Genomic DNA, 72,089 nt, shown 5'->3' with positions numbered 1-72,089 from the left:
AAATGTAGATAACTATACTTCTTAAAACATATCAAAAACTTAGAAGAATCCAATGGTTAGATTAAAAGTTATGGCTTGTGTACCGATACCCAATACTGCTGTTCCCAAACAAAGCATGTGCATGCCCAGTCCGCCTAGGGCATCAAATATCTTTCACAAAAAATAACAAAATGACACCAAACCAATTTCATATGAAATATTTATGAATATATATTAAGAATATGTAATCCATTAAATTTTCCAATTCTTAAATCATGAGATAATGTCAAACCATTGCCTGCAACTCCATTGAAGATAGTTTAAAACCAGTTTTCACCACAATCTTCATAACTTCCATAAATCTAAATAAAAATGACTCAAACCAAATGAAAATGAAAAATAATTCACATATCTATCCAATGAATCTATTTAGAGGTCATAATAATTCTATATGAATCCGTACCATATGCTGCAACATGACTGTTCTCAGAAAACCTCAAATCTGCAATCAACAACTTTCACCAAAAATTTCATAACTTCTTCATTTCTAAACATAATCACTCCAAATAAAAAGGAAAAGAAAGGTACTTCACATATATAACCATCCATTATACATTTTACAAAGGTTCCTAGGCCATACATGGTCGTACAAGGCCTGGAACCAACATAAAAACTGGAAAGCCAATCAAAATAACAATAGTAAAATGCACCAAAATGTATCAAAATGTTCTCCTTTCTTTCCTTTCTTTTCTTGATGATTTGGAACGACCATAAAATTAATATTTATAGACTCTTGGTCAGTTTTGACCTTACAACTACCTCTCATAACCAACTTTTAACCCCTTTTCAACTTTTGTTGCATTTTTGCAACTTTGCTTGACAACATTTTATTGTCAAGTTGACAACTTTTACACTTTTGAATAAATGACTTCATGGCTTTACAAAACACATCACATGACTCTTAAAATGACAACTAAATGACAAATTTACAATTATTTTTGCCCTTAGGCATTACATTTGATTTTATTACATTGAATATCATATCCAAACATATGGATTAAAATATCTCTCAGGATCTCCTCCAATGTCTTGATGTCTAGGTGCTTCTGCACCATATTACCGAACTTGAAAACTTTCCAAGTCCCTTGGAAACATAGGGATAATAACCTGCAAGAAAATAAAATTTATTCTTTGGATTAAAATCATCACCTTCATCTTTATCTTTGCCTCTTCATCTTATCACCATTCTCATGCCTTTACTGCAATCACCATCTCCAAAAGGACACAGGACTGTCCTTGTATCTACCTCCTCAATAACTCCTATTAGTGGAGTATGTAATGGCTGCCATCCAAGTGCTTTTACCAACCATAAGTCCACCTCTCCATGCTGCGTCACCTCACCAACAAACTCTATGCCTCACCTAAGAGTCCTCTCCTTGCCTCTCTCCCTAGTCTCTTGGCAACCAATGGACCATCCCATGGCCCTGGACCATCTCTTTGGCCCTTGACAGACCTTCCTTGTCTGCCCACACACAACACCAAATTCCTCTTATAGATAGATGGACAAGCACCTGCAACCAAACACATTAACAACACAAAATTTCAATTCTTCTTGGGCTAGGTCCTGGTGTGGATTGCCTCCTTCGGTGCTCTACCCACACACTCAGGCTCTTCTAGCTCTGATACCAATCTGATGCAGAGGAAAGAAAATATTCTTCCCTATCTACATATTCAAATATCAATATCCATTTAAACTCATTCTTTAGAGTCAAAATAACAACTTCTTTCAATCATCTCTTCATTAATATCAACTTAATGCAATAACCCATATTCATGGTTCACACTTCAATCTTTAAAGTTCCCAGTCATAGACCTGTATTCTGTCATTCATAACTTTTGACCCAGATATTATTTCAAAGATCCCTTTGGTGAAAATGTAGATAACTATACTTCTTAAAACATATCAAAAACTTAGGAGAATCCAATGGTTAGATTAAAAGTTATGGCTTCTGTACCGAGACCCAATGCTGTTGTTCCCAAACAAAGCATGTGCATGCCCAGTCCGCCTAGGGCATCAAATATCTTTCACAAAAAATAACAAAATGACACAAAACCAATTTCATATGAAATAATTATGAATATAGATTCAGAATATGTAATCCATTAAATTTTCCAATTCTTAAATCATGAGATAATGTCAAACCATTGCCTGCAACTCCATTGAAGATAGTTTAAAACTAGTTTTCACCACAATCTTCATAACTTCCATAAATCTAAATAAAAATGACTCAAACCAAATGGAAATGAAAGATAATTCACATATCTATCCAATGAATCTATTTAGAGGTCATAATAATTCTATATGAATCCGTACCATATGCTGCAACATGACTGTTCTCAGAAAACCTCAAATCTGCAATCAACAACTTTCACCAAAAATTTCATAACTTCTTCATTTCTAAACATAATAACTCCAAATAAAAAGGAAAAGAAAGGTAATTCACATATCTAACCATCCATTATACATTTTACAAAGGTTCCCAGGCCATACATGGTCGTACAAGGCCTGGAACCAACATAAAAACTGGAAAGCCAATCAAAATAACAATAGTAGAATGCACCAAAATGTATCAAAATGTTCTCCTTTCTTTCCTTTCTTTTCTTTATGATTTGGAACGACCATAAAATTAATTTTTATAGACTCTTGGTCAGTTTTGACCTTACAACTACCTCTCATAACCAACTTTTAACCCCTTTTCAACTTTTGTTGCATTTTTGCAACTTTGCTTGACAACATTTTATTGTCAAGTTGACAACTTTTACACTTTTGAATAAATGACTTCATGGCTTTAGAAAACACATCACATGACTCTTAAAATGACAACTAAATGACAACTTTACAATTTTGTTTGCCCTTAGGAATTACATTTGATTTTATTACATTGAATATCATATCCAAACATATGGATTAAAATATCTCTCAGGATCTCTTCCAATGTCTTGATGTCTAGGTGCTTCTGCACCATACTACCGACCTTGAAAACTTTCCAAGTCCCTTGGAAACATAGGGATAATAACCTGCAAGAAAATAAAATTTATGCTTTGGATTAAAATCATCACCTTCATCTTTATCTTTGCCTCTTCACCTTATCACCATTCTCATGCCTTTACTGCAATCACCATCTCCAAAAGGACACAGGACTGTCCTTGTATCTAACTCCTCAATAACTCCTATTAGTGGAGTATGTAATGGCTGCCATCCAAGTGCTTTTAACAACCATAAGTCCACCTCTCCATGCTGCATCACCTCACCAACAAACTCTATGCCTCACCTAGGAGTCCTCTCCTTGCCTCTCTCCCTAGTCTCTTGGCAACCAATGGACCATCCCATGGCCCTGGACCATCTCTTTGGCCCTTGACAGACCTTCCTTGTCTGCCCACACACAACACCAAATTCCTCTTGCAGATAGATGGACAAGCACCTGCAACCAAACACATTAACAACACAAAATTTCAATTCTTCTTGGGCTAGGTCCTGGTGTGGATTGCCTCCTTCGGCGCTCTACCCACACACACAAGCTCTTCTAGCTCTGATACCAATCTGATGTAGAGGAAAGAAAGTCTTCTTCCCTATCTGCATATTCAAATATCAATATCCATTTAAACTCATTCTTTAGAGGCAAAATAACAACTTCTTTCAATCATCTCTTCATTAATATCAACTTAATGCAATAACCCATATTCATGGTTCACACTTCAATCTTTAAAGTTCCTAGTCATAGACCTGTATTCTGTCATTCATAACTTTTGACTCCGATATTATTTAAAAGATCCCTTTGGTGAAAATTTAGATAACTATACTTCTTAAAACATATCAAAAACTTAGGAGAATCCAATGGTTAGATTAAAAGTTATGGCTTCTGTACCGAGACCCAATACTGTTGTTCCCAAACAAAGCATGTGCATGCCCAGTCCGCCTAGGGCATTAAATATCTTTCACAAAAAATAACAAAATGACACCAAACCAATTTAATATGAAATATTTATGAATATATATTCAGAATATGTAATCCATTAAATTTTCCAATTCTTAAATCATGAGATAATGTCAAACCATTGCCTGCAACTCCATTGAAGATAGTTTAAAACTAGTTTTCACCACAATCTTCATAACTTCCATAAATCTAAATAAAAATGACTCAAACCAAATGGAAATGAAAGATAATTTACATATCTATCCAATGAATCTATTTAGAGGTCATAATAATTCTATATGAATCCGTACCATATGCTACAACATGACTGTTCTCAGAAAACCTCAAATCTGCAATCAACAACTTTCACCAAAATTTTCATAACTTCTTCATTTCTAAACATAATCACTCCAAATAAAAAGGAAAAGAAAGGTACTTCACATATCTAACCATCCATTATACATTTTACAAAGGTTCCCAGGCCATACATGGTCGTACAAGGCCTGGAACCAACATAAAAACTGGAAAGCCAATCAAAATAACAATAGTAGAATGCACCAAAATGTATCAAAATGTTCTCCTTTCTTTCCTTTCTTTTCTTTATGATTTGGAACGACCATAAAATTAATTTTTATAGACTCTTGGTCAGTTTTGACCTTACAACTACCTCTCATAACCAACTTTTAACCCCTTTTCAACTTTTGTTGCATTTTTGCAACTTTGCTTGACAACATTTTATTGTCAAGTTGACAACTTTTACACTTTTGAATAAATGACTTCATGGCTTTACAAAACACATCACATGACTCTTAAAATGACAACTAAATGACAACTTTACAATTTTGTTTGCCCTTAGGCATTACATTTGATTTTATTACATTGAATATCATATCCAAACATATAGATTAAAATATCTCTCAAGATCTCCTCCAATGTCTTGATGTCTAGGTGCTTCTGCACCAATTAGAGATCCCTTCCAAGTGGTTAAGCCTTAAGGAAGTTAGCCTTTGATACCAATTGATGAACTTATAAGGCACTGAGAGGGGGGGTGAATCAATGTAAGTAAAAAAATAACAAATTTGATTATCAATTTCACCAACTGAAAACTCAATAGGCATATAAGAAATAACACCAAGTATACAATCATAACATAAAGTATAAAACACATGACACAAGAGTTTATATGTGGAAAACCCAAATGGGAAAAACCATAGTGGGAGTTAGTACCCACAAAGATCCACTCTCTGCAGTATAGAGATATAACCAATTAAGTGCTACAACACCCGGTTAGGGGCACACCCTATTAGAAGTGTCTAAGCCCGGTTAAGAGCTTTACAATAAGGCTTATGAGGACCAAACCTATTAGGAGTTATCCAAGTTATTGGGATTTGTAAACACAAGTTAATGTGTCACCTGGTTAAAGGATTTAATGATCAGACTTGTTAGGATCTGACTGCACCCTGTTAGGAATGACCATGTAAGAGGATTTTCTTGCTGCAATTGTTAGGGAGACAATAAGTACAAATGATCTCAACATAATACCTTCAGTGTTTGATAAGATCCACTTCAAAACATTACAACATCACATAAACTTTATCTCTCAACTCCTCTAATCACCACAGTATCAGAAATATGAAATTCTCTAAATGAATCTCTCACACTTTCAAGCTCACACCCATATATCCCTTCATACCTCATCACACATCTTGAAAACATTATTAGGTTGGCTAGAACCTTGAAACAATTCCCTAGGTTCAATGTATCTAGAAAATTTTGCAATATACGCCTTATTTATCTTGGCCACTGACATAACAAAACAAATTATGTGTCATTTTACTGATCTGAGTGATTTTAATCACTATTGGTTAAGTCTCAGTCAAAATACTTACTTTGTCAATCAAATCATGTTTGTGTGTGTGAAAAGTGGACCTATATCTATATCTGGAATACACAACACTTCAATTATGTAATTAGATGCATGGTTAGTAAATCAATAATCAATAAATAATAAACCATTACAAAGAGACCCATTGTCTTCTAGTAGATGCAAGTTTAGATTGCTCTCAGATTGCTAAGCTATCCAGTGACTAGACAACACCTAAACAATGGATTTTTAATCTATATAAGCATGGATTTAAGCTAGATGGATGAAAGATTTGCAAGATTTAATCTAACATGATTTAAGAAATATGAAATAACTAATATTCAATATCTCAATGCAAATTCTCAATGAACCTAGAGAAAAACAACATAATAACAATATATTCTCCAAGATCCTTGAATGAGAGATGACAGCCTGAATTTATAGAAAATTTAGAAAGAAACCAATAGCTGAGATCAAATGATGATAAGCGGTCAATATTCTCCAAGAGGAAGTACAATCTAGGTGAATTGATGTGACTAGATTCTTTTCTCAGTTTTAAAGGAAATTGAACTAAAATTAAGATAAAATCAGGAAAAAACTGATTTATTCTCTATTTCATTCAATTTTAATATTTAAATATTTTAATTGCTTTCTTTGAGATTATTTATCAATTTTTAATTTGTTTTTCAAGATTATCTACAATTGATTTCTTTTCTTAATTTTTAATTCTTTTTTGTTAATTAATTCCTTTTTTGATGATTTATTTAATTAAATATGCTAGGATATTCAATTAAAATAAATAAGATAATTGTTTAAAAATGATTTACTTGGAATGATCAATTAATTAAATAAATATTTAATTAATATTGGTTGATTAATTTGCCATGTGACATTGATGATTTTAGAAATTAATTTTGTGCTCAAGATTTATTTAATTGCCTTTGGTTAGGACCTTGGTGATGTTGTCGAGATTAGGGGTTCATGGTTTAGATGACAATTTTTAGGGTATTGCATTTGCCCCTCTTTGAATTAATGTGTGAGCAACACGTTGGTTCATAGAAAAATTGATGTCTAGGAGAAACCAATTTTGAACTTGATTGATCACGAACTAGATGAAGAGCGAGGTGTTTAGCTTGATTTGAAGCGATGAAGTTGAACAAAGTTGATTAAAGCGATATTGATCCCGAACTTGATTGAACTAGGAACGATAGAGAGAAAAGATACCAGACTTGAACTTGATTGATCAAGAAGCGGATCTTACTGATCTAGAACTTGATTGAACTAGACTCAGTGAGCGAAGAGAAAAGTGATCTTGAACTTGATTGATCAAGATACGATGAGCGAAGATAAATTGTCCAGCTTGATACGATGCGATGAATCTGAACACCTGCTTAGATTGAGCATGATCAAAGATACTCTTTGTCATTCTTGTGAACTATAGACCTACATCTGCAACACAAAACACTCAATAGATCATTACAAGCATGGTTAGCAAATAAAGCAAAGAAAGATAAACCATAGCTAATCGATCTATCGCCTCCTAGTAAATGTGAGTATGAATTTTTCTCTCATATATGATCATGCAAATTCCAATGACTTGACTACACTTAAATGGAGTATTTAAATGATAAAGATACATGAGCTAGCAATGATAATGATTAAGCTACATGATTCCATGATTATGCTAGAAAATAAGATAGATTTAAGCTAAAATTGAACATGATGACAATGCTAAAATGATAAACTAAGATTGCATTATGCCTATAGTAACAATGCCTGAAATGCAAATGAGATGGGATGATTATTGCTCCAAAATGGGGTCTATTTATAGGATTTCCAAGGCCAGGGGTGAGGTGGCAGGTATCAATAGTCAAGATTAAGTCTAAATATATCAATGGTGAAATTGGAGGAGGTTGGAAAAGAGGTTGGATGAAAGGAAACATTTGCCATCTCTATGGTGACAAGTGTCAAGAAGCTTTTCTCATGAGAGGGCAAAGTGTCCAAGGAAAGGGGACATGGTGGTTAGGATGTACAAGCTAGGATGGGGTTAATTAAACCTGGGATTAGATGGAATGAGTTAGGTTTAGAAGGGGTTAGGTTAGGTGGTTACAAGTTAGGAGAATTTGAATTTAAAAATTCAAATAATAGGAAAAGGATAATTAATTCCAACAACTCATTATTGATTTGTTTTAATTAATTAGGAGATTTAGAAGAAATGAATTTGATGGGGGGAAATTAATTAATTTTAATTAATTAATTGAAGGGAATTATGAAAATGAACCTATTAAATAAATCCTTAGATTTATTAATAAGTCGATGAAAGGGGGAATTTAATCAAATTACTTAGTGAATTCAATTAAATTAGGAAGGGGGATTCATTAAATAATTGCTTATTTAATTAATTATCTTCAGACCATTTTTGGGTGTATACATTTTGCCCCTCTTTGAAGCGAGGTGTGATGATGCATTTATTCAAAGAATAATCTCATTTTGATGATGATATTGGTTCAATAGGATGCCCCAGCTCTTAGTTGATAAATTTTGATACGATGATGCCCCCTTGGGAGATCAATTGAGATAATTGACCTATGGAGTTTTTGGATCTTTGCGAAATTGATATCCCGATTAGAAATGATTTGATTTCTGCAACTATGTTTGATAAAAATGCGAGTTCTACAATTATGGTAATGTAGTTTCTTGATTATTGATAAAGCTTGATTGATTAGATTGATAAGATCGAGATTCAGTCTAGTTTCAGGAATGACACCTCCTGTATAAGACAAAGATGATCAAAGCGTATGGTTTCAAGAATGATATATCCTGTATAAGACATGATCAAAACGTCTGGTTTCAGGAAAGATACATCCTGTATAAGACATGAGAAAATCAATTTAGATGTGATTGATTGATAGAATTGATAAGATTGATTAGATAAAGAACTGACAGTTTATTGATATCAAGTTGCAGAAAGATTTGGATATGCTAATGTTGATTCTGATGAGAGGGTAGCATAAGATTTTTGTTGGGTCAACAATATCTTGTGATAGATTGAACCTTGGATAAAAGAAGCATGTGGGATCCCATGCAAGAATGAAATGAAAGCTAAATGCAAATGCCAATGAAATGCAAAGCTACAAGTGGACCAGTCACTGGATTATTGCATTTTTGTCATCATTGAGCTTTTTAAAATGTGGGAAGTGAGTGCAAACATCAATGGTATAATTAACCATGATGACCAGAGCACTGCTTTCCTAGATTTTGATATGGCAAGTTAGCACAAGCATTGAGGTATAATTGAACCAAGATGACCTGAGTGTTGCTTGCGTAAAACAAACAGTATTAATCTTTTCACTATGAAAATTGGAAATGTCTTTGATGATACTCCGTTGATCATTTCCTGAGACAAATTTGCACATATTAATGATCCATTTTTCAGACAGTAGACAAGAAAAATATCATGTTTCTTCCTTGTTCCTCTAGTCAAAGATATCCTAGAGTCACTCAGAAATCATGATAGCAAAATCAATTATAGAAAAGTTGAACAATCATGTTAAAATCATTATCCAAAAGATATCATCCATTGAAAAGTGTGTGATGTGCTTAGACTAACTTTGTGATAGTTTGATGGTTGATAATTTGATCTCGTGTTCAATGTTGGATATGTCACAGTTTTCGCTTGATAAGAGTTGTCTAACTGTTTGTTCTACCTTCTTGATTAAGCTAAAAAATGATCAAGAGTTTTGTCCCCAACTAAGTGCAGGATTTTGCCCCAAGCCTAGAAACAAATTCGTTATGATATACCCAATGATCCAAACCATGGCGAGAAGCGACCCGGGATGCCTGCGTATGTACAAAGCTTTAGGATGCATATGAACAACACTGATGGAAAATGAATGCAAGTAGAAATATGCATGAACTAATAGATGGAAGAGCTAGCAGATAGATAGTGCCTGTTTGCCAGGTTTTCACCATCTGTTTTTATTGCACTTTTTTTCTCATATTTGATTTTTATTTTTTTTCAGACATAAAACTTCTTCAGATGCATGCTATTGATGGGTTCTTCAAGCTGATCTTCATCTTGTGTTGATAGCTAATATGCTGTTGACCCAAATACTATTGTGATCACAAATGGACAAAACCAGTTTGGTTCAAACTTTCCTTTCTTTTCTTGATCTGCCTAGTTGCATGGATTTTCTTTTAGTACTAGTTCCCCTACTTGAAAAATTTGTGGTTTGACCCTGTGATTATAGCTCCGGCATATTCTTTGTTGATATACCTTTAAATTATCAAAGGCATTTTGTCTTTGTTCATGGATCAGTTCTAACTCTTGTAATCTAGATACTCATTGTTCTTCATTTGGGATGAGACCTTTTAATGATCCTCTTAGAGAAGGTATCTCTACTTCTATTGGCAGTATTGCTTCTGATCCATAAACAAGAGAGAAAGGCATGGCACCTATTGGCATTCAGATACTGGTATGACAGGCCAATAAAGAAGGGTTCAATTGAATATGCCAATCTCTTCCAACATCATTCACTGTCTTTTTGAGAATTTTTAGAATAGTTTTGTTTGATGCTTTTGATTTCCCATTTCCCTATGGATAGTAGGGTGTGGATAATCTATGTTGGATCTTGAATTTCTCACATACCTCTTATACATCTTGATTCTTGAATGGTCACCCATTATCAGTGATAATGGTCATTGGTATTTCATAGCAATAGATGATGTAATTCAAGATAAATGCAACAATTTGTTTTCCTGTGATATTTATGAGAGGTACGACCTCAATCCATTTTGTAAAATATTTTATAGCTACAAGGATGAATTTGTGACCATTAGATGAATAAGTATTTATCTTTCCTACGAGATCAAGACCCCATTGGTAGAAAGGCCAAGATGTTTCCAAAGCATGAATCAAATTCCCATGGATCTGACATTGTTTGCATTTTCTAGCTATTTGAAAAGAATCTCGTTCCATAGTTGGCCAATAATATCCCAAGCGTATGATTTTTTCGAAAGGGTAAGACCACTTGAATGAGTGCCACAAATATCGTTATGGACTTCATGTAAGGCCTTCTTAGATTCTTCTTATTCGAGACATCTTAAAAGAGTGTTGTCTAAACCTCGTTTAAACAGGGTATCCATGATGAGAGTAAAATGGGAAGATTGGTGAATAAAGTTTCTCTTTTGATTTTTTGATAAGTCAGGAGGTACGGTGTTATCTTTTAGGTATGTGTAAGTTTGGCCATAGCGTGAGGAATCATGCCCCACAAGGTGACAGATAGTTTGGGAATCAAGACAATTATGAGTAGGGTAAAACAACTCTTCCACCAGGAATTCATAATGTTGTTGATTTTCCTATGTATGAAGGAGAGACGCAAGTGTAGCCATGGTGTTTGCTGCTTTGTTTTCATTTCTTGGAATCTACTGGAAAGTTATTTCTACAAAATATTTCTTGATATCATCAACCATCTTTTTATAAGGCATTCTTTGTTTGATAGTCATCATTAATTTGATTAATGACGAGCTGAGAGTCTCCAAAGACTTGAAGTTGTGTAATGTTCCATTCTATACCCATTTTGATACCTATAACCAAAGATTCATACTCTGTTGTGTTGTTGGTGCATGGAAAGCTTAATTTGTAGGCTTTTGGGATTGTATGACCTTGTGGTGTGATGAATAGAATACTTGCTCCTGATCCATGTTGTGTATATGAACCATCAAAGTATAGTTGACATGTTTTTGTTATGACTATTAGGATATCAACATCAAGAAACTCAATGTGTAAAGGATGATCATCTTGAAGTGGTGCCTCTGCTAGTTGATCTGCAATGACTTGTCATTTTATAGCTTTTTTGTCAACATACTCAATATCAAACTCACGTAGAATCATGATCCATTTTGCTAGTCTTCTTGCTAATGTTGCTTTGCTGAGTAAATATTTCAGAGGATCAATTTTAGCTATCAACTTGATGGAGTGAGATAGTAGATAGTGTCATAATTTTTGAGAAGCAAAAACTACTACCAAGCATACTTTTTCTGTTGGTGAATAGTTGATCTCGTATCCTACTAGTGTTCTGCTAATGTAGTAGATGGCTCATTCTTTTCCTTCATTATCTTGCTATGCAAGCAAAACTCCTAATGATGCTTCAATGGTCGATACATAAACTAACAACAAATTTCCTAGAATTGGTGACATTAGTACAAGTGGTTGTATGAGATATGCCTTGATCTTGTTGAATGTGTCTTCACATTGATGGTCCCACTTGAAATGAACATTTTTGTGCAATAGATGAGTAAATGGTTGACATTTATCTACTAGTTGAGAACCAAATCTTTTGATTGACTGGAGTCTTCCTTGGAGTGATCTAAGTTAACTTATGTTCTTGGGAGATTCCATTTCCATTATTGCTTTTACCTTAGCTGGATCCACTTCGATACCTCTAGCTGAAACAATGTATCCCAATAGCTTTCCTAAAGTAACACCAAAGGAACATTTATGAGGGTTTAGTCATAGCTTGTATTGTTCTAACCTGTCAAAGATCTTTTCCAGTATCTCTATATGTTCTTCTCTATTGTATGATCTAGCCAAGATGTCATCCACATAGTCTTCCATGAATGTATGCATCATATCATGAAATATAGTTGTCGTAGCTCTTTGATATGTAGCACCTACATTCTTTAATCCAAAAGGCATGACGTTCCAACAGAAAGTACCCCATGGACATGTGAAAGTTGTCTTTTCTTGATCTTTGGGTGCTATTTTGATCTGATTGTATCCAGAGAAACCATCCATTAAAGAAAACATGGAGTGTCCAACAGTTAAATCTACAATGATGTCGATGTTAGGCAAAGGAAAATCATCCTTTGGACATGCATTATTATGATCTCTGAAGTCTATGCATATTCTGATGCTTTTATATGGTTTTGAAATAGGAACAATGTTGGATACCCATTGAGGATATGCTACAGGTTTGATGAATCCTACATCCAGTAATTTCTTTAGTTCTGCTTTGACTAGAAGGGCAATATGACGATTCATTTTCCTTAACTTTTGTTTAACTGGTTTAGCTCCTGGACTAACATTCAAGTGATGCATAATAAGCTCTAGATCTAACCCTGGCATGTCTGCATATGACAAGGCAAAATTGATTTGTTGTCGTTTGAAGAATTCTATATATTGTTGCATTTCTTCTTTTGATAGAGAAGTCACTGGATGAAGAATGTTTGGTTGCTTTGTTGTGCCAATGTTAATTGCCTCTGTTGGTTTGATCAAAACGGATGACCTTTCTTGATAGTGCTCAGGAAAAGTGTCAAATCTCCCATCTTTCGATGCCTCAAGGAGGTTTTCACTGTTAGATGCGCCCTTTCTTTTTACTTTTTCCTGATCTAATGTTGCCAATAAATGGTTTTTAGCATTAGACCTGATATTGTTTTCTTTATTTTCACTTTTGCGATTAGGAGATTTGGCACCCACTTGATTGGAAGATGCGTTGTTGACATTCCTGGTGAGAGTTGTTACGGGTTCGATTGTGTTAAGATATACATATATGTCATGGTCATTTAGAAAGGTATCAATGGTGGTATGACCTTCATTTTCCCAATCAATAAGCTCAGGGTGGATTAGAGGTAGTGTATCTTTAGGTTGGGATGTTTCAAGGGTTTCAAGGGTCATGATGGATGTATCAAAATTTTCAATATGTATGTCGATGTCTAGAATGGTACTCTCATCAAAATGACCTCGTGTAAGGAGTTCTTGATTGTCCTCGGATAAGTCCAAGTCAGTTGAATGTGATTCTAATTCAAGTGAACTATTTCCTGACATTTGTGTTGCATACGTGTGAACTACATCAACTTCTACATCTCCTTCAAAGCGATTTTCTTCAGCTGATTCTTCAGAGTGATAGGAATCCCATTCTCATTCATTAGAATCTATATCACTTGTAGCTTGCAATCTATAGATTTGATCATATAGCTTTTCTTCTTTCATACTCAATTTCTTCGAGACTGAGTTTGAGTTCTGTCAATTTTTCTATGAGCTCTCCTTGACTTATATTAGCTTCTTTCTTGTTTTTATTAAGATTTAATTTTGCTTGAGAGTTGCTTTTAGTTTGTTTCTCTTGTTGATTTGAAGCTTGCTTCTTTTCCCATTTCATGTTTTCTTGTGTTTGTTGCTTAGCTGATGTTTCTTCTCTTTCAATTGCCAATTGTTCTTGTCTGTTTTCATATTCCTCTTGTTGTTGAATAAAAGATGTGTCTTCTGGTAGAGTGACTTGTCCATACCCTAAGCTTGTTTTGCCCGTAGTCTACTGAGTTTAAGGTTGGATAGGTTCTGAGATACCTTCTTTTCTTTTTCCTATAGGACCTGTTCTAGTGTATCCCATTCTTCTGAGAATGTTAAATCCTTTTCCATACTTTTCTGTAGGCATTCTAACATTGTTGATCTTTTGTTGAAATTCATCATCCTTGTATAGCCATTGTAGCACATCTTTGTCTTCTGTTTCCTCTGATAAGGTTCCAAAACTAACAAATGCTCCATCAAATATTAGAAGATGTTTCACAATTGGTTGTTGTTTAGAGTTTGATGGTTTTCCAAAGGATTAAGGAGAAAGTGGTAATTGTGATATTGAATATTCTCTATCCCCCCGATCTCTTAGTTGCATTTGTTTTTCCATACTTGATAAAATTGAAGCAAATGATTGGTCCTTGGATTGTGTGTTCAAAGATGATGCCTCCCTATTATGAGGAACAATGACTTCTTGGCCCATTTTTAGATTGTTGTAGTATTGAAATAGATTTGAATCTGGAGAGATTGTGATTTCCTGTCCATTGTAGGGAAATTTTACACACTGATGATATGTTGATGGGATAGCTTGCAAGTCATGTATCCAGGGTCTTCCCAAGAGTATGTTGTATGATAAATCTAAGTCTAGAACTTGGCATGTTGTGTCTTTCTGCAAAGGTCCCACTCTAATGGGTAACATCACAATTCCCTTAGAGGAACATTCTTCTTCATCATAGGCTTTAATGGTGATCTTTTTTGGGGGATCAACTGCATCTTCTGAATAACCCAGAGCACAGACAAGACTCAAAGAGAAGATGTTTAAGCCAACTCCCCCATTTATTAGGACACGTTTAACTTGCATCTTATGAATGCTGACTTTGATATGCAAGGGAGCATTATGGGGATATTGTAGGGACATGTCATCTTCTTTGGTGAATGATAAGCAGTGAGGGGTTGTGAGGTGTCCCACCATAGTTTGGAATTGATCAATATCAAGGTCTTTGGACACTGTTGTATCTACTAATTCTCATTCAATAATTTCTTTATGTTCAGGTGAAAGTTTTAAAAGTTCTAAGATGGATATTTCTGTAGGTGTTTTCTGCAATTGATCCACTAGATTGTATTGTTTGGTAGTGGATGACGTGTTTGTTGTGGGACCTGACAAAACAACTTTGGCTTCGCTTCTTGTGATAGCATGAGCTTTTTCTTGATTTTGTTTTTCTTTAACTACAATCACGTTTACCACATTATCATATGTATGAGCGTAGTTTACCTTTGCTTTACCTTTACCATTGTTTGTTATTGATGATTCACCTTTCTCATAGTTTGGAAGTGGAGTTTCAAAAGTTGTATGAGATTCATTCATTGTATGTCCATCCATAGTTATTACTCCATTATCAATCAAATCTTGGATGGCATGCTTCAACTTTTGACAATTATCTGTGTGATGTCCCTTGTTTTGATGGCAATCTCAATAATGGTTATCATTCCACCAAGGTGGTTTTATTTGAGGTTCATAGTTCCTTTCTTTTGGCAAAGTGATCAATTTGTTTGTGAGAAGTGTCTTTAATGTTGAGCCAAGGGGTTCACCGATGTCTGTAAATTGTCTTCGAAAGAAAGTTTTGATAGTTGCTTTTTGGTGATGGTTGTTTTGTTGAGCCGCTGCTGAGTGAGTGGATAAATTAAAAATTGGTTGTTTTGGTTTCACATTGTTGTTATCCACTATTCCATCATTGAAGACATTTTGATTTCTATTCCAAAACTTTGGCTTATCATTATGGTTGTTGTTATTGGTGTTGTTAGGAGGATGGACTCCTTCTTTGTATGTTTTCAATTCACCTTTCTTTATCATGGGTTCCTCCGTTCTGATTCCATTATCAATCATTTTTCCAAAACTTTGATTTCCTTGCATTTTTAAGTAATAACTCATTTGATCATTTAAGTTGTCAATGAATATGCCTATTTTTTCCTACTCTGGCACTATATGAGGATACCACGAAGCTAATCATCTCCATCGTTGTAAAAATGTCATGAAAGGTTCTCTAGTCTTTTGTTTGGCATTACATAGGTCTAGCATTGTTATTTCATGTTGTATGTTGTAAGAGTATTGTGAAACAAACTTATCCACCAATTTTGCGAATGATCTGATTCTAGGTGAAAGTTTGGAGAACCATTCCATAGCTAGTCCAGTTAAGCTTTTCGGAAATAATCTCATCAAGTAGGTATCCTAATGTGAAAACTCCATACTTATTGTGCAAAACTCTCGTATATGATCTTGAGGGTCAGTGCTTCCATCATATTTTTCGTATCTAGGAGTTTCCAAACCTATAGGAAATGGTATCATGTTTAAATTTATGTTGAGCAGATAAGGACATATTTCTTGAAGTGATTATCTTCTAACATTTTTCTCTGCATACCTTGAATTTGTGTTTGCAGTGTTTGTAGTTGTTGTGTGAGAGTTGTGATAGGATTATCAACATGCTTTGTTATTGCATGACCATGATTTTACATTCTAGGAGGATCTAGATCTCGTCTTGTTTCATCTCTAGTCCTTCTTGTATCTTCATTGGATTGAATGTTATTCAGAATTTCCACTTCATCTCTTTTGGGTGTGTAGGTTTCTTCATTGCTTCTAGTATTATTGGGAATTGATGTCTCATTCACGTGGAGACCGAAAATATCCTCATATTGTTCATTATTAGGAGGAGGACCACTTTTATTTTTTGTCAATTTGTTCACATCAAAATATTGGGGGAGTGTAGCACCGGATTTTGCTAACATTAGGAAATACTTTTCTTTTTCTCCCTCCAATAATTTCTTTATAAATTTATCGAATTGAGGATCTTTCTTGATGTCTTTGATATTTTGTTATGTTATTTCTCCTTCAACTTGTATTTCATCTTCATGTTCTATGGTTATATGCTCTTTAGTTGTTTCCAATGTTTCAATTTTCGTATCTGCGATCCTTCATCTCTGAGCTCTAGTTAGAAAGGGCATACACCTGTGTTATTTTGCTAGGATTCGATTGTCGAAAAAAAAAATTTCATAAGTGATCAACTGTCAAGGTAAATGTGATAGCACAATATGAAATGAAAAGATGGTTCAAGTGTTTAAAGGTTTGCAATTTTTTGATCTTTGATTTTGGAGTGCAATGATGATGATTTGATAAAAATCAAGTCCAGTAGGAACGATATATCCTACGATGTGGGACAAGATTATCCTGACCAAACGTTTCAGTTTCATGATAAAGGATGATAGATCCTAATGAGAAACTATGTTTGAGTGATCAGTTTACTAAAGAAGGTGATAATGCACTTTGAGATGTTTAGATCTTCAAATTGTTGAGGGTGAGCACTTGAAAATATTGACGTGTTTATGTTCTAGAGTCTGATTTCGATGGATGATAACTTGACCAAGTGAATCAAGAAGACAATCCAAGGATAGAATGGAAGAGAATGGATGCTTATGATTATTGCAAATTGATCATACCAGAATGATAGATACAAAAAAGGTGTTGTTCTCAAATTCTGATCCCCTTCTTATCCCCTTTGATGAGAAAGAATAACTTTGTATGTGAATGGAGAAATCAAGGAACAAGAACCTTAGAGAAACATATGACAAGGTTTTGATAACCTTCTACACTTCGAACTTATCCAAAGTTCAGGTGGGTATACCTTATGTGAATACTTTCACACTTTTAAACAAAATCCATAGTAACCATTATCCAAAACCAGTGGATCTTATCGCCTTAAACAAGAAACTGAAAATATAGGAAAACTTAGGCTCATTTTCAGTGTTGATCCTCAAGAGATTTAGAAAAGAAAACATTAACAGATACCAGTGCCTTATCCGGGCTATAGAGTCATCTATTTTAAACAAGAACTCCAGAATTAAACATATCCATGCATCTCAATCACTTTGGACTTTATCAACTCCATACGTGCCTGACATGTATGAGAATCCTCCCATGTTATACTAAACAGTGTTCATCCAATGCAAAGTTCCCAACAAATAACCTACTGATAAAGATATTTCTCGCATATTTAATTCCCCTCCTAAAGAAGAAGGCTAAGAAACATATGTATAAAGATTGCATTACAATCACTATTCAATTGAAATAACCCTAAGTTACCCAAATGAAACCAGTAAAATATTCAAAAGCATACCAGAAGACAACACAAATTCTAGGCTCAAAGTTAATGGTCTGTATATTTATATTCAATCTAGAAAATCTTACAAAACTGAGATAATTTTTTGTGAAACACTTAGAAAAAACACAGATAAATTTCTACAGAGTTTCTTTACAAATTCTTGTGATCCTTTTTTCAATGTCCTGGTATCCATTTATAAAAGCCATGGATGCATACAAGCTTCAAACCCTTTTGAGAAAATTTGTTACAAGTCAAATTACTCTCAAAGAAATGGTTACATGTTCTTTTAAACATCTACAGCTTCTTGCGCCTTTTGTTCCGTCGCAACCTCTTCTAACTACTTCGGAGCATCTTCTTTTCGTCCCACATAATTGTCCTTCCATTCTTGAAAAACATCATCACTTGGCCAAGCAAAACCAACAACCTTCCGTTTCATGTCTTCTAGCCTTTTTCAGGTGACTCTTAAATGTCCAATTTATGTTTCTATGAAACTGTAATGCTATTTCACCTTTTCAATTTCTTCAATTGTTTGGACAAATAGGGAGGTGTCATCAGTTTTGATAATTTGATTGATCCTTAGGGACAAATTGTGGTCCACCTCTTTCAACCAGGTCTTTTCTTCTTTCAACTGAATTGGAGCAATAAAACCTCCTGGAAACAATTCAAATTTATGATCCGAATATTCTTTTCTATAAAGCTGGGATTTTCTTTTCACACCTGCCCTTTCCTCTAAGAGAATATTTATCTCTTTTATAAACTCACTGGTAGACCTTAGAGTGTCATTCTCCTCTGCACCTAGATGAGATGAGCACATGAGCTCCAATTCCGTACCTATGGGCATGCACTTATTAAGGATTGGTTCCAAAGTGGCCTCATCTTCTCTAAATTTGATCATAACATCCAGAATCCTTTTCATATTTATATAGACAGTGGGGGCCTTGACTGAGTCAGCAAAATTAAAGTTTGTGGCTTTCACCTTCTCTTCATATTTGTTTGCAAACAAGGCTTCAGCTTGTTTCAACCTTTCCAACTCATGTTGGACACTTTCAGGTGATTGGGAACCAGAAGGCATAGGAGAAGGGGGGTATTCTACAATGGGACTAGTAGGAGGGGGTCTTGCTAGAGAGGATGCTATCATGAGCATAGAGGATTCACCTGGATGGTGCTGACCAGCCAACTGACTCTGGAGTCTAGTAATGATGCTATCCCTATTGGCTATTCCTTCTTTAGCCTCATTGTAGGCCTTTAAGATAGTCTCCAACTTCAATTGGAGATTATCTCTTTCTTGTGCCTCTCTCTCTACTACTACCACATTGAACTTTGCAGTTTCCAAAACTTTTCTTTCAGCTTCCACTACCCCTATATCTTGGACTCTCTTAACAATCATGCCTCCTAAGAGGCTAGAATCTGGTGCATTTTTCCTCCTTTTGTTCTCATCCTTCTTTAATGACCACATGACAAGAGCAACATTATCCTTGCTGAATGTCACTCCTTCCATAGGCTTTGTTTCCTTCCTTACTACATCAAGCACTAGAGCATCAACTATATCCCGTTCAGGGAGAATTAACACACCAGCCTTTGCTACCATTTCTCTTCCTTTCCCAGGGGTGATAGTTTTAAATTCTTCCATCATTTTTTGCTTTATCTCTTCCTCCACCTGAGTTTTATCTCTGAGAGGCTGTTCACTCTTCCTATGTTCACATCTGACCTTGAATTTCTCCATGTTTTGCTTCCATACAAATTGCATGAAAGCTCCTGTTGTGACAAAGTTACTGTCAGCCAAGAATTCTTCACTAGCTTGTTTAACAGTAAGGTCCAATTCTTGGCCTTTTAGCTCACCATCAGTAAAATCCATTTCAGCACTAGGTGGCTCTTCAGGCATCCCCTCTTAGGTCTCTTCATAGGTATAGGAAATCTCATTGAGACTCCCTAACTGTAGCAATTGTTCAGCCACTTCTTGCTCATCTCCAATGTGTATAGGGGACCGAGATGGAGAATATTGAGGTTCATCAGTTTCAACTTCCTTTCCCACTCTTTACCTTTTAGGGGAATCCTAAATGTCAATGACATCTTCAATTTTCCTATTTCCTTTTGAAGTGGAAGGTTCACCTGTCACTGGCATCATCACAGTGTACTTTGACTTCTTATGCATTACATAGTCACCAGGTGGGATAGCCTTAGCAAAGGCAAGCTTAGCCAAGACCAACTTAACCTTATAAGGATCATTTTTCATTATGGCCTCCCTTTTTTCTTTTAAGGTCTGAATGAGGTCTTCAAAATAGAGAATCAAGAATTTGATTTTCTCCTCAAAAGGGTTGAAGCTAGAAAGAGGATCATAGCTACTATCAAATTGATGGATAAAATCAAGTGCCTTTTTGTATGCAACCCACTTCTCCTTCCTTAGTTCCTGCTCATCTAAGCTGAATTCATTTTTGATTAAATCTTTGGGGAACTGAAATTGGTGAGGCCTACCTCTACACACTGCTCTCTTTTTGGACATGCCATTGAAGAATTTCTTAGGGTCTACACATCTTGAAACTGCAGTTGACAGCCTATATGGCTTAAAGAATTCTTCAAAATATTTCCATCCACCCTTAGTGATTACAAAATGGTGGGCCATGGTAATAGTTGGGAAAATGGTCCCTTTACCCCTATTGGTTAGCTCTGCCTCTTGCACTCATCCAATTTGTCTCAATACTTCTACAATCCCTATCTTTAATGGGACTTGATAGGGTAGTAAATGTTAGGTCTCGGAGACAACTGAGAGGGGGGGATGAATCAGTTGTTTAATAAATTCAAACCAAAAACAACTTAGCCAACTTAATGCTTAATACCGATAAATCAGTTAAGTATGTTGGTAGATAGTTTTAATAGTTAATTGCTATACCGCTAAAGATTAATGCATGAAACATAAACACAAAGTCATCCACAACACATGACACCAATATTTGTACGTGGAAACCCTATAAGGGAAAAAACCATGGTGGGAAACCTTACCCACAATCAGATGATACTACTGCAGATAGTAAGTGTACATAAACTGGGTATGCACATGCAGAAAGGCCAATAGCCTAGAGCTCATTGATCAATCACAAAATGGGAGTCACACTGACTATAGTTGGATGGTTAAATCCAATAAGAATGTACTGCACAAAATAGCATCTTCATATGTTGGATTCAATACCGGTGTAATGCTGATATGCTTTCACAAAAACCTAACTTCACCTTCAAATGATGTCTACATGAATTGCACTGCTTAATCTCTCATATACCTTCACACAATTCTTTTCGCATTACACGCTTGATCTTACAAATAAGATCTTACCTTTATACCATAAACTAAGACCAATTTTAGTGGGTCGGCTCTACAAGATATTACAATAAATTTTTTTTACAAATAATATAATATTCGATGCAATAACCGATTGAACATGTCAGCTTAATGCATTTACAACAATAATTAATCATTTCCATAGTGTGCCATGCTGATCTGGAAAAGATAAACTTGCCGGTGTAACCCTAGGTAGCCCTGGACCTATTTGCCGGTAAAAGCAAATAAGCAAATATGAATATACCAATGATTAACTCATTAAGATAAGATGTCCATACGATGTTTTTGATATTACCAAGTGTCTTCCATATCATTTCAAGTGCCGATGATCATTATATCCTACCGGTGAGCCATATACCAGTACCTGTGCAATAGTTACTTGCTTGCCGATGAATGCTGCTGGATCTCCAAAGTGCTAGTGTTTTAGTAAGTGTTGACATCAATGACAAAACTATACCAAAATATCAATAGTAAATAGGGGGTACCTCTAAATCCATACACTCTAAAAACTGTAGACACAGGGTACAAATACATGTCTCCCCAATTGTGAACAATCTTAATATCCTCTGCAAACTCCTTAGGTCTGAGGAATTCTAAAAGAGCCTTAGGAATTCTAGGATTTTCGCTGCATAAAAGGATTCTAATCTTAGATGCAAAGCATCTATCAAACTTCAGAAAACAAGCATCTTCTCTATCCCAGGATAAAAGAGTGCTCCAAAGTTGAACAGGCATCTCTTCCTTATCCTTTATCTTGATCAAGTCCATTTCCTTTGCAAAGTAATCAACACCTTTGAACAAGAACATGTGCATTAACATGGAGTACCATCCAAATGGCCTATCCACCTTACCATTTTTGATCCCTACTAGCCCTTTATGAATTGCATGAGCAAGGTATGAGGCATAATCAAATGTTATTTCTAGGGAGGGGTTTAGAATTTGTGCAATCATTAACATGTAATGGGTTGGCATATTCTTTTTAGCATCCTCTCCAAAGATCTGACATAATACCCAATACATACCCTTAGCTCTTAGAGTGAATAAATTGAGGGAGAATGGTTCCATTGTGCTGGGGCCTACAACTGTTAACCCCCTATCTTAACAAAGAATTCCTTCAATGGGCCACTCCTAGGATGATCCCTCTGTGCATTGTAAACCTAGGCTAATGACTCAAATTCAATAGGCTCTAACAAATTGGAGGCCTCACTGAGTTTAAACACTTTCCTGAATTCATCTTCATTTATTTCAATCAGGACTGATCCCTTTATATTACTAATGCATCTTGCGACAGGGTCATAATTCTGTGCAATTAGGGTCAACAGATCTACTTCCATGAAAACACCTGGGACCACAAGTTTTCCTACATCTAGATCCCATATGCTATTCAAAGGAGTTGGGGAATGGCTCTGCCCAAAACTGACTTTAAATAGTCCTAAACCTGATATTCCTATTTGAAGGTCCCTTAACCAATTGCCTTTATCATATAGGCCATCCCCAATTTTCAGACAAGGGTTCTTTGGTACTAGCTCTTTCGCCTTAGCCCCGACATTGGTAGACAAAGTTAATTGCTCTAAAAAATCATCACAGGTGTTCCTATCCTAATAATTGACTTTTCCTGTCAACTCTCTTCTTGGTGCCATTTTGAACAAGCAACTATACTTCTAGAAACTAGCATAGACCTCTAATGAAATAATTCACACAACAATATTTGGAAACAGACCAGAATTATCAAGAAAAGCATAAAAAACCTGATTATTTGCCTGAAGAGAATCGCTCCGCACCAATTTGCTCTAGAACAAACTTCGATGAAACAATACTAACAATCAAGTTGATGCAGACTCAAAAGGACAAGTTGGCATTGAAATTTTTAGAAATTAACTCCGCATGCTTTGGCTTTCTTTTTAGAATTGAATTCACCAAATCGAATTCAAAATTGGCTCCAACGGGTCATAACTCCTCTGTGTCTTTCCTCTATTTCGGTCTTTCTCTATTTCACAGTGCATAAAACCTTTGTAGCTTTCTTTCACGAAACAACATTGGTCGTTGGAACACAAGAACTTACACCGCCTTTACCTCCATCTAATCTCTCTTTGTTAATGTCGGGCCCCACCTCCTTTTCGTGACTTCGTGGGCTTTAACACTCATGTACTTTTCCTTCGCGAAGCCACGCTAGCCGTTAGATCAAGCTCTAATCACCCGAATTTTAACTCTAACCAGGACTGTCAATCTCACTTACTAACCACGCCTCATCTTGACGGCTAACGCTTTTTGCCATTTTGCAAAGGTTAAGCCGCAGGCATCTTTGGGCCACAAAACAATGAGAACCGTTGGATCGACCACGAGATGAATACTTTTTAACAAGCTTCAAACCTTTTAGGTGGGCCCTTTATTCAGAAATCACTTACTCTATTTATTTGCTGGTTAACAAATGCCACATGGCAGTCAAGCATTAGCTCTAGAAACTCCTCTGGGTTCCACCCTGAATCCGCCACGTGTTCTATTTATTATTCCCACATAACTATCGGTTACACCTAGGTGGGCCCTCAACTACCCTTTAGAGCCATGTGGCATTGAACACATCACTATCAAGTTCTACGAAATGCAGCAGCTGTCATGCCACATCATGCCTTCGTGTAATTTCCACCTGTCTTTCGCCATTTCATGAACATTAATCTTCGTTTGGCTTGCAGCCATGAAACCACGAGGATCATTGGATCAAAATAGATCTGATCGGCTTTTAACTTTGTGCCCTGCCTATCCTTTGGGCCCCATTGACCTTTTCGCCATTTCACGATGACTAACTTACTAGCATCTTACCTTCACAAATCCTCGTGAGTTGTGAGATTTTAGGAACTTCCTCGTTGTTTACTCTTTCTATGGCAACCTTACCCGGGCCCACTGTGGACCGCCAAATGAGCGCCCCATCACTGCTCAGTCATTGCCAGCTGGATCTACCACCTTTACCGCAACCTTAGTGGGACCCGCCACCTTTTCGCTACTTCGTGAAACACAAAACGTGCGAATCTCCCGACCGCAAATCAATGTGAGTCGTTGATCTTTTTCCAACCCAATCACTCTTTAGCCAAGGAGGACTACTTGTCTCTGGGACCTACCATGTGTTTTTGCTGCTTCGTAGAGCATAAACCATGTGCATCTTGGGCTAGCAAATCGATGTGAGCCATTGGATCACAATCAAGATGCAACTCTTTTACACGATGGTTAGCCCATCTAGTCGGTCCCGCCTATGCCTTTCGCTACTTTGCAATCGGTAACTCACGGGAATCTTAGCTTAATGAAACCATGTGCACCTTTAGATCAAAAGGAACCTGCTCACCTTTTAGGCGGCTGATTAAGAAATTAAAACTTTAGGAAAGATATAGAAGGATAATGCATTGATAAACCTGCCTAGGAAAAAATTAAAGAAGGGGGGGGGACACTTTTCACGACCAACAGACCCTCCTTTAAGTGAATAAAGTAACATGAAAATAGAATTATAAGGGTTTTTCTTAGACACAGGAGCAATTTAAGACTTAAACCCTAAACCCTTATTTGGACCCAAAGCAATTAGAAGCAACAAGGCCATACCAGACTCAAAATTTTCATAAACTTAGCCAATTATGGGAAAAGAATACCCATTTTTCAAACAGTGATAACAACGGCTCTGACTGGGGATGGTTAATCACAAGATCAACACAAGAACTCAAAAAACTCTGGATAAATAGACCAAAAACAAGCCCAAAAACAACAACTAAAGCAAACCTAAGTATATACAAACAAGGACCTACTGTGCATGGACTTCAAGAGAAATAATGTTTCAAGAATTGTCCATGCACTGGAAATTCCTGTACTTCATCATTCATATTCTTCAAAAAATATGAGTCCTTTCCATTCAGATCACAGACCACAGAGGGGCTAATCCTCAATGACTCAATTTTTTTATGCTTTCCCTTGTCCCGTCCTTTTGCATTCCATTGAAGAACAACATCCCTTATTTGGAATTTTCTCAATGAGGCTCTCTTGTCAAATAGGTACTTGGACTGTAATTGGATCTTTAAATTTCTTTTATGAGCTAGAGTTCTAATTTTCTTCCACTTCCACTATTTGAATCATTTGGTCCCCCATAGGTTTAGAAAACTCCATGTCTTCAGCTTGCAGGAACTTATATACTGGAAGAAGATTATTTACTGGCACTCTAGCTTGTGTACCGTAAACCAATTCAAAAGGTGAAACTCCACTAGCCCATTTGACAGTAACTCCGTCAGCCCACAAAGCCAATTTCAACTTTTGATCCCAAGACCTCTTGTTTTCTTCCAGGATTTTCTTGATAGTGTTCAAGAGGCTTTTATTACTTGATTCAGCTTGTCCATTTCCCTGAGGATGATAAGGTGAAGAGTAAGACATGATTATTCCATGACTAGTGTAGAATTCAACAAACTCTTCTGAGCTGAAGCTCATGGCATTATCCATTACTAATATTTTAGGGACTCCAAATCTAGTTATAACATTATCCATCAGGAAATCAATGACAATTTTACTTGTAGCTCTTTTGGTGGGAATAGCTTCAATCCAATTGGTAAAATAATCAGTCGCTACTATGATCCACCTGTGACCTCTTCCTGATCTCTCAAAAATTTCTCCAATAAAATCAATGCCCCATTGGACAAAAGGGGCTTCCACTGTGACTGGATTCAGGGGTAAAGCTCCTTCATACTTCAATTTGGATGAAAACTTCTGACATGGGTCACATTTCCTGACATGTTCATGGGCATCTTTAAACAAAGTAGGCCAGTAATACCCAGCCTGGACTATCTTGCCAGCAGTTGTCTTAGTAGAGTAATGACCTCCACACACTATATCATGCATTTCAGTCAGCACTTTCTTAGCCTGGGATTCATCCAAACACATTAGTAGTTCCCCATCTCTATTTCTCCAAAACAGATCACCTTGAATGAGAACATATTTTTGTGACTTGAGTTTTAATGTTCTTTTTTTATTGTGGGTCATCCCTTCTGAAAATGTTGCATATCTTAAGAAATGGACTATCTTTGAATACCAGGGTGTTATCAACTTCAACATTATGTACTTCCACATTAAGAAGATTTGATTTAGTCATGAGCTTTGCAAGGCCTAATCCTCTTACCAATTTAGTAATCTTTATCTCTAAATCAAATTCTTGAATTCTGTTTATCCATCTGCACCTTTTACCTATGACCTCAGATTGGGATAAAATGTCTTTGACTACAGCATGTGGAACATAAGCAACTATTTTTGCATTTACCAGATATGGCCTAAAAGCTTTGACAACCTTGACCAAAGCATAAGCTTGATTTTCCATGATTTCATACTTTAACTCTGCAACCTACAAAGATTTACTATAGAAAGCTATGGGATGCTCATACCCTTCATTATCCTTTTGTAAAAGTACAACAGCCATTGTGTGATATGATGTGAAAGAGAACAGAGAGAAAGGATTACTGTAATTAGGGGATTTCAACACTGGTGCTTCCTGAATAGCCCTTTTTATCTCATCAAAAGCCTTTGAAGCTTCTTAATCCCAGTAGAACTTAGTATCCTTCTTGAGTAGTCTAACAATGGGCTTGACAATTTTTGCAAAATTTGCAATAAACCTTCTTAAAAAATTCACTTTACCCAAGAAGGACTGAATACCTTTAACACTTGTGGGTTCCGATACATTTGCTATGGCTTCAATTCTTTCATGATCTATCCTAACTCCTTCTTTGGAGACAATATGCCCTAGCAGCTTCCCTTCAGTAACAACAAAATGACACTTCTTAGGATTCAAAGATACTCTGAACTCCAAAGCCTTATTGAAAACCTTTTTCTAAATGCCCACAGTGGTCATCTGCCCTCTTGGAGAAACATGTCAAATCATCTTGGTATACTACCATGATGATATTTATGAATTCTTTGAATGCTACATCCATTGCCCTCTGGAAGGTAGCTCCTACATTTTTTAAACCAAAAGGCATTATGACATAAACATAAGTTCCCCAAGGGGTGGTGAAAACAGTTTTGAATTGTTCTAATTTTTTCACTAGTACCTGGTTGTATCTCGAGAATCCATCCATCATAGACAGTAAATCACAACTAGTCACCCTTTGCAACATAGCTTCCATATTTGAAGATGAATAATTATCTTTCAAAGAAGCAATATTCAAGTTTCCAAAGTTGACACAGAGCCTTATGTCTCCATTTTTCTTTCTAATTGGGACCAAATTGGAGACCCATGAAGAATACCTTATAGGCTTAATGATCCCCCCTTCTCTCAGCTTAGTCAATTCTTGCTACATCTTAGTTTCCAGCATGGGATTAATAGGTCTCTTCTTTTGTCTGAAAGGCTTAGCATCAGGAAGCAAAGGAACTTTATGCTAAAACAAATCTTGTCTATACGCCTTTAGGTCTTCACAAGACCAATCAAAAACATGCTTGTACTTTTTAATAAATTAATAAGATTAATCCTGACATGAGGAGGCAAGTTCTTTCCAATATAGACCAACTTAGGGGATGATTCAGTCCCTAAGTTTACCTCCTCTAGTTCTTCTAACTTAGTGGTTGACTGCTAGTGCAAATGACTGTCATTTCCAAATACTGTTTCTCTGTTATCAACCACTTCTACCAATGCATTGCAATCATTTTTTTGTCCATCATAATCATCTATGTATTGTATAAACCTAAGGATATCTTCATCATCCTCAAACACTTTCCAGTTATAAACATTTTCAGGGATAGCAGGCCTAGCTTTTATCTCTATTGTGGATACACCTGTTAGTGTTACATCATCATTCTTCAATGCAACATTTGCCAAAAAATTAGCCATGATATTCTTCGACCTTTCTATCCAATTGATAGAGAATGCACTAAAATATTCAATTACATCCCACACTGCATTCTTATATCATTTCAGTCTCTCATTCTTAGATGCATATTTAGCCCTAACTTGAGAAACAACCAGCTCCAAATCTCCCAACACTCTTAACATTTGTATCCCATGCCTTTTTTCCATTTCAAGCCCCAATAACAAGGCTTCATATTCAGTAGTATTGCTGGTACATTGAAAAGCTAACAAAAATGAATATTTGAAAGTAATACCTGAAGGGGACACAAAGAGAACTCCTACCCCAGGTCCTTCTTTAGAACAAGCTCCATCAAAGTACATGTGCCACAAAGCATGCTGCTAAGACTTCAATTAAGTCATAATACTATCAGTATTTTTCAATGGAGGCAGATTGGTTGTAGTCTAAAGTTATCAAGATCCACTTCAATCATACAATTTAGCATACTAGGGTCTACCTTTTCAGTTACACTAGGGGCACAAGGCTCTCTATACAACTTTACTTGATTTCCATTAATGGGGATGGTAACATATGATAAAACCAACTGAACATTTCCACCCACTGCTATGGCCCACTACCTAGATAGCAACATGCCATAATGGGGTTTTGGTCAGTTACAATGACATCCATTTTATATGTTGCCTCGGGGAAGGTTGCTATTTTAGCTTCAACATCTTTCATTGTACCTATCACAGGCACTTCTCTATTGTCCATAGCATAGCATTTCCCATACACTATATTCACTGGTAATCCTAGTTCTTTCATAGCACCATAAGGCATTATATTTGCAGATGCACTAGAATTTATCATGTAATTCTTTATCAACCGGTTATTCACTAACAGAGTAACATAAAAAAGGATCTACTTGTGAGGGTTCTTGAGTAATATTTGTTCCAACATACACCTCTAGGGTTTGGAACTCTTGATCCTTTTCATCTTTAATTGAACCGGTAGGTAAAATTGTGTTACTGTCAGATGTGTTAGAAAATAAAGACAAATCAGCTTCTCTATGTTCTTTTATTTTTAACAACTCTATTAATGGGACAGTGACCTTCATCTGAGTAAGAGGCTGAGTCATATCAAATGTGGAATTAGTACTCAACTCAGTATTAGCTTTATCTATTTCTGCCTTAGGCTGACTTGCCTTCTTTGTTGTGGCAGCTCCTTGCATATCATTAGTAGCTTTATTATATGTATCCTTGGGCACTTCTTTAACTTGACCTTTCTTCTCTTGACCGACTTGAGGCAAAGTAGCACTACTTGCTGCTTTCTTTTGGGATACCTCTTTTATAAACATAGAACCAGGTTCACCTTGATCACTATCCCTTTTGGTACTCCTTAGATTATAGTTGTGTTTAGCATTGGCTATAGCAGCCTTAGTGAGATTTTTTACTTCTTCTTCACTAGGCCTTCTTAGATGGACTTCATCATCCTCAATGGTTACCACATTCAGAGTAGGATGCCAATCAAGTGTTAGCTGTCCTTGAAAAGACCTTTTACTATCTGACACATCACACTCACTAAATCCACTTTGTAAAGACTCCTCATCACTTTCTATAATATTTTCAAACATTTTTATATCAGGCTCATCCTCTTGTCTCATGGATTCTTCAAGGGCTTGAGCTACTGCATATTGATGAGGAGAGTGTGGTCCATCACAAGCTATGCACTAGGGAGTATTTTCTATATTATGAACATTTTTTCCTTTTAAGGGATCAAGGGTATCTTGGCTCTAAAAATTCTTAGGCTTCTCATTCTGAGGCTTACCATCCTTCCAGTTGGTGTTGTAAGGCATATCAAGCAATCTAGGAGGTCTATCTTGCCAATTATAATGAGGTTTGTCATTTTTGTTCACCTTGGTAGTGAGATCCTTCATGGCTGTCACCAACTTTTCTATTTTATCTTCTTCCTTAGCAACTTTTTTTGGTTGTTGTTTTGTTTCCTGCCATAGCCTACCATCAGTTCTTCTTCCTAATTTTCCAGATGCCTTTCTGTTGCTCTCTACATTGATAGCAATTCTAAATGCATCTTGTAGGCTATGTGGATTTTTATCCCTCAAAATATATGCCATTTTAGAATCAAAGGCATTGTAGTAAGTATTCAGGAACATGTTATCATCTAATCTCATTACTTGAAATAATCTATGCATTACTTTCTGAAATCTACCATTAAAATCTCTGACCATTTCATTATCAAATTTTCTAATATTGTTGAACTCATTGAGCATAAAGCTCACATTTGTTTTGTCACCATACTATTATTGAAAGCAATTTTTAAAATCCTCCTAAGACCCAATGTTATTAATAGGAAGACCCCTATACCAGTCTCTTGCATCTTCTATTAGGGACTAAACAAATAATTTCATTATGACATCTTCATTTATGATCTCATAATCATTAATCAAATCACCAAAAGAATTCAAATGCTCTTCTGCACTGATTGTGTTGTTCCCAGTAAATTTATGAAGCCTATCTCTTAAGTCAGTTGGGACATGGTTAGGATACCCAGGGATTTCATCAAAAAATAGCTGCCTATATAGTTCTAAGTTGATAGGTCTTCTCTAGAATGGGTTAACAACATGGTTATTGCCCATGTTCATTCTTGAATTGGGGATTTGAGTTTGAGAGATCTGGTTATTTTGGTTAATAACAGGGGCTTGACTGGTTGTTGCTAAATTAACAGGCAAAGTTGGCTGAATTTTAATAGGAGGGAGGGAAACTTGCTGAGGAATAGGTTTATTAGATCTTCTGATGGAAAGATGATGGGGGGAGATTTTAGATAGCCAATTTTTCTTTTAACTTCTTGGTTAGCTGCCTCTAACTTAGCTTTCTCTAACTCCATTTGTAGATCTTCTTTCTCTTTCCTCATCCTTTCCATCTCCCTTTCATGTGCTAATAATCTATGAGAGATTTCCACTATAGTCTTAGCTCATGACCCACCTTCCATGCATTTCTACTTTCCTTTGTCTACATCTTTTCTAAAAGGCTGCGGGTCACTAAGAATTTCTCTACTTTGTTGTACTTCTGACTTATATGCTAATTTGGTCATAGGGTCTAAAATTTCTCTAATCACAGGACCTTCATCATCACTCTTTGCCTTTTCTTGGGCAAGCAAATCAAGATCAGCAATCTGTCGCAGGAGCCTATCTCTCTCCATCAATTTTGCCTTAACTTCTTTCTCCCTATTTGCTTCCTTTTGGGCTCTTAAGGAGATCAAATGATGAACCCTTCTATTTAGGTCCTTTATTTCTTGGGATATTTTATCTTCATCAGGGAAGATTTCTTCAGAGTCTAATATGTTAACTTGGTCAATATCAATTAAGCTGATATTCCCATCATCTGTTCTAGGTACAAAATTTCTGACTACATTTGAACTACTTCTGTCTCTCCCAAAAAAACTAGTATGAGATATATCTTGATTTAAAACATGAATATTTTCTATATTTCCAAATAAACCAGAATGGAAACCTAAAACATCATGTTTATATTCTCGGGAAGAAGAATTTGACTTTGCATAAACAGGTCTTTTAGATATCTTACCAGTATTGTTGCTTTTCTGTACCCAAGCAACATTTGATGGCTCATGTAGTACTGACCTTTTCTGACCTCTTCGTGACTGTTCAAGTAATCCCTCCTACAACATCTCATGAGGATTCTTTTTCATGAAAGATCTGGTGTTCTTTCCTCCTTGCATTGTGCTTGTTTTCTTTTCAGAATTTTACTTATCTCCAAAAGGACTGGTTAAGACTAATAGAGTCCCCAACCACAAAGACTATGGGAAAAATGAAAACAAGCTTCACACAAAAATATTTGCCAATCTTCAAACCAAAATCACTAAGATTTTTAGAGAAAGAGGGAACACTAATCAAAGATCATGAAAATTTATAAATACAGATATCCAGACAACATTCATAGGTCATTGAAGCACCAATATGCAACACAGACACACCTTGGCTCTCCCCAACAGAGTCGCCACTTTTGTTGTTCTCAAATTCTAATCCCCTTCTTATCCCCTTTGATGAGAAAGAATAACTCTATATGTGAATGGAGAAATCAAGGAACAAGAACCTTAGAGAAACATATAACAAGGTTTTCATAACCTTCTACACTTCGAACTTATCCAAAGTTCAGGCGGGTATACCTTATGTGAATACTTTCACACTTTTAAACAAAATCCATAGTAACCATTGTCCAAAAACCAGTCGATCTTATTGCCTTAAATAATAAACTGAAAAAATATAGAAAAATTTAGGCTCATTTTCAGTGTTGATCCTCAAGAGATTTAGAAAAGAAAACATTAATAGACACCAGTGCCTTATCCGAGCTACAGAGTCATCTATTTTAAACAAGAACTCCAGAATTAAACATATCCATGCATCTCAATCACTTTGGCTTTTATCAACTCCATGCGTGCCTAACATGTATGAGAATCCTCCCATGTTATACTAGAAAGTGATCATCCAATTCAAAGTTCCCAACAAATAACCTACTGATAAAGATATTTCTTGCATATTTAATTCCCCTCCTGAAGAAGAAGGCTAAGAAACATATCTATAAAGATTGCATTATAATCCCTGTTCAATTGAAATAACCCTAAGTTACCCAAATGAAACCAGTAAAATATTCAAAAGCATACCAGAAGACAACACAAATTCTAGGCTCAAAGTTAATGGTCTATATATTTATATTCAATCTAGAAAATCTTACAAAACTGAGATAATTTTTTGTGAAACACTTAGAAAAACCACAGATAAATTTATGCAGAGTTTCTTTACAAATTCTTGTGATCTTTTTTTCATTGTCTTGGTATCCATTTATAAAAGCCATGGATGCATACAAGCTTCAGACCCTTTTGAGAAACTTTGTTACAAACTGAATTAATCTCCAAGAAACGGTTACATGTTCTTTTCAACATCTACAGCTTCTTGCGCCTTTTGTTCTGTCGCAACCTCTTCTAACTGCTTTAGAGCATCTTCTTTTTGTCCCACATAATTGTCCTTCCATTACTGAAAAAAATCATCACTTGGCCAAGAAAAACCAATAACCTTCTATTTCATGTCTTCTAGCCTTTTCCAAGTGACTCTTAAATGTCCAATTTTTGTTTCTATGAAACCGTAATGCGATTTCACCTTTTCAATTTCTTCAATTGTTTGGACAAATAGGGAGGTGTCATCAGTTTTGATAATTTGATTGATCCTTAGGGACAAATTGTGGTCCACCTCTTTCAACCAGGTCTTTTCTTCTTTCAACTGAATTGGAGCAATAAAACCTCCTAGAAACAATTCAAATTTATGATCTGAATATTCTTTTCTATAAAGCTAGGCTTTTCTTTTCACACCTACCCATTCCTTTAAGAGAATATTCATCTCTTTTATAAACTCACTGGTAGACCTTAGAGTGTCATTCTCCTATGCATCTGTAAGAGATGAGCACATGAGCTCCAATTACTTACCTCTGGGCATCCACTTATTAAGGATTGGTTCCAAAGTGGCCTCATCTTCTCTAAATTTGATCAATAAATCTAGAATCCTTTTCATATTTATGTATACAATGGGGGCCTTGACCGAGTCAGCAAACTTCAAGATTGTGGATTTCAACTTCTCTTCATATTTGTTTGCAAACAAGGCTTCAGCTTGTTTCAACCTTTCCAACTCATGTTGGACAATTTTAGGTGATTGGGAACCAGAAGGCATAGGAGAAGGGGGGTATTCTACAATGGGACTAGTAGGAGTTGGTCTTGCTAGAGAGGAGGCTATCATGAGTGTAGAGGATTCACCTGGATGGTGCTAACCAGCCAACTGACTCTGGAGTCTATTAATGATGCTATCCCTATTGGCTATTCCTTCTTTAGCCTCATTGTAGGCCTTTAAGATAGTCTCCAACTTCAATTGGAGATTATCTCTTTCTTGTGCCTCTCTCTCTACTACTGCCACATTGAACTTTGCAGTTTCCAAAACTTTGCTTGCAGCTTCCACTACCCCTATATCTTGGACTCTCTTAACAATCATGCCTCCTAAGAGGCTAGAATCTGGTGCATTTTTCCTCCTTTTGTTCTCATCCTTCTTTAATGACCACATGACAAGAGCAACATTATCCTTGCTGAATGTCACTCCTTCCATAGGCTTTGTTTCCTTCCTTACTACATCAAGCACTAGAGCATCAACCATATCCCATTTAGGGAGAATTAACACACCAGCCTTTGCTACCATTTCTCTTCCTTTCTCAGGGGTGATAGTTTTAAATTCTTCCATCATTGTTTGCTTTATCTCTTCCTCCACCTAAGTTCTATCTCTGAGAGGCTGTTCACTCTTCCTATGTTCACATCTGACCTTGAATTTCTCCATGTTTTGCTTCCATACAAATTGCATGAAAGCTCCAGTTGTGACAAAGTTACTGTCAAACAAGAATTCTTCACTAGCTTGTTTAACAGTAAGGTCCAATTCTTGGCCTTTTAGCTCACCATTAGTCAAATCCATTTCAGCACTAGGTGGCTCTTCAGGCATCCCCTCTTAGGTCTCTTCATAGGTATAGGCAATCTCACCGAGACTCCCTAACTATAACAATTATTCAGCCACTGCTTTCTCATCTCCAATGTGGATAGGGGACTGAGATGGAGAATATTGAGGTTCATCAGTTTTAACTTCCTTTCCCACTCTTTGTCTTTTAGGGGAATCCTAAATGTCAATGACATCTTCAATTTTCCTATTTCCTTTTGAAGTGGAAGGTTCACCTGTCACTGGCATCATCACAGTGTACTTTGACTTCTTATGCATTACATAGTCACCAGGTGGGATAGCCTTAGCAAAGGTAGGCTTAGCCAAGACCAACTTAAGTGTATCATGATCATTTTGCATTATGGCCTCCCTTTTTTCTTTTATGGTCTGCATGAGGTCTTCAAACTAGAGAATCAAGAATTTGATTTTCTCCTCAAAAGGGTTGAAGCTAGAAAGAGGATCATAGCTACTGTCAAATTGATGGATAAAATCAAGTGCCTTTTTGTATGCAACCCACTTCTCGTTCCTTAGTTCCTAATCATCTAAGCTAAATTCATTTCTGATTAAATCTTCGAGGAAGTGAAATTGGTGAGGCATACCTCTAGACACTGCTCTCTTTCTGAACATGCCATTGAAGAAGTCCTTAGGGTCTGCACATCTTGAAACTACAGTGGATAGCCTATATGGCTTAAAGAATTCTTCAAAATATTTCCATCTACCCTTAGTGATTACAAAATGGTGGGCCATGGTAATAGTTGGGAAAATGGTCCCTTTACCCCTATTGGTTAGCCCTGCCTCTTGCACTCCTCCAATTTGTCTCAATACTTCTACAATCCCAATCTTTAATGGGACCATATAGGGTAGTAAATAGGGGGTACCTCTAAATCCATACACTCTGAAAACAGTAGACACAGGGTACAAATACATGTCTCCCCAATTGTGAACAATCTTAATATCCTCTACAAACTCCTTAGGTCTGAGGAATTCCAAAAGAGCCTTAGGAATTCTAGGGTTTTCTCTGCATAAAAGGATTCTAATCTTAGATACAAAGCATCAATCAAACTTCAGAAAACTGGCATCTTCTCTATCCCAGGATAAAAAAAGTGCTCCAAAGTTGAACAGGCATCTCTTCGTTATCCTTTATCTTGATCAATTCCATTTCCTTTGCAAAGTAATCAGCACCTTTGAACAAGAACATGTGCATTAACATGGAGTACTATCGAAACGGCCTATCCACCTTACCATTTTTGATCCCTACTAGCCCTTTATGAATTGCATCAGGAAGGTATGAGGCATAATCAAATCTTATTGCTAGGGAGGGGTTTAGAATTTGTGCAATCATTAACATGTAATGGGCTGGCATATTCTTTTTAGCATCCTCTCCAAAGATCTAACATAATGCCCAATACATACCCTTAGCTCTCAGAGTGAATAAATTGAGGGAGAATGGTTCCATTGTGTTGGGTTCTACAAATGTTAACCCCCCTATCTTAACAAAGAATTCCTTCAATGGGCCACTCCTAAGATGAGCCCTCTATGCATTGTAAACCTTGGCTAATGACTCAAAGTCAATAGGCTCTAACAAATTGGAGGCCTCACTGAGTTTAAACACTTTCCTGAGTTCATCTTCATTTATTTCAATTAGGACTGATCCCTTTATATTCCTGATGCATCTTGCCATAGGGTCATAATTCTGTGCAATTAGGGTCAACAGATCTACATCCATGAAAACACCTAGGACCACAAGCTTTCCTACATCAAGATCCCATATGCTATTCAAAGGAGCTGGGGAATGTCTCTACCCAAAACTGACTTTGAACAGTCCTAAACCTGATATTCCTATTTCAGGGTCCCTTAACCAATTGCCTTTATCATATAGGCCATCCCCAATTTTCAGACGAGGGTTTTTTGGTACTAGCTCTTTGGCCTTAGCCTCAACATTGGTAAAATGGTTAATTGCTCTAAAAAATCATCACAGATGTTCCTGTCCTGATAATTAACTTTTCCTATCAACTCTCTTCTTGGTGACATTCTGAACAAGCAACTATACTGCTAGAAACTAGCACAGACCTCTAGTGAAATAATTCACACAGCAATATTTGGAAATAGACCAGAATTATCAAGAAAAGCACAAAAAACCTGATTATTCACCTGAAGAGAATTGGTCTGCACCAATTTGCTCTACAACAAACTTTGATGAAATAATAGTAACAATCAACTTGATGCGGACTCAAAAGGACAAGTTGCCATTGAAATTTTTAGAACTTCACATGCTTCGGCTTTCTTTTTAGAATTGAATTCACCAAATCGAATTCAAAACTAGCTCCAACGGGTCATAACTCCTCTAAGTCTTTCCTCTATTTCAGTCTTTCGCTATTTCGCAGTGCTTAAAACCTTTGTAGCTTTCTTTCACGAAACAATGTCGGCCATTGGATCACAAGAACTTACACTACCTTTACCTCCATCTGATCTCTCTTTGTTAATGTCGGGCCCCACCTCCTTTTCGTGACTTCATGGGCTTTAACACTTGTGTACTTTTCCTTCATGAAGCCATGCTAGCTGTTAGATCAAGCTCTAATCACTTGGCTTTTAACTCTAACTAGGACCATCAATCTCACTTACTAACCGCGCCTCATCTTGACGGCTAACGGTTTTCTCCATTTCACAGAGGTTAAGCTGCAGGCATCTTTAGGCCACGAAACAATGAGAACCGTTAGATCGACCATGAGATGAATACTTTTTAATAAGTTTCAAACATTTTAGGTGGGCCCTTTATTCAGAAATCACTTACTCTATGTATTCGCCTATTAACAAATGCCACATGGCAGTTGGCCATTAACTCTAGAAACTCCTCTGGGTTCCATCCTAAATCCACCATGTGTTCTCTTTATTATTCCCACATAATTGCCGCTTACACCTAGGTAGGCCCTCAACTACCCTTCAGAGCCACGTGGCATTCGACACATCACTATCAAGTTCTACGAAATGCAGTAGCTGTAATGCCACATCATGCCTTCATGTAATTTCCACCTGTCTTTCACCATTTCGCAAACATTAATCTTCGTTTGGTTTGCAGCCACGAAACCACGAGGATCGTTGGATCAAAATAGATCAGATCGGCATTTAACTTCGTGTCCTGCCTGTCCTTTGGGCCCCACCGGCCTTTTCACCATTTCGCGATGACTAACTTACTAGCATCTTACCTTCGCGAATCCACAAGAGCTGTCAGATCTCAGGAACTTTTTCATTGTTTACTCTTTCTATGGCAACCTTGCTCGGGCCCACTGCGGACCGTTGTCATGCCCAAACTTTTGGGCACAAACGGAATAATTTTTTTTTTAAAACATAACATAATGAAGCTAAGTTTGCTAAAATAACGTAGTAACAAGTCTTGTCTTAACTATGTTTGAATTCTTTTTCAACTAAAGTTAATCTAAACAACTAAATCAAGTAAGCGAGATAATCTACATTACATGCAGAATATTAACTCTCTAAAGAAATTATTATTATCTCACCATTTAATAAATAAATAAATTCATTTAAGCAAAAATCTCTAATTAAATTGACATGAGATATTATCAATCTCAAATAATCCTTTATTCGTTGTAGGTATTAATTAAATTAACTCTAGCAATTGGATTTTTTTTTTCAATCCCATGATTTATTTTAACAATAATTATAATATGTCTAAAATCTAAATAAAGGGTTAAATAAATCTATAATAAAAATTGCCCTATAAAGTTTAATCTCAACAAGCCTAAATTTAGGTGGACTACAAATAGTCCCCTATGGCCAAAATAACTTACAAAGTCATTATAATTTCCTAAAAGATTAACCTCCAAAATAATTTAAAATTTAAAACATCATATTTAAATGTTTATATAAACATATAAAATATGAACGTAAAATAATTAATCTAAAGTTAGAGTTATACGTTCATATATATATAATTATACATACATACTTTGCAACGCAGAGCCAAGAGAGGGCTGCGAGTTTTTTTACAACGCAGAGCCAAGAGAGGGCCACAAGTTTTTTTTTTTCTTTGGGCAGGTAGCGGCGGTGGTGGAGGCCATGGGGGCTCCCCATAGGGATGACCCATAGAGGCGGCCTTGGCCGCCACTGTGGGACGCGGCTCACAGCACGACTGATGTCGCCATTGTGGGGCGCTGCTCACAGGGGGGGGTTGAAGCCACCCCGTTTGTGGGTTATGGCCGCCGTTGGGGGTCGCCACCCACAACGCGGGGGGGGGGCCGAGGCTTCCCATTTTGTTTATTATTTAAAAAAAAATATATAAATAATAATTTAAATCTCTTTTTTTTTAACATATATATATATATATACATGTATATATTTATATATATGTATATATATGTAATTTAAAGGATATATTTAGTGTAGGTTTATCTAAGTAGATATTTTATTTTCTTAACTTTTTAAATCATGCAAAAATTATTAAAATACTGACAGCATGGAAATAGGGGCAAAATTTCTTTTATTTACTTTAAGCAATCTGTTTATATTTCTCTCTCTTTTTTTTTAATTCACATAAAGCAGGTTTATCAAAACTAACAGATTTAAATAGGGTATATTTTTTTTGTACAAATCTAATTGCTAACTTTAGATATAGCCTATTAAGTCTAGATTTATTTATTGCAAATAAATAAAATGACAAAATTTAATAAATTTTAATAACAACTATATTAGACTAGAAATCATTTGAAATAGTCCATAGAGATAGACAAATTAAATATTTTTAACCATAATTTGTAAAAAGGAATAGATATGCTTACTTTTCTCTCATTTCCATTATTTCAATATACATAAGGAAATAAACTGAACTTTTATTTTTAGAAATAACATGAGTACAACGAGTATTATTTCAATAACTATAGGAACTTAATCCACAAATAATCATTTCATTTTTGCAATAATAACTTAATAGAATAATGCATTCTTTAAAGCATATTTAAAATACAATATAGTCAACATTACAAATGGGTGAGATACCCATCTAGTCTCTCATTTCTATTAAATGAGGACTTTAAATAAAATGAATACATTTCTTTTTCAAAATAAATACAACATATAGCTTTTCTTTTACATTGCTGCAACTAAAATATAATATTCCATTCCCAAATCTTTTTTTGCAAATCAAGTAAAAACCAGCAACTCCTAGCTTGCCTTTTTCTTTTCTTTCCAAGCAACCTGCAAATAAATCAGAAGGCTATGACCATGGAGAGCTCACCTCCCAGGCTAGGCTTACTAGAAGCCACCCCCGAGCTTGGAGAACCAAGCCCTAGACAGGTTAGACTCAAGCAAACACAACAAGTAGGGGAAAAACATACAACAAACACTTTCCCAACCAAGGCTACACTTCATCACAAAATGTGATGTTTTTACATGGGTGGAAGTGGACCAAATACCTTGAGGAGACTGCAAGAATGGTAGATCACAAAGTCATCTCATGGCAAAAAAAGATATATCATGAGTTCATTAACCCCACATCCTTATGCCCCCCAAGGCATTCATGTCATACTTCCTCTCCTTATGACCCCCAAATGCATACACAAGGCTATGCAGCAAGGGTCACATATACAACCCTTGAGATCACTCTCATAAAGAGAGCCTCTCACTCAAGGGTTGTCAAACTCCTTCCACCCACAAGGCCATCCTACTCTCCCAAGAGTAGAAGGCCTTGGTTACTCCCAAATCACAAGAAAATGCATAAAAGATATAATAGATAGGTCACATAATAATTTCACAAGGGAAAATACAAGAAAACAAATTTTACATACAAACAATCTTTCCAACATAAACATGCAATCATGAAAGGGAGAAGATGAACCAACCTTCAATCTGCCTATAGGTTTGCTAGAACTAGTTTGAGGATGAGTAGCCCAATTCCACACTCCTTTCTTCTACACTTAGCCAAATTTCTATCCCAAAACTGCTCTTTTCAAAATTGCATGATCTCCAAAAGTGGAGAGTGGGTGATTACCCACAAAATCTCTAAACCTTGCCTAAAAAGGCCTCAGTGAGAGTTCTCACAGGTTACTAAAACTGAAAAAGGAAAAAGTAAGAGAAAGTGGGGAAAAGGATCTCACATCAAAAAGGAAGGTTATCTAACCTAGATGGAACCTTCTAAATTGAATTTTCGCTCACCTTAGGAAACCCACTTTTTGAGATGACTAAATAGTCACATGGGAGTAGTCACATGCCTAAAAATACTCCTAACCCATAGGTATACCTTATAGGCCTAAGGAAAATCTTTTAAACTACCCCTAGGAGTCCATTTGACCCCTTAGAAACCCATCTGAAGTTAACTTTCGGGTCAAACCTGAGTTGACCACTCCAAAGACTCTCTACCTAAGAAAAAATTGAGACCACATTCAAATGTTTGAAAAGGGCTATGGTTGAAACAACTCCCTCCAAGAGACAAGTCAAAATCAAGACACTAATCAGCACATGTGTCAAGTGACACAATAAAATACATTACAAAATTACACATGGAATTTGTCTCTTGTTGGATTTACATAAATTAAATAATTTAATTTAACACACATGCATCATTTACTATTACAAATAAAATATGATACTTAGGGGTGCTGTCTCTCCAAATAGACAACCCTTGGTTTTACGAATGTACATTGGTCTAGGTTTGGTTCTCCATAATATTTCCATGGTCACATGGATAATTTTCTTGCACAACTCAATTACACATTAGTAATTCCAAATAACCTCATAAAATATTAAACACATGAATAAGAATACACATCAAGCACTCTGCATACAGTTGACATTAAACAATCAAGATGCAACTCTTTTACCCGACGGTCAGTCCATCTGGTCGGTCCCACCTATGCCTTTCGCTACTTCATGATCGGTAACTCATAGGCATCTTAGCTTAACGAAACCATGCGCATCTTTAGATCAAAAGGAACCTACTCACCTTTTAGGTGCCCGATTAAGAAGTTAAAACTTTAGGAAAGACATAGAAGGATAATGCACCTATAAACCCGCCTAGGAAAAAATTAAAGAAGGGGGGGGGCACTTTTCACGACCAACAAACTCTCCTTTAAGTGAATAAAGTAACATGGAAATATAATTATAAGGGTTTTTCTCAGACACAGGAGTGATTTAAGACTTAAACCCTAAACCCTAATTTGGACCCAAAGCAATTAGAAGCAACAAGGCCAGACCAGACTCAAAATTTTCATAAAATTAGCCAATTATGGGAAAGAATACCCATTTTTGAAATAGTGATAACAAAAGACATGCAAGAAGAGCTCTAGACAAATAAATATAGAGACTCGTATGACAAAATACCCAGTCCCAAACAAGAAGAGATACTAGAATATACGACAAATCAGAAATTTCATGTAAACATCTTAGTTTTGTATGACTTTTCTTTCTGAACAATATGACAAAAGATTAAACTCATATGACAAATCACTAGATAGTACGACTAAGAATAGAGCAAAGATAAAAAATGTGTTTGTTTGGTCGAATTTTGATCAATAAAGTCTAATGTTTTGCTTATGTTTTCCAGTTTTTAGATGTCTGATTTTTCAATTTAGGGATGAATACACAACAAACACATGATATGTTAAGTGACCTCAAGCATGCTAAACCCTAAGGAAGCTGGCCAAGGAGAGAAAAACTTTGCTTGCAAACTTAGGTACACACCCAATAGCTAATCAGAATACGGCCACTAAGTCTCACGCAATGGATTCTCCATGTCTTATTATCCGACTCCAAATGCTAATGGGGGCATGATATGGCAAGTATCTTGGGAGAGGTACTATCTCTCTTGTACAAAGATTATCACCCTTTCGGAGGTGAATCAGGTAGCTTCTAATTTAACCGGAACTAGTAAGGGATCCGTTTAGTGCGTCGGGGTATAATACTCAATTAAGAGGTCTCCCAGCCTTGAAAACTAAGGTTTTCTATACCCGAAGGTACAAAGGAGAGCTATTCCTGAGCACTGCTATTGACTCGATTTTCATCAAATCACATTTATTTTATAGTGGGTTAGATTACTTGGTGTTAGCCGTTCCCACTTAGGTCATTCCCCTCTCACCGATCTTAATGGCTAAGAGTTATTAGCTCCTCGGGAGGGTAGGCCTGCTAAAGATATGCACTAATGAAAGAAAAAGATGAGTCTAGCTTTCTGATCACCTAAGAAAAGTGAGAGAATACTCACCTATCATCAAAAACACATAATACATGATTGTTCATTTTTAGCCAAAAAGACAAGTGTGCCTAAAAAACTTTAAGAAATACACAAAGTTTTGTTGAATTCTTTTAGGCAACCTGCAAAATAAATCCATTAGTAGTCACTGATGTGTTTTGAATTTGGTCTTTGACAAGCATATCTTCGACAATCGTTCTGCAAAAAAGAGTTAGGCTACCAAAAAATCTCACAAACAAGTCAGGATTAGTATTAGTAAAGCTCGGATTAAAACTTGAAAACCCTAAAATGCAATCTATTTAAAAACACAGAGGTAGAAACTCATATGAAAAAACTTTAGATCTTGTGTGAATGAAGAAACAGGCTCGTACGACAATTCAGAAGCTTGTACGAATCGGGATGGATTGTCGTCCCGGATCATAAAGGAGCTTGTATGAGTTTTTGATTCTGTCTCGAGCAAAGATGATTGTTGATGAAGCTTGAGAGTCCAAAAATGATGATTGTGGCCCCACGGTGGGTGCTAAAATGTCATGCCTCTGAAGTGTAGATCTGCAGCTGCAACACAAAACACTCAATAGATCATTAAAAGCATGGTTAGAAAATAAAGCAAAGAAAGATAAACCATATCTAATTGATCTATCACCTCCTAGTAAATGCGAGTATGAATTTTTCTCTCAGATCTGATCATGCAAATTCTAATGACTTGACTACACTTAAATGGAGGATTTAAAAGATAAAGATGCATGAGCTAGCAATGATAATGATTAAGCTACATGATTTCATGATTATGCTAGAAAATAAGCTAGATTTAAGCTAAAATTGAACATGATGACAATGCTAAAATGATAAACTAAGATTGTATTATGCCTAAAATGAAAATGAGATGGGATGATTATTGCTCCAAAATAGGGTCTATTTATAGGATTTCCAAGGCCAGGGGTGAGGTGGCAGGAATCAACGGTCAAGATTAAGTCTGAATATATCAATGGTGAAATTGGAGGCTGGAAAACAGGTTGGATGAAAGGAAACATTTGCCATCTCTATGGTGACAAGTGTCAAGAAGCTTCTAGAAGAGGTTGGATGAAAGGGAACATTTTCCATCTCTATGGTGACAAGTGTCAAGAAGCTTTTCTCATGAGAGGGAAAAGTATCCAAGGAAAGGGGACATGGTGGTTAGGATGTGCAAGCTAGGATGGGGTTAATTAAACCCGCAGTTAGATGGAATGAGTTAGGTTTAGAAGGGGCTAGGTTAGGTGGTTAGAATTATGCCTATAGTAATAATACTTGAAATGCAAAATGAGATGGGTGTTGGTATTTTGGTATGGTTTTCTCATTGATGTCAACACCTACTAAACACTTATCAACTCTGGCACTTTGGAGAATCAACAACATTCATCGGCAAGCAAATGACTTATGAATAGTCACTGGTATCTGGTACATTGACAAGATATAATGATCACCAACACATGGAATGATATGGAAATCACATGATTATGCCAAAGACATCATTTGGACACTTTGTATTGAAGGTTTGTTAATTGGCATATTTGTATTTGCATATTTGTTGTTACCAGCAAATAGGTCCAGGTTACACTAGTAGGTTTATCTTTTCCAGATTGGTATGGCACGCTATGGAGATGACTTATTATTGTTGTAAATGCATTAAAGCTGACATGTTGAATCGGTTATTGCATTAGGTATTAATTGATTTGTAAATTAATTTTATTGTATTATCCTTTAGAGCCGACCTACTAAAAATTGGTCCTAGGTTATGGTATAAATCTAAGATCAAGTGTGGAATGTGAAAAAGAATTATGTGAAGGTATATGCGAGAATAAGAAGAGCTATACACGTAGACATCATTTGAAGGTTAAAGGAGGGTTTTGTGAAAGCATATCAGAACTACACCAGTACTGAATCCAGCATATGAAGATGCTATTTTGAGCAGTACATTATTATTCTATTTAATCATCCAATTGTAGTCAGTGTGACTCCCATTTTGTGTTTGAGCAGTGAGCTCTAGGCACTTGGCCTTTCTACATGTGCAGACCCCAATTGTATACACTTACTATCTGCAATAGTATCATCTGATTGTGGGTAAGGTTTCCCACCATGGTTTTTCCCCTTACAGGGTTTCTACGTAAAAACATTGGTGTTATATGTTGTGGATAACTTTGTCTTTTTGTTTCATGCATTAATCTTTACTGGTATTGCAATTAAATGATAAACTGTCTACTGGCATAAAAGACTGGTTCACCGGTATTAAGAATTAAGTTTGTTAAGTTGTTTTTGGTTTGAATTTATTTGACAACTGATTCACCCCCCCCTCTCAGTTGTCTCTAGGACCTAAAAATTGGTATCAGAGCCTAGTCCTCTTTTTGCAGAAGTTTAACAGCTTGAGGAGATCGAATGTCTTCTAACTATTTTAGGAAGGACAATCGTAAACTTGATGGAACCAACTATGGCATATGGAAGATCAGAATGGAGACACATTTAAATTGCATTGGAAAGGACATCTAGGAAATTACAAAGAATGGTTATATTGCTCCCACTTCCAGTCAGCCTAATCCACCTAACTTGACTAAAGATGAGGAAAATGATTGCAAAGAAAGAGAAGCACTTTTGAGCACATTATCAGATCAACAAATCATGAGATTATCAAATAGATCAACTTCTAAAGCTATTTGGGATCATTTGGAAACAAACACTAAATGAAGGAGATTCCATAGTCAAAATAGCAAAACTTGAAAGCTTCCGGGTCATGTATGAACATCTGAAAATGGAAGAAGATGAAAGGATTTCTGCTTTTATGGAAAGAGTTAATGAAATTGTTTTGGGTATTAAATGTTGTGGAGGAACCTTAGGTGAAGATGAAATTGTTTCAAAAATTTTAATAGGATTTCCACCGGCATATAAAATAAAGGTTACTGCTATAAATGAGTTAAGAACAATGCCTAATACATTAGTAACTGGGGATACATTGATTGGAAAACTTTCAGCCTTTGAAATTGAAGAATTTGGTCATGTTGCTACTATAAAGACAGATTTAGCCTTTAAAGCATCAACATCATCTGTATCATCATTTGACAAATCTGATTGGAAAGCCTTTTATGCAAGAGAACTTGAGGAAAGCAGAAAAGAAAATGAAGAACTTGAAGAACTTGAAGCACTATTTGCAAGGAAAATGCCTAAAGGTCTAGTTAGAAGTAAGTATGAAGGTAAAGCACCCTTTAAATGTTTTAACTATAATAAGATTGGTCATATGGTTTCAAGATGCCCTGATAGACATGCTAGACTAAAAGAAGAATCTAAAAGGACATACAAGCCTAACCCTGAATATCAGAGATACAGATTTAAGAAGAATAAAGACAAATCTTGTTATCTTGTTGATGAAGGTTTGATTGATGATTCTGATGAGGATCCGACAGACAATGGATGGGTTTTTGTTGCTATAACAGAAGATCAACTAGCACCTATAGTCCAACTAATAGAGCAGGCCTTGGCAGCTAAAATTGAAGCAAAGGATGAGTGGATCATTGACTTAGGATGCTCACATCATATGATAGGAGATAAAGGTAAATTCTTGAACTTTGAAGAATACAATGGAGGCTTAGTGAGATTTGGAGATGACAAAGCTTGTTTGATCAAAGGTAAGGGTACAATATCTCTTGATGGTAAGAATAATACTAACAATGTTTACTATGTTGAAGGTTTAAAGCATAATCTTTTGAGTGTTGGTCAATTAGTTGAGAAAGGATTTCATTTACAATTCAAAAATGGAAAATGCAAAATCATGAATAGAACTGGTTTGGAAATTGCAACCAGTAATCAAACTAGAGGTAATATATTTCATTTGAATAATAGTGAAAAGACATGTTTGATTACACATATTGATGAAAGTTGGCTATGGCATAAGAGACTCTGTCATGTAAACTTTAATTGCATAGTGAAAATCAGTACTACTAAGGCAGCTAGAGATTTACCTAAAATTGTCAAACCTCACAATATAGTATGTAAGGAATGTCAATTTGGAAAACATGTTAGAGCTACTTTCAAAAGTATTCCAGAAAAATCCAATAATGCTCTTGATTTAATTCACACTGATTTATGTGGTCCAGCTAGAAGTAAAAGTTTACAAGGTGATGGATATTTCATGTTAATCATTGATGACTATTCTAGAATGTGTTGGGTTACTTTTCTCAGAGAAAAATCAGAAGTGCTTGGAAAGTTTAAACTGTTCAAAGCAATGGTTGAAAATGAAACTGGTAAGAAAATCAAATGTCTAAGATCAAATCAAGGAGAGAATTTACATCTAAGGAATTTAATAAATTCTATGAAGTAAATGGAATCAGAAGACAACTATCAGCACCTCGAACACCACAGTAGAATGGAGTTGTAGAAAGGAAAAACAAAATTATCTTGGATGCAGCCAAAAGTATGTTATCAAAAGAAAACCTACCACATGTATATTGGAGAGAAGAAGTAAGTGCAGCGGTCTATACATTCAACAAAGTTCACATCAAAGGTGAAACCGGTAAGACCTCTCATGAACTATGGCTTGGTATTACTCCTACTTTTAAATATTTCAGAATATTTGGAAGCAAATGTTATATCAGAAGAGATGAGTATATTGGGAAATTTGATTCTAGAAGTGATGAAGGAATATTTCTTGGTTATTCATCTAAGAGTAAAGCATATAGATGTTTTAACAAAAGATTGTAGAAAATTGTTGAGAGTACAAATGTGAAGATTGATGAACAATTCAGAGGAACTTCAAGGTATATAGATTCTGAACCAGCAACAAAAATTCTAACAAATGAACCTACACTGAACCCACCAGTACAGAATGAAGATCCAGTAACACAGGTACCCTCTAAAAATTCCACTGTGACTGAGGATTAGCAGCAAACAAAGACACCCTGATATGTAAGATTGAATCATTCTGAAGATCAGATAATTGGAAACAAGTACAAAGGAGTTATGACAAGAGGAAGATTGGAAAATGAAGAGGTATGTCTTATTTCTCAAATTAAACCATCATTAGTAAATGAGGCATGTCAAGATAAATATTGGACTAAAGCTATGGAAGAAGAATTAGAACAAATTGAGAAGAATAACACTTGGACATTAGTTCCCCGGCCTAAAGATAAAAATGTAATTGGAACCAAATGGGTATTCAGAAACAAAATTAATGAAGATGGAAAGGTTATCAGAAATAAAGCAAGACTAGTGTGTAAGGGATATTCTTAGAAAGAAGGAAATGATTATAATGAGACTTTTGCACCGGTAGCTAGAATTGAGGCAGCCAGATTATTTTTGGCTTTTGCAGCACATAAGAACTACAAAGTATATCAAATGGATATTAAATGTGCATTTTTGAATGGAGATCTTGAAGAAGAAGTTTACATTGAACAACTTGATGGATTCTCTTTGACAAATAACAAAGATATTGGTTGCAGGTTAAGGAAAGATTTGTATGGATTAAAGCAAGCTCCAAGAGCTTGGTATGCAAGGTTAGATAAGTATCTTTTGAAAATTGGTTTTTCTAAGGGTAATGTAGACAGTAATTTATATTATAAAGTGACTAATGATGATATCTTGGTTATAGAAGTTTTTGTTGATGATATAATCTTTGAAGGAGAAGATGGATTATTTAAAGACTTTTCTATTGAAATGCAACAAGAATCTGAAATGTCTATGATTGGTGAAATAAGACTCTTTTTAGGATTGTAGATTTCATAGACTAACAAAGGTATATTCTTAAGTCAATCCAAATACTTAAAGGAATTATTAAAGAAATTTGGGATGGAGGACTCTAAACTGGTAAGAACACCTATGACTACAAATGACAAACTATCACTAAGGCATGAATCTACACCTGTAAATCCAACAAGGTACAAATCTATGATAGGAGGTCTATTGTATTTGACACAAACCAAACTTGATATTATGAATGCAGTATGTATTGTTTCAAGATTTCAGAGTAATCCTAGAGAAAATCATGAATCAACAGTAAAAAGGATTTTCCTATACATACAAGGTGTAGCTAGGAAATCGGAAATCATCAAAGCAAATATCAATATTAGTCATAGCTCAATCACAAAAGCAAATTGCAATGATCAATCCTAATTACACTCAATAGAGATATAAAAGCAAAACATTCAAAATTAAAAGGTAAGCAAACCAAATGCAGATCTGAATGTCTCCTTCATTCGGCTCCATTGTCCTTCTTTCTTCTCCAAATAGCCTTTGTTTGTGGATCTCACCTTCAAGTGCATAAACCTAATGTGAAAGCAAGATTGGCATTGGCACAAGAATACTCAAAGCGTGATTGATTCGACAAAGTAATTCCAACAAGTGATTATTAGATCGATAATGTGATTATTAGATTGAGATTGAAGAAATTCATCCAATTTATAGATAAATTAGAGAAATGATCAAATTAGCATGATTCAATTCAAATGGAAATTGCAAATCAATATGACAAATTATGACAAATTATGACAAATTATGACAAATTTGCACTTTCTATGCAAAATTGATTGATTGATAATTCATGACAAAATTATGACAACTTTCTATGTCAAAATTGATTGATTGTCAATTATGAAAAATTATGACAAATTGAAATGTCATTCCCATGAAATTAGGAGAAAAATAGGAGGAAATTGAATTAGAAATTAGAAAAATTAGAAAAATAGAAAATTGATGAAAATTAGACAATTAGGAATTAGGAGAAATTAGTAAATTGGAAAATCAGGTAAATTAATTAATAATTTTTCATTCATTAATTAATTCACAAAAAGGGAGGAATTAGTTAGCCAATTAAATAAACATTTATTGTGACAAGAAGACTTAGGATAAATAAACTATTTATTTAACCTAGAGAGAGAAATGACAAACATGATTAAATGAATAAATCATAAAACCCTAGAAGATGAATTAGAAATGTAAGGATGACAATTAGGTCTTGACAAAGGATAATCGATATCAATTCGATTTAATCATGATTCTGACTGATAAAGGACCAATGCTGACAAACGATTTGATTGATAAATGGTTTGATTGATAAATGCACCAATTGACGAGGAACAATGACAAATTGATCCAAATTGACACAATTGAGAAGGACAACGATCGATGACAAATCGATCGCAAAAATGACAAAATTGACAAGAAGACAAGGATCGATGACAAAATAGATTACAAGATGACAAGATTGATGACAAATTGATCAAAAGACAAGAATCGATGACAAATCGATCGCATGATGACAAGATTGATAAGAGGACAACGATCAATGACAAATCGATTGCATGATGACAAGATTGGTAAAAGGACAAAACCCTAATTAGGATTGACGATGTCCAAAATGATGACAAATGAATACGCACATTTGATGTGATAAGATAAAACCAACCAAATTCATGACAAATATTGTTATCGACAAGACCAAATTTGAGAGCGAGATAAATGAAGAATGCAGAAGAAGGACTCGATGCTCACAAATGATAAAGACCAAGTGCGTGACATAGGAGAAAATGTTAATACGATGCAAAAACCTAAAATAAGGCAATGCGCAAATGTTAAAGTATGATTCCGCAAGCGTTGACCATTTTTAGGTGTCTACATTTTGCCTCTCTTTGAGACAATGCAATTTTAAGCGTTGTTTCAAAGAACAATATTGAAAATGCCCTAGACAATGACAATGACATATGCATGCCCCCTCGAGGAATTGGCCGGAAACATGCAGAAAAGAGGCCAATTGATCGATAATAATGATAGAACATGATAGGAACAAACAGACTGACAATCGGAGACCGGATGCACGAAGGACAAGCAATTGAAGACGCAAAAGACCACGACCAACATGAGATGGAGAGAGTGCACATCCATCTGTGCACTGACAAAGATCTATAAATGAGGCAAAGAGAGTGAAATTTGCTCATTTGCACTAGTCCAAGAAGAGGATTTGTTGCTCTGGAAAAGGACACTTGCAGAGAGATGGTGAACATTCCAAGGGCAGATCACCCCGGAGAATGTGTACACACATTCAGACGACCGGACGACGCAAGAGCAGCGGTATGTATCTCAAAAACCCATGTTTTCAATTTGAGGAATTTGACTTGCTTGCGGGACATTGCGAGGCCCACAGGGGATGCAGAAAGGGACTCCTGCATTTGTGTAGGGTCTTCTGCACTTGTGTAGGGAGACACAGGCACAGGTTACATGACACAGGCGCAGGACTTGTCACATAGGTGCAATTGTGCATTAGGAACTCAATTTAGATCAAAAATAGCATGCAAATGATCCGAAAAGGGGGGATAAGGGTAGGATAGGTCAGAATAGCTTAGAAACACCCTGATTTGTGGATGAAATGAGGAAATGCAACCCGTAAGAGCAAACCCTAAAACTGAGAAAATATGCCCCAATTGTGATGCAGAGTCGACAATATCCATTGATCACACTGGAGAACCGACCTGACTACTTCATGCTATGACATAAACTCAGGAGCATGAACAGAGATACATTAGTAGGACTTGGGATATACTATATCACATTGATGCCCAAGATTAGGGCAAACACAGGACTGCTTACCGTATTGGCAGAGCGATGGCATTCGGAGACCTCCTCATTCCATCTGGCAACTGCAGAGGCGACTGTGACACTAGAGGACGTATGGCGTATCCTCTGCATTCTGATTCATGGACAGATGGTAGAGTATGACCCAGTGATAGGGAGAGATGCATTGTGTAGATTATTTGAGTGCGACGCAGAGGATTTGGATATCGTAGAGAGGGAGATCAGCTGGGAGACTATGGCATCAGAGTATGATCGACGATATGTGGTGATAGCATGTCTACTAGCAAGAGACAGATGAGGACATGGATTCCCAATTGGATGGGGAAGAGTGATAGAGCGGATGGTGACAGAGGGGATGGTCTACGCATGGGGACCATGTGTACTGGCTATGCTGTATTTTCAGCTGCATTAGATAGCATATCAGGGAGTGTAGACGTTGAGCTGTGGAGTCACATTGTTACAAGTATGGGCATTTGAGCACATAGCCATATGTTGACCGATTATAGAGAGATAGGTAGTACCACATCGACCATATGTGTATTGCTATGGGGGAGCACTGAGACAAGGTCCTTTTGGATACATATTGTATTGGCGAGATGAGCTAGACAGACTGAGAGAGTTCACATGGAGGCCATATCATGATTGCCCTGGATGGTCAGATGACAGTGATGAGCTTCCGTATTGTAGACAGGAGAGGTATCTGATCAGGCGACCAGTGAATCGCCAAAGAGTGATTGAGATGTACCTGCCAGAGAGAGTCAAACGATAGTTTGGAGAGAGGCAGGATGTACCTAGGAGGACTGCACACTTTGCCCGATCTCACAGAGAGACGAGTCAGTGGGGGAGTATGATTCAGCCGCACATAGCATATGTTGACTTCTCACAGCTATAGTAGAGACAGTGGGATTGGAGATCAAATGTGGAGGATGCCGGGATGACAGAGGAGTATGAGAGATGGTTTGCACGACGACGACCAGTGCCATTGACAGATCCTGATATTCCGGTGCCTAGGAGACAGGAGGACTTCCCACTTGCAGGAGAGGAGGAGGGAGATGATGAGGATGAGGAGGATGAGAGTGGTGATGAGGATGAGGGGGATGACGAGGATGGAGATGAGGAGGATGAGCCAGATTCAGGTGAGCATGAGGCATTGCAGGATATACCCATAGAGCCGGAGATAGCTAGCATAGAGGAGATGGAGATGTGCAAGGCTACCATAGCGAGTCAGCATGATCATATTGCGACATTAGAGAGACAGAATGATCAGTTCAGAGCGAAGATAGCCAGACTCACAGCAGCTCGAGATACAGTGATAGTGCAAGCACAGTGAGAAGAACAAAGAGTCACTAAGTATATTGGGTCAATTCAGGATGCCAGTGCACGGGAGATGGCACAGATGTTGGTAGAGACCGGAGAGGAGATATGCCATTGGAGGACACTATATGAGAGCATAGTTCCACTAGAGAAAAGAGCAGCTTCATATCAGGCATGATCAAGGATAGAGAGCAGGGTACGCTCTCAGAGGTCATTGAGCAGCATGGGTGTGAGTGGACCTATGAGACCACCATAGCTAGGACCAGGAGGGACATCATCCGTGAGACATGGTAGGGATGAGGAGGACAGAGGTAGCACCCAGTGATAGAGGCACGTGCTCCTTATGACAGAGAGTGGACATTATGTAGTTTGACATTTTGTAGTTAGCCCGTGGGCCATACTTAGGACAGACAGTCCAATTTTGTACTCCGATATTATTGTGACATATGATATGATATGCATTGATATGATGGGATGCAATATGTTATGACATATGTTATTTTCCATGTATGGATGGATATATATTTTTTTATGTGTTTTTGATGCATTTATAATATGGAATGAATAAAATGCTTGATGTGATGCTTAATATAATGCAAATGTACTAACCAAATGGATGCAGGATGCAACATATGTGTGTGGAGAAATCAGAGCACTAGACCGAACTGACTATCCGAACTGATGGAAGAAATGTTAGTAAGAAGAAATGAGACAGAGGACAGTGAGAGACGAAGAAAAACTTGCTTTCAGTAATGCACTTTGTAGGTGAGAACCTTTATTTTAATGTAGCAAAATGGCATTGAAGGCCAGAGCTGAAATGCAACCCTTTTTGCAAAAGACAGACACATCACAGACAAACAACAATCACAACCAAAGAGAAAAAGACCATGATCCATCCCGGTCACTCTAAATCACTCAGTGACATCATCAAGCAACATAGGAACATGATCGAAGATAAATCAATAAATGATAAGACTCGCTAATTCCAACAAATCAAACAAACATCTTGATCTTCATTGTCAAAAGTTGAAAGTGCTGATAGGATGATCATGCTATCTGGTTTCAGGATATGCGGTACCCCATCTAAGACAGGACACAGTCTGGTTTCGAGTATACCACACCCTATATAAGACCCATGACAGTAGTGACAAGGACAAATGATTTTGAGGTTGATTGATATGACAATTTTGATCAGTTTGAATGTCTGGTTTGATTGAAAAAAAGTTCATCTGTTAATGCATGATTTCAGTAAAGCACAGTGTTGGATTGCGTGTCGTTGGAGGGATGCTCAGTGATTTGTCTATGCACAAAGGGATCATTTTTTTTTTTGTTTTGCATTTTGAGATTTTACAATTTTTTTTGTGTTCATTTTTTTTTAGGACTTTATTTGACTTTTTAGGGAGTTTTTCAAGACATTATTTGATTTTTTTGGATTTTTTTTCAGGACATTTTTCAATGTTTTTGAATTATTTCAGGACATTTTTCAATTTTTTATTTTTTTTTATTTATTTCAAGACATTATTCAATTTTTTTGATTTATTTAAGGACATTTTTCAATTTTTTAAAATTTATTTTAGGACATTTTTCAATTTTTTTGAATTATTTCAGGACATTTTTCAATTTTTTTTGAATTATTTCAGGACATTTTTCAATTTTTTTGAATTATTTCAGGACATTTTTCAATTTTTTTGATTGTGCCCCCAGTGTCTAGCAAGGCAAGGAATATGACAAGTGAATAAATAAGCTTTTTGAAATGATGGTGGATAGAGGGAAGACAAAGGCCTTTTATTATGGAGACAATATGGATGCAATTTTCAAGGGCTATTGCATGATGGGACAAGAGACTGGACATGACAATGTAAAGCAGTGACATGGCATGAGGGACATGTCAAGAGGTTTTTGAAAAATATGTTTAAATTTTGTGTCCTTATGTCAGATCAAGATCAAGGAATGAAAAAGAGTGTATGGATAGTGATAAGATATGGATAGGATAAGCAAGACCAAGAATGGATAATGGACATGGACTGAAAGTCGGGGTTGGCTAAGGGAGAGTGGCAGAAAGTTGCAATAAGACAGGGAATATGGATGAAAGGTTGTAATAAGCAAATGGATAAAGACCAAAAGCTATGATGGACTAAAAGCTGCAAACAAGATGCATGATGCTCATGACGATCCTCAGCCTTGTCAAGATCAAAGGTGGAAAGAGGAAATGGACCTAAGGGACAATAGGATATGAAGGGTAATGACAGGGGTTCAATAGGATAATGAAGGGCAATAGGATATGAAGGAGGAAACCTGCCCCCAAGTACAATATGCAAAAGTTCATAGATTACGCATGATGCCTGTTTGCCAGGTTTTCATCACGGTACTTGCCTAAGGTGCCTATTTGCCAGGTTTTCACCAGTGGACGAATTATTTTTTCTTTACTTTTTTTCTTTTGTCTTTTTTTCTTTTTATTTTTTATTTTCTCACTTTTTTGATTTTTTTGTATTTTGACTTTTTCAATAGAGGACGGACACATGATAGGGGATGGAAGAAGGACTCAAGCATATTTTTGTTTTGTTTTGGATAGTAGCCTTGAGAAAAAAAAATGGACCATGACCTTTAAAAGCATGCTCAAAGACATTGGTAGGATAAGGACATGGAAAATAAGATGAAACTAAGGTGAGGATTTATGCAAAGGATTGGATCAAAGGGATGGAAGGATGGAAAATATGCATTGGATAATAGGTAGAGTATTGGAAGAATTGGGCTTCAGTGGATGGAAATAAAGGCAAGATCGACATTGGCACACACCTTGAGGGGTGATGGACTGATGGAGGAAAAATGTATTTTGGATTGTGAGATTTGGATGGAGGAATAGCTTGGGATTTTGGGACATAAGGGCCCAAAATGGATGAAGAAGGTGATGGAGGAATAGACTTGAGAGGGTTGGATGGAGGAATAGCAACTTTGGATGCCAAGTTGGATGTTTCTTTAGGCTTTTGTGCTTCAAGGAGTTGCTTAGGGATCCACATGGTTTTTGATTTTTCATGCTTTTGTGGTTCCTTGGAGTGCATTGCTTGCACAAGGGATTTAGGAACCCATATAGATTTTAACTTTTCTTTATTTTGCTCAGTGGGCCTTTGTGGCCTTTTGTATATTTATTTTTCTTTATAGATCAAATTGTTCTTTGTTTTGACATGTCAATTATATTGGACATGTTGATCCTTGAATACATATGGATTGCTAGACTTATGACTTTTATACTTGGCATCCAAATTGCTCGGAGGGGGAAAGGAACGCATGGATGGATATGAATGAAATGGAGTTCTTTTGGATTGATGAAATTTACTCAAGGATGTGTGCCTTTGCTGACCTTGCATAAAGGAGGAAGGGATATAAGGACCTAAGATGGATGGAAAGTATGATGGGGAAAGGATGTGTTTGGATTGTGATGGAGGGATACCAACGTCTTGAGAGTGAGTTGTGTAGACATGACCCTTAAGATCTTCTTTGTTATGGAGGGGTTATTTCTCATGAAGGTCTACTCCTTTGCCTTTATGAATATCTTGACTTGTAGGATACTCTTTTCTTTGGGAAGAAGACGCAAGTCCATTATGAGGTGGATATGATATGAGAGAAATAATGAGATCTTGAAGTGGATTGGATTTCACCAAAGTGGAAGAACCCATTGTGCATGTCGAGGGTTCATGAACATCTTGCACTTACATGTTAGAATCATGAGGGGTATCAAGATTGTGAGAGGGACTAGGATTGTGTAGTGGACATGGTTCAATGACAGGCTCTTCAAGAGATGGAATGGGAGAAATAATGGGATCATCAAAAGAAATGCAATCTTGGAGTGGATATGCTGGATTAGGATGTGGAGATGGAGGAACAAGTGGATCTTGTGGAGGATCTGAAGTTATGATAGGGTCTTGTGTTGGAAATGAATTTGGAAGGATGCTTTGATCTTGACAAGGAGGAAGATCATTGGATTCCTCTTTAAAGGTGCTTTGCTCTTGACTTTCAATGAGATCATCAGAAAGGATGGAAGGAATATCTTGATCTTTCTGAGGAAGTGGAATGCCAATGGGATTTGAAAGGATATTGTGTTCAAGAAATGGAAGGGGATCATTTGGGATTGGATGGACTGGGATATCTTGATCTTGCTTGGGAAATGGAGTGTCAATAGGACTTTGGATAAGATGGACAAGAATAGGGGAATCATCATGAATGTCTGGGAACATGGGGTCCTGGTCAACAATTGGATGGGATGATAAGGTTTCAGGATCTTGATCTTGATCTATTTCAAGACATGTTTCTTCATGCTCTAAATTATCCTCTTGACATGGTGTTGGACTTTGGATATGCATGGAGGATTCTGACAAGGGATCAATGGTTTGGCATGAAGGAAATGCACTTTGAACATTTGTGATGGATTCTGGCAAGGAATCAATGCTTGAGCTTGAGGAAGAGGGACTTCGAATGGGGCCTTCTAAAATAGGTAATGGCAATAAAGTGCATGGTGGCATTGGGTCTTGTATTTCTGAAACATGACAAGGATGTGCATCATGAATTGGATTATCGTGGCAATCAATTATGGATAGCCCTTGGATAATTTCATCCTTGGGTGTATTATTTGATGAGGACAAGATGGAATATTCTTGTGAAACTTCTAAAGGTGTAGGGATAGATGCCACTGGAGAGTCAATTTGTTTGTGGGGGGATGAGGCATTGCTAGACATAAGTGTATTATTTTGATCTTCCACAAAGAACTCACTTGGTAATTTCCTTAAGATCATTGCAATAAAGCCACCTTTCTTTCGAGGTTTTGACATAGTAGTATCTGGAATTTGAACTTGTCTGACAAGAATTTGGTCTTGGTTTGATGTCATGTTTTGATTTCGAACTAGATGTTGCTCAAATTGGTTTGACACGTTCAAAATTTGGCTTGGTGTGTGCTGCAACCTTTGTTTTTGAATGTTTGGTTGTGTTTGTTGACATTGATATTCCACCATTGGTTGAACCATTTGTGGACATTGTATAGTTGGTTGGATATATTGTTGAAATTGGAACATTGGTTGTGTTGGTTGTATATGTTGGACAATTGGTTGAACCATTGGTTGTATTGGTTGAAAATCTGATTGATAGTAAACACCTTCTTGTTCTTGTTGTGAAGGCACATAATGTTGTTGTCTCTTTTCTTGAAATTATTTCATCATCTCTATTTGGGAGAGGAGAGCTGGTATGTCTGATCATTCAATAAGAGATCTTACATCAATTGGCTCAATCTTTGGATTTCAACCTGGAAATTTTTGAAACATTTTGGACATTTGTGATCTATTCTTCTCAATGTTTTTCACTCTTTGTTCAAAATCTCATTTTCTTGAGCTAGTTTCTCTAGTTTTTGTATTTGGAGATTTGTTTCATCATAAAAAGTTTGATCAATGTTGCCTTGTTCTTGGGTTGGATATAATTGTGATTGCCTTGGATTAAAATTCGATTGCATTGTCGGTTGATACGTCAAACTTTGTTGCGTCATTGGTGCTTGGAACCTTATTTTAATAGACATGTCACTATGCAATGTTTTTGGGATTTTTTATTTTAAAAGGATGATGTATGATATGCAACTAAATGCAACCTAAATAAATGAAAATGCAATCTATGGTAAGAATGCAACCTATGTTTTTGGTTGTTTTTCAAGATTTTGACAAACTTTTTGGAATGCAAATCTAATAGAGACCCTTAGGAAATTGAAATGATGTCTAGACCTCAAAGGACAAAAGGACCAAGTGACAAAAGGACAAAATAACAAAGTCTCCCCTATATGCTTGGATACTAAGCTAGGTTTGACCAAATGAAAATAATGACATAAAGAGAAAAGGTTTGATAAGGTCTAGACTTCTTAACAATGACTTAGGGTTTTTCAAAGATTTGGATTACTCAAGTATGACAAAACCTAGTTTTGACACTATATGCAAAGGGATAATTACTATGCAAATGACCCTAATATGATATGATAATGACCTAAGCTTGATGAAGAGACCTAGGGTATGCAAATGCAAATGTAGGACAATGGTATTACTCTAATGCAAGAGGACACATGCAAAAGGATGACCCTTGTTGATATGCAAAGGAGTATGACCTAGGTGAAACTTAACCTTGGTAGTTGACAATGAATTTGCAAAATGCAAACCTAGGATGCACCTAAATCTAAGTGACATGAATGTTGAGACAAGATTTTGAACAATGTTTGACAACCATGTTTGAAGGTGCTTTGAACTTTGTTGGATGAAATGTTCTTGTGTTTAACCTTGTTTTGAATCAATTTGCCTTGTTTTTGAAATGAGATGCAATTCAACTTTTGACAAGTAAAGAAGACAAGATATTTTAACATAGACTCAAAACAATCATGCTCATTCACACATTTCTTATGGTAGGCAAGGACAGTAGGTACTTGAGAGGTAGACTCGTTATAAGATTCAAGGAGAATACATAGATGCTTGACCCCACGGGCTCCCCTCCACAACACTCACTTCTCAGGGCAGCCAAGCATCAGTCCCCATGGAAATCTCCCCATGGCGAACTTAGTATCTCTTCCAAGTATCTGAACTTGTCCTTCTCAAGCAACTAGAAGGATTTTTGGCCTCTAAATACAAGGTGTTTAGTAAGGATTTTTGTTAAGCGTTACTCCTTGATGTCACGCAAGCATGATTGAGACATTAAGCCCACCAAGATACCAAAAAAATGTAGTCACGCAAGCACAATTTAGACTGTAAGGTCCTACTTAGATGTTGATATGAGAAAAAGTTCAAGGGTCATCACTTCCCAAGTAACTGCAATTCCCACGTAACCCTTCCTTCAAAGCTTTCGCCCATCAGGTATTTGTTTATAGTGAGTTAGAATGCCAAGGTATTCTAGACGTACTCACTTTGGGTCATTCCCTTCTCACGATTATCACTTGCTTGCAAAAGCAAATGGTTAGGAAGGCAGGCCCTCTAAAGGTGACACACAATCCAAAACATGAGAATGGTATCGAAGATCTGGATTTCTGATCACCCTAAGAAGGATGAGAGCATAATCTCCTACTCCAATGCCATACTCAACAATCAAAGAAAACATACATTCATTCCATCCTATTTAGAAATCACTAGGTGCCTAAACATTAATTGCAAACACAAAGTTTAGTTGTAGTCCAAGGCAACCTACAAAACCCAAGTCAGAAGTTTGATATGTTTAGTCTTTGGCTATCGAACCTGCATAAAATGTGTTAGTAGTTTCATTTGTTGTCTTTGTCATGCGTATGCCAAGGTTCTGCACAGAGAATCAGTACCAACAAAACCAAAAAAGCAAAAACAGAATGCAAAAGAAAACAATTTGCAAGTGAAAAACACTATCTTTTACCTCTGTTTCTGGCCCTACACAGGCGCAGAATGTCTGACACAGGCGCAGGATGTCTGACACAGGTGCAGAATGTCCTTGACACAAGCACAAAATGTCTGACACAGGTGCAGAATGCTTGACACAGGCGTAGAAGTTCCCAGAAAACCTTGCACTACCCTGTTTCTTGGGTTTTTGACCTGCAAATCAACTCAAAAGCACTCAAAAGCATGGTTAAGTGGTTAGTTCACGTCGGGTTCACCAATTAATGTAGCTAGGAAATTTGAAATCATCAAAGCAAATATCAATATTAGTCATAGCTCAATCACAAAAGCAAATTGCAATGATCAATCCTAATTACACTCAATAGAGACATGAAAGCAAAACATTCAAAATTAAAAGGTAAGCAAACAAAATGCAAATCTGAATGTCTCCTTCATGCGGCTCCATTGTCCTTCTTTCTTCTCCAAATAGCCTTTGTTTGTGGATCTCACCTTCAAGTGCATAAACCTAATGTGAAAGCAAGATTGACATTGGCACAAGAATACTCAAAGCGTGATTGATTCGACAAAGTAATTCCAACAAGTGATTATTAGATCGATAATGTGATTATTAGATTGAGATTGAAGAAATTCATCAAATTTATAGATAAATTGGAGAAATGATCAAATTAGCATGATTCAATTCAAATGGAAATTGCAAATCAATATGACAAATTTGCACTTTCTATGCAAAATTGATTGATTGATAATTCATGACAAAATTATGACAACTTTCTATGTCAAAATTGATTGATTGTCAATTATGACAAATTATGACAAATTGAAATGTCATTCCCATGAAATTAGGAGAAAAATAGGAGGAAATTGAATTAGAAATTAGGAAAATTAGAAAAATAGAAAATTGATGAAAATTAGACAATTAGGAATTAGGAGAAATTAGTAAATTGGAAAATTAGGTAAATTAATTAATAATTTTTCATTCATTAATTAATTCACAAAAAGGGAGGAATTAGTTAGCCAATTAAATAAACATTTAATTGTGACAAGAAGACTTAGGATAAATAAACTATTTATTTAACCTAGAGAGAGAAATGACAAACAAGATTAAATGAATAAATCATAAAACCCTAGAAGATGAATTAGAAATGCAAGGATGACAATTAGGTCTTGACAAAGGGTAATCGATATCGATTCGATTTAATCATGATTCTGATTGATAAAGGACCAATGCTGACAAACGATTTGATTGATAAATGATTTGATTGATAAATGCACCAATTGACGAGGAACAAAGACAAATTGATCCAAATTGACACGATTGAGAAGGACAATGATCGATGACAAATTGATCGCAAAAATGACAAAATTGACAAGAAGACAAGGATCGATGACAAAATAGATTACAAGATGACAAGATTGATGACAAATTGATCAAAAGACAAGAATCGATGACAAATCAATCGCATGATGACAAGATTGATAAGAGGACAACGATCAATGACAAATCGATCGCATGATGACAAGATTGGTAAAAGGACAAAACCCTAATTAGGATTGACGGTGTCCAAAATGATGACAAATGAATACGCACATTTGATGTGACAAGATAAGACCAACCAAATTCATGACAAATATTGTTATCGACAAGACCAAATTTGAGAGCGAGATAAATGAAGAATGTAGAAGAAGGACTCGATGCTCGCAAATGATAAAGACCAAGTGCATGACATAGGAGAAAATGTTAATACGACACAAAAACCTAAAATAAGGCAATGCGCAAATGTTAAAGTATGATTCCGCAAGCGTTGACCATTTTTAGGTGTCTACACAAGGCACTACAAATCTTGGATTATGGTATCCTAGAGATAAAAACATTGAATTATGTGCATATATAGATGCAAATTGGGCAAGAGATGTGGATGATAGAAAAAGCACCACTGCTGGAGCATTTTTTTCTGGGAAGCAGACTAGTTTCTTGGTTAAGTAAGAAACAGAGTTGTACATCTTTATCAACAACAGAATCAGAATATGTTGCAGCAGCAACTAACTGTACATAGGTACTATGGCTTAAACAAATGTTGAAAGATATAAAGGTAAAGTGCAAGGAACCTATAACTATCTATTGTGATAACACTGCAACAATTGATATATCTAAGAATCCGTTACTACACTCTAAAACAAAACATGTTTCCATCAAACTAAATTTTCTAAGGGAAAATGTTGAAGCAAAAGAAATAAAACTGGTTTATGTGAATAGTAAAGAGGAGATTGCAGATATTTTCACTAAACCTCTGCCTAAGGAAACTTTTGAATATCTTAGAGATCAGCTTGGGGTCATACCCCCACCGGTAGATACTTAGAGAGTGATATTTGTCATCAATCAGCAGTATTAACAGAGAAATATTTTACTCCGGCTTTGATGAGGAAGCTACTTCTCAGGGGGAGTATTTGGTATACTAAATTGATTGGTATTTTGTATATGAACTTGGTTTTGTAATAACTTTGGCATTTGATGTCAAAGGGGGAGAGATTGGTATGGAAAAATATGGAGCACAAGGAAACACATGTTACTCTCAGGGGGAGAGATTGTTACTTTGAGATTGAGTTTACTTATACCTTGGTAATTGTTGGTACTTTGGTATTTGGCATTTTTGTTTTGGCACTTTGATGGTTTTTCCATCTTGTGTTGCCATCAATGCCAAAGGGGGAGATTGTTGGTTATTTTGTATGGTTTTGTCATTGATGTCAACACCTACTAAACACTTATCAACTCTGGCACTTTGGAGAATCAACAACATTCACCGACAAGCAAATGACTTATGAACAGTCACTGGTATTAGGTACACTGATAGGATATAATGATAACCGACACTTGGAATGATATGGAAATCACATTATTATTTCAAAGACATCGTTTGGACACTTTTTATTGAAGGTTTGTTAATTGGCATATTCGTATTTACATATTTGATGTTACTGGCAAATAGGTCCAGGTTACACCGACAGGTTTATCTTTTCCAGATTAGCATGGCACGCTATGGAGATGACTTATTATTGTTGTAAATGCATTAAAGCTAACATGTTGAATCAGTTATTGCATTATGTATTAATTGATTTGTAAATTAATTTTATTGTATTATCCTTTAGAGCTGACCTACTAAAAATTGGTCCTAGGTTATGGTATAAATGTAAAATCTTATTTGTAAGATCAAGTGTGGAATGTGAAAAAGAATTGTGTGAAGGTATATGCGAGAATTAGTAGAGCTATAGATGCAGACATCATTTGAAGGTTAAAGGAGGGTTTTGTGAAAGCATATCAGAACTACATGAGTACTAAATCCAGCATATGAAGATGCTATTTTGAGCAGTACATTATTATTGGATTTAATCATCCAATTGCAGTCAGTGTGACTCCCATTTTGTGTTTGAGTAGTGAGATCTAGGTGCTTGGCCTTTCTACATGTGCAGACCCCATTTGTATACACTTACTATCTGTAGTAGTATCATCTGATTGTGGGTAAGGTTTCCCACCATGGTTTTCCCCTTACAGGGTTTCTATGTACAAACATTGGTGTTATATGCTGTGGATAACTTTGTCTTTTTGTTTCATGCATTAATCTTTACTGGTATTGCAATTAACTGATAAACTATCTATTGGCATAAAAGACTGGTTCACCGGTATTAAGCATTAAGTTTGTTAAGTTGTTTTTGGTTTGAATTTATTTGACAACTGATTCACCCCCCCCCCCCTCTCAATTGTCTCTGGGACCTAACAATGGGATGATTAATGCTCCAAAATGGGGTCTATTTATAGGATTTCCAAGGCCAGGGGTGAGGTGGCAGGAATCAACGGTCAAGATTAAGTCTGAATATATCAATAGTGAAATTGGAGGAGGCTAGAAAAGAGGTTGGATGAAAGGGAACATTTTCCATCTCTATGGTGACAAGTGTCAAGAAGCTTTGCTCATGAGAGGGGAAAGTGTCGTGGGAAAGGGGACATGGTGGTTAGGATGTGCAAGCTAGAATGGGGTTAATTAAACTCAGGGTTAGATGGAATGAGTTAGGTTTATAAGGGGTTAGGTTAGGTGGTTAGAAGTTAGGAGAATTTGAATTTAAAAATTTAAATAATAGGAAAAGGCTTATTAATTCCAACAACTCATTATTGATTTGTTTTAATTAATTAGGAGATTTAGAATAAATGAATTTTATGGGGGCAATTAATTAATTTGAATTGATTAATTAAAGGGAATTGTGAAAATGAACCTATTAAATAAATCCATAGATTTATTAATAAGTAGATGAAAGGGGGAATTTAATCAAATTACTTAGTGAATTCAATTAAATTATGAAGGGGGATTAATTAAATAATTGCTTATTTAATTAATAATCTTCAAACCATTTTTGGGTGTATACACTCTTTAAACCCTTGATTGAGTTTAAAGGAATAATCAGCTTCATGAAAAGCGATGAAACTAATTAATGTTAAGAGACTGATTCAGACAAAGATAATATCAGCTTGACTTGAAGCAATGAAACTGATATACCCCTAGAGATTGATTTGATGAAGCTTAGCTGCTCGACTTGTAACAAAGATTTTGAAAGAAATTCTCGACTTTGAGGTCATGAGTATGCCCCCTCATGAGCGAAATCGAAAGATAGAGAGGGTACATGATTATAGGTAGTTGTTTAGCGACAATCTTGAGTTATTTGAGCACAAACAATTCAGAGGAATATTTGAAAATTAAGCGTGATGAGAAATTGAGCACAAAGTTGATTTGTAGAATAAATTGAGATTCAACGTTGATTTATTAGAAATTGAGCACAAATTGAAGAAAGAATGAGATTTTGATGAAAATCGCTAAGTGGTCCAAATTTTATGAAATTGACTAGCAAGCTGATCTCAAATTTTGATTTCAATCCTGAAAATGGAATCAGGATAGGCAAATTAGCTAAGGGTACAATTTTCATGTCCATAGGAGCAAGCTGAAAACTTAGGGTTTGGGCTATATATGGGGTAAAAGTGTCATTTTCAATAAGTTTGAAAATTCAAAAAGCTTCCTGGAAAGAAAAATGGTGGTTCCCACTCATGTGCATCGATTCAAGTACTAGAGACGACATAATTGACTGTGGAATTATGAGCCAGCAGTTAGTGATCGATCTTATGCCTTCTAATCATTTCAATTTTGAATTTTTTTGTTGAATTTTCCAATTTTTGGGAATGTTTAAGTCGAGCAATCTCATTTTGTAGTGTGAGACATGATCCTGTCTCGTACAACAAACTGATCAATTTTGTTTTATCATTTAAGTCTACTAGTTTTGTCATTCTAGACCTACCCTTCTATCATATGAGAACCTTCAAAAGAGCCCATTTTGTCATTTAGGGGCTAGTCCTATGTCATATCAACCTGTTTTGTCGTATCAGACCAATTCTTGACTCGTATGAGTTGCTGCCTTTGTGATGTTTTGTTGTTTGGACAACAGTGAGCATTTTTGAAGGTGTAAACTGGAAATTCTTATTTTGTAATTAATGTAGTTGGATTTGCATGATGTTTTGCTTCCTTTATAGGCTACTTTGGAATGTTTCCTGATGATCTTTAGTTTGATTTTTGCAAGTTCGATTGCCCCATGTATTATTCAGATGTGTATATAGGGGCACATATTGATGCGTGTGGACTGACTCATCTTCTCGGGTTGCTTGATATCTATGTGAATCACAGTATGCTCACTGCATTAGTAGAGAGGTTCCATTCAGAGCATAATATATTTCACTTGCTAGTTGGGGAGATGACCATTACTCCTGAGGATGTATACTAGATTCTCCGTATCCCTTTTGTTGGGGATAAGGTAGATTATGATTCAACACAGCATCTTGGCTTGCTAGCCCTGAGGTAGGTATTTCATGATACAGATATTATGACACAATTGATCAGTTGGGATGAGATGATGACTAGATACAGTGAGGACTTTCCACTGGCTTGCATCTTGTCTTGTTTCATTGGCTTTTTTCTTATGCCAGATAGGGGACAATAGAGGTTTTTATGCGGATGGGGTAGGATGTTAGATAGACTTGTTGAGCACCCCCAAAGATTAGGATGGGGTTTTGGTGCAGAAGCACTTGGGTCCTAGTTTTCTTGTTTTTACAAATTTTGTCTTTTACTGACCCTAGCCAAGTCAGTAGTGAATAAGGGCTCCAGGAGGGTCCAAGAGTGAGTATTTTGTCAATGTAGGTCTAGGTGGAGTTCATTTTACTTAGGTTTGCATTTTTTGTGTAAATGGTGAGTTTGAGTAGGTGTTTGGCCTTTTGTTGGTCAAAAGTGCTAAAAGTTGGAAAAATAATTAGAGAGGGTTAAATAGGCCTTAGACATGTTTGAAATGTCATATGTGATGACTGGATATAGATCTCTTAGGTGGGAGAGATCAAAAGTGCAAAAATCATAAAGTTGCAAAAAGTTGTCATGACAATTTTTATCCCGAAATTGATTAGCGGTGGATTTAGGGATTTTCCAACGGCATGGGAGGACTCCACAAAGGGGAAATCTATATAAACCCCCTCTTTCATGTTTATCAAGGTTGGTGTACTTGGATTTTGAAAGCAATAATCAAGATACAAGATTTTGAACTGCACTTTTCATTGTTTTTGTCAATTTTGGCATTCTTTGAAGGTTTCATGGATTGAATCCATGAATCCAATGATGGATTGAGGTTTAGTAGTGTGTTGTAGGGTAGGATTTTCATTTTCAATCTTTTTATTCAATGTTTACTACTATTTAAGTGATTTGATTCACAAGTAGCCAGTTTTGGCTTGTAAATAGCAATTTCCTTGTAAATATGGTTGCCCATGAGTCCCACACGTGCTGCCATCACGGCTAGTTGGGGTATGGTTGGAAACCTCTTGTATATTGTAAATATGCAGGTTCAACTTCTGGAGAAGTGTTTGGATATGACTATCACCTCATTCTGGGCGAGTCCAGGAGCAACCCAGCTAGAGAAGAAGAGGTGAAAAAGTGCTGAAGAGTGTAGGGGTGTATGTAAGATCACCATTTCTGAATTTGGAGGAGTCCATGGGGTTGGGGCAGACTTTTATGTACAAGGAGGAGTCTTGAAAAATCCATTTAATAGTAAAAAACCCAATTTGCCTACTCCATATCGGTTAAAGGTCTTTAGAACCCTACAAACCCTCATTTTGGGGTTCATACCTTGTACGGTCCGACCAAGACCTAAAACCACAAAAATCTATTAGGCATGGGTGTATCATTGAAGAAAAGTTAAACTTGTTTGGGGGTTCTTTGAGTCATTTTCCTCCAAGCCCTAGAAAACTGGTCTTGGAGACCTAATTAGGCCTAATTCCTTGTAGCCCTTTTTCCAGGAATGATTGTGAAACCAGTAGGAAATCTAAAGGTTTTTGTTGGCATTTTTGATGTTTATGTTGTGATTGTCATTGATGGACACACACTTGCATTGAGATCCTCTTTGTATGTATGAGTTAGAGCACAACCAGTATTTGTTCCAACTGGTATGTTGAATTAGTCTTTAGACTATTGATGTTTTGCAGAATGTGTTTCCCGGTCTGAAGCGGCATGTTGACACCAAGTGGTTCATGGATCCCAAGCGGTACGAAGGACCAAAGCAGCATAACACATTTTTACCAGTCTTCATTTTTGTCAAATCGGCAACTGGCATTTTGTATGAACCGGTAATACTCTATGATGAGTTACCAATTGACATTTTGTGATGAGTTACCATCCATCGATTGTTTGATGGTGCCGACACATTAACGGTGCTTTTTGTGTCATGGTACCAAGTATGTCCATGTTCATTGAACCTAGGAAATTATAATGTAATCCTATTGGACCAACATGAAATCAAATTCCTTTATAAGGACATCATGTCTAGGGTTTTATGTTGTTGATGAAGTCGCAGCAAAAGTTTATATTGTTGCTAGGGTTTAAGGTGGTTGAGGAGTTGGAAAGAATATGAATGTGTAGAAGATTGAAGTAATGTAGGAGTGCATTAAGAACAAGCTATCAAGGATCTAACCAAGCAGTCTATGCTATTAGATAGATCAAACACTTGTTGATTACTCACATTTTTGACAAGTCTGTAGCCCTTAACCGGGTAGGCCCAAAAGCCTTTTTGTAAATCCTCTAACAAGGTGGTTCACATCTGTGGATCTGAAATCCTCTAGCAAGGTAGTCTTTAATCAAACTTATCTCCTTACAGAGATTGAGATTCCTAACATGATCTATTCTAGTAAAGAACATTGTAAGACCTTAACCGGTCTGGTTCCTATTCTACAGATAGTTACTTGTGAGTTCCATCTCATCGTGGTTTTTCCCTTTTGGGTTTCCATGTCAAAATCTATTGGGTTATGGTGTTTGTGCTTCTGTGGGGGGATGCATTATTAGCTATTTGGTTTGCATGTTTGTTAACCAGTTTGTCTATTAAACTATTTTACCGATTTACTGTTAGTCTTGCAAAGTGTTTAAGTGCAAAGATTTTTGGCATACTAATTCACCCCCCCCCCCCTCTTAGCATTCATCAATTGGTATCAGAGGCAACCTTTCTATAAGTTTAACCACTTGGAAAGAGATATGGGGGAATACACTTTGAGGGAACTTAGCCACTGGCTCACTCAGTCTAAGCAAGCCTATGATGATCTTATGGTCAAATACAAGGCATCTCAAGCAAAAAGCAGAGAACATGTAGAAAAACTGATGGAGCTATCTGAAAAATAGTTCTTCAAATGAAGCAAACATGGAAGCCCTAATTACTAAAGTAAATAAGTTGAATGAATCAAACTCCAACCTGAGAAAGGAGTTGGAAGGACTGACTATCTGGATGTGTCAAGAGCTTGAGAACCAGAGGAAAGCTGAAGATCAGGTGAATGAAAGAGATCATGAGATCTCCAAGATGAAACAAGATATGAGTGCCCTAAATGCCCAACTCCATGCAAGCAAAGTGGAAAAGGAAGACATGCAAGGAGAACTGAACATTGCCATCTCTGAGAAAGAAAATCTATTGGAAACAAATGCTGCTATTTCCAAAGAACTCTTTGAGTAAAAGGAAATACTTGCTAAGTTCAACAGGAGCACTATCAAGCTAGAGGAAAAGCTTGAATCTACCAAACCGGTCAAGAATACCAATGGACTTGGTTATTCTGGTCATGAGGAAGGTGAGACCTCTGGTACAAATGTTGGAACATCAAAGAAACAACCAGCATCAAAGGATAAAGGTAAGCAAAATTTTAAGCCTGTTTGCTTTAACTATCTTAAAGAAGGACTTACTGCAAATGTGTGTAGGAGTAAGGCTTACAACAATTTTCCTTATTTCCTAAATGATAAGCCTAGATCATATAGATTTGATGGTAACTATTATGCATGCAACAAGTATGGGCATAGAGCATCTGAATGCAGGTCTGTTATGAATAACACTAGAAGATATCCTCAGAGGACCCAAGGAGCTGGTCCTGAACCTTTTGTGAACCAGAATCACAACCGGTTTAATGCCTTCAATCATCAGCCAAGAAGTGGTGGTTATTAAGCGGCAACCGGATGGAGAGAAAATTGTATGATCTGTCATGGTCATGGTCACACTGCTGCAACATGCAGAAGGAAGAATGGAAACCTGAACAATGGACCTTGGAGAGCACCTAGATTGGTCTGCTATCACTGCAACAAACTGGGTCACATTGCTAGATTTTGTAGATCAAGAAGGAACATATCTAATGATATACCGGTCACTCCGGAAGGAAACATTGATGTTGACACTATTCAAGCTGACATGAACAAAATCACGGAACCGGCAAACTAAGCTTCAAAAAGCTTAGGGGGAGAAAACGGCAAAATGTTTCGAACCCCCGATTTAGCACCGGCAAAAGTCCTTAACCGGTATGTGATACCTGTTGTTTGGCAGAAGATCGAAAATGGTAAAAAGACAAATTAGGGTTTATGCCCTAATGGAGGAGCATTAATGACGGTAGGTGAGGAATATGTTTAAAAGCATTTTTCAAATCATTTCTCACTATCATTTTTCGAGTGAAGAAAAGTTTTTTCTAAGAGAAGAGCAACGAAATGGTGATTTGAGCAAAGATTTTGAGAAATTGAGAAACCAAGGAGATTCAAATTCAAACTGGAAACGGTCAAGTGGAGAACACAAAGCGGTGATTCAGCAATCGATGGAGTGTGAAGTGAAGGAGAATCAGCAAGCCCTAATTTCACGTGTTTCAAAAGGTATTTATCAGGTTCTTAAGATTTCTATCATGGCTTCCGCATCTCATACCAGTACTAGTGCATATGTCGAGTCTACAAGTTTTATTCAAAGGAAGTCCAAGTATAATGCCCTATCACAAGTTCCGACTAGTGGGATAGTAGAAGAGGGAAATTCTGACTACATAGATTGCAAGGTAGAAGACCTAGGGTCTCTAGCTATCCACACCCAGTTAGGCTTATTTTGTGGAAAAGACAATAAGATCAAACTAGAGTTTAATATTTTGGAGAAGAAAAAGCTCCACAATGTTATTTACTTCTTGGAAGATTTCACAGAGGATCATATAAGGATCATTCTGAGCAAATTCCATGGTGATAAGATGTACCTGGAGAGAACACATGACATCACGCCCCAGGCAATTCATGCAGTCACCAGATTCTACAACATAGGGGAAGTGCTAGCCCTGAGGATGGTAAACAAAATTGAAATGTCCAAGCTCATCGGTTTAGTGAGCGACTCACGAGGGATGACAATAAATTCTATCAAGGATGATCTGGTTAAGTATGCATGTATGGTGATTGGATACTAAACATTCTTAGCTAGCAGAATTAACTCTGTATCTGTTGTAGCAGTAAATGCCGCTTACCAGATGATAAAGGAGGATACATCATTTGATATGTGCACCGGTATGCAGAGACAACTCCTGTTGAATCTAAAATTGATCAAACAGGATAATGCACTTAGGTTCAAGTTTGGACAACTACTGGTTGGGTTGTTCTTCTATTTCCAAGGCCACTTTCTAGGAGTAGGAGATGTCCAATGGTCTGGTGACCAACCCGTGACCAAGCAAATAAGGGAAAGAATTGAAGCAATTGGAACCGGCTACACTGATGTTCTAAATAAGTATTTTGATGAATTCAGAAGGAAAATGAGCCAAAGAGTGAGGATATTAGGTGACATCATCAAGAAATATGAGGACGATATCTGTTTCACCATAAAGGTGGATCAATGCATAATGGAGGCTGTTGAGCCTAGATAGGAAGAAGTGGAGCCAATGGGCTATGAGGTAATGTATGATATGTTGGAAGGGTATGCCTCTACCCTTATTGCCTCACCTCTTGATCCTAAGGCAAAGAGAACTGGCACCTACCTAGAGAGGATAGCACTGAATGAGGAACCACTAGCAATGAAAGAAAAAGAACCAACAATAAAGAAGGCAAAGGCAGTACCTGCAGCATCTGCACTAGTTACTACTGCAACTCCAAAAGTGACCAAGTGGTCACCAGCCAAGAAGAACCAGAAGCAGCACCAGCTAAAGTGTTCGAGAGAAAGAGGAAGACAAGGAATACCTCTCTAGACTTAGAAGAAACTGTGTATGAGGAAAAGCCAAAGAAAACACGTCAAGCAAAGAAGAAGACAAAGAATGAACCGACATCTTCTGCACCAGTAAATATAGATATCTCTTCCTAAAAACCTTTGATACATTGTCAAAGAAAAA

This window comes from Cryptomeria japonica, chromosome 9 (assembly GCF_030272615.1).
Source record: "Cryptomeria japonica chromosome 9, Sugi_1.0, whole genome shotgun sequence".
In the NCBI taxonomy this organism is placed as follows: Eukaryota; Viridiplantae; Streptophyta; class Pinopsida; order Cupressales; family Cupressaceae; genus Cryptomeria; species Cryptomeria japonica.
The sequence above is the reverse complement of the archived record's forward strand: the minus strand, read 5'-3'. Positions refer to the sequence as shown.